Source organism: Cornus florida, unplaced genomic scaffold (assembly GCF_030987335.1).
Source record: "Cornus florida cultivar Cherokee Brave unplaced genomic scaffold, ASM3098733v1 CherokeeBrave_3.0.0_Hap2_Chr09, whole genome shotgun sequence".
NCBI classification, from domain to species: Eukaryota; Viridiplantae; Streptophyta; class Magnoliopsida; order Cornales; family Cornaceae; genus Cornus; species Cornus florida.
In genome coordinates this window covers 9,196,252-9,268,340 of record NW_026775579.1, presented here as the reverse complement: position 1 = coordinate 9,268,340, position 72,089 = coordinate 9,196,252, and positions in this window count along the sequence as shown.

Below are 72,089 nucleotides of genomic sequence, written 5' to 3'. Positions count from 1 at the left end.
TGAAAATGGTCTAGTGAAATAATAGGATCCCAAATAGTGGTATTTTCATTCAAAGATTCAATCTTTGATCATTAAAACACTCTTCGGGACTTCAAAGGGAACTCGAATTAGTTCAACTGAAAACTCCCATTTTCTTTCAAAAATTCAATTTTTATACGTTAATAAGGTCTTCTGACATATAGGTACCTTTATTGAGGTATTTTCATTCGAAGATTCGATCTTTAGTCACTAAAACACTCTTCGCAACTCCATACGTCACTCAAATAAGTAAAACTCAAAACTATCATTTTCTTTCAAAGATTCAATCTTTATACATTAAAAAGGTCTAGTGACATAATAAATACCTCGATACAGGTAATTTCATTCAAAGATTTAAACCTTACTCATTAAAACACTCTCCGTGACGTCAAAAGAATCTCGAATAAGTTTAACTCAAAACTCTTATTTTCTTTCAAAGATTTTATCTTTATACATTAAAATGGTTTAGTGACATAAATGGTACTTTGATTGAGGTATTTTAGTTCAAAGATTTAATCTTTACTTATTAAAACACTCTTTGGGTCCTCAAAGGAAACTTGAATATGTTTTACTCAAAATTCTCATTTTCTTTCAAAGATTCAATCTTTATACCTTAAGAAGGTCTAGTGACATAATCGGTACCTTAATTGAGGTAATTTTTTTCAAAGATTCAATCTTTGCTCATTAAAACACTCTGCGTGACGTCAAAGGGATCTCGAATAACTTTAACTCAAAACTCTCATTTTCTTTCAAAGATTTAATCTTTATACATTAAAATTGTCTATTGATATAATGGGTACCTTGATTGAGGCATTTTCATTCAAAGATTTAATCTTTACTCATTAAAACACTCTTCGGGACTTTAAAGGGATCTCGAATAAGTTTGACTCAAAACTCTCATTTTCAGTCAAAGGTTCAATCTTTAGAAATTAAAAAGGTCTAATGACATAATAGGTACCTTTATTGAGGTATATTTATTCAAAGATTCAATCTTTAGTCATTAAAACACTCTTTGCGAATTCATAGTTAACTTGAATAAGTTAAACTCGAAACTCTCACTTTCTTTTAAAGATTCAATCTTTATACAATAAAAAGGTCTAGTGACCTAATAGGTAACATGTTTGTGGTAATTTCATTCAAAGATTCAATCTTTAGTCATTAAAATACTCTTCGTGACGTCAATGGGATATCGAATAAGTTTAACTCAAAACTATAATTTTCTTTTAACAATATAACTATATACGTTAAAATGGTCGAGTGACATAATAGGTACCTTGATTTAGGTATTTTCATTCAAAGATTTAATTTTTACTCATTAAAACACTTTTCGGGACGTCATAGGGAACTTGAATAAATTTAACTCAAAACTCTCATTTTCTTTCAAAGATTCAATCTTTATACATTAAAATGGTTTAGTGACATAATAAGTACCTTTGTTGAGGTATTTTCAATCAAACATTCAATTTTTAGTCATTAAGACGGTCTTCGCGATTTCGTAGGTAACTCGAATAAGTGAAACTCAAAACTTTCATTTTCTTCCAAAGATTCCAACTTTATACATTAAAAAGGTCAAGTGACATAATAGGTACCTTTATTAAGCTAATTTTATTCAATGATTCTATCTTTACTCGTTCAAACACTCTTCATGACGTCAAAGGGATCTCAAATAAATTTAACTCAAAACTCTCATTTTCGTTGAAAGATTCAATCTTTATAAATTAAAATCATCTAGTGACATAAAAAGTACCTCGATTGAGATAATTTCATTCAAAGATACAATCTTTACTCATTAAAACACTCTTCGAGACGTCAAAGGGATCACGAATAAGTTTAACTCAAAACTCTCGTTTTCTTTCAAAATTTTGATATTTATACATTAGAATGGTCTAGCGACGCAATAAGTACCTTGGTTTGTGGTATTTTCATTCAAAGATTCAATCGTTACTCATTAAAACCCTTTTCATGACTTCATACGTAACCCGAATAAGTTAAACTCAAAACCCTCATTTTTTTCAAAGATTAAATCTTTATACATTAAAAAGGTCTAGTGCCATATTAGGAACCTTGATTGAGGTAATTTCATTCAAAGATTCAATCCTTACTCATTAAAACACTCTTCGTGACGTCAAAGAGTTCTCGAATAAGTTTAATTCAAAACTCTCATTTTTTAACAAAGATTTAATCTTTATACATTAAAATGGTCTAGTGACATAATAGATACCTTGATTGAGGTATTTTCGTTCAAAGATTCATTCTTTAATCATTTAAACACTCTTCGGGACTTCATACGTAACCCGAAGAAGTTAAATTCAAAACTCTCATTTTCTTTCAAAGATTCAATCTTTATACATTAAAACGGTCTAGTGACAAAATAGGTATCTTGATTGAGGTAATTTCATTCAAACATTCAATCTTTACACATTAAAAACTCTTCGTGACGTCAAAGGGATCTCGAATAAATTTAACTGAAAACTCTCATTTTGTTTAAAGGATTTGACCTTTATACATTTAAAAAGGTCTAGTGACATAATAGGTACCTTGATTCAGGTAATTTCATTCAAAGATTCAATCTTTTCTCATTAAAATACTCTTCGTGACGGCAAAGAGTTCTCAAATAAGTTTTAACTCAAAACTCTCATTTTTTAACAAAAATTTAATCTTTATACATTAAAATGGTCGAGTGACATAATAGGTACCTTGATTGAGGTATTTTCATTCAAAGATTCATTCTTTAATCATTAAAACACTCTTCGGGACTTCATACGTAACCCGAAGAAGTTAAATTCAAAACTCTCATTTTCTTTCAAAGATTCAATCTTTAGTTATAAAAACACCCTTCGCGACTTCATAGGTAACTCGAACAAGTGAAACTCAAAACTCTCATTTTCTTACAAAGATTCAATCTTGATACATTAAAAAGTTCTCGTGACATAATAGATACTTTGATTGAGGTAATTTCATTCAACGATTCAATCTTTACTCATTGAAACACTCTTCGTGACGTCAAAGTGATCTCGAATAAGTTTAACTCAAATCTCTAATTTTTTTTCAAAGATTCAACCCTTATACATGAAAATGGTTTAGTGAAATAATAGGATCCCTAATAGAGGTATTTTCATTCAAAGATTCAATCTTTGATCATTAAAACACTCTTCGGGATTTCAAAGGGAACTCGAATTAGTTCAACTGAAAACTCTCATTTTCTTTCAAAGATTCAATTTTTATACGTTAATAAGTTCTTCTGACATATAGGTACCTTTATTGAGGTATTTTAATTCGAAGATTCGATCTTTAGTCACTAAAACACTCTTCGCAACTCCATACGTCACTCAAATATGTAAAACTCAAAACTATCATTTTCTTTCAAAGATTCAATCTTTATACATTAAAAAGGTCTAGTGACATAATAGGTACTTCGATACAGGTAATTTCATTCAAAGATTTAGACTTTATTCATTAAAACACTCTCCGTGGCGTCAAAAGAATCTCGAATAAATTTAACGCAAAACTCTTATTTTCTATCAAAGATTTTATCTTTATACATTAAAATGGTCTAGTGACATAAATGGTACTTTGATTGAGGTATTTTTATTCGAAGATTCAATCTTTCCTTATTAAAACACTCTTTGGGTCCTCAAATGAAACTTGAATTTGTTTTACTCAAAATTCTCATTTTCTTTCAAAGATTCAATCTTTATACCTTAAGAAGGTCTAACGGCAGAATCGGTACCTTGATTGAGGTAATTTTTTTCAAAGATTTAATCTTTGCTCATTAAAATATTCTTCGTGACGTCAAAGGGATCTCGAATACGTTTAACTCAAAACTCTCATTTTCTTTCAAAGATTTAATCTTTATACATTAAAATTGTCTATTGACATAATAGGTACCTTGATTGAGGTAATTTTATTCAAAGATTCAATCTTTACTGATTAAAACACTCTTCAGGACTTTAAAGGGATCCTGAATAAGTTTGACTCAAAACTCTCATTTTCATTCAAAGGTTCAATCTTTAGAAATTAAAAAGGTTTTATGACATAATAGGTACCCTTATAGAGGTATGTTTATTCAAAGATTCAATCTTTAGTCATTAAAACACTTTTTGTGACTTCATACGTAACTTGAATAAGTTAAACTCAAAATTCTCACTTTCTTTCAAAGATTCAATCTTTATACAATAAAAAGGCGTAGTGACTTAATAGGTAACTTGTTTGAGGTAATTTCATTCAAAGATTCAATCTTTAGCCCTTAAAATACTCTTCGTGACGTCAATGGGATATCGAATAAGTTTAACTCAAAACTATAATTTTCTTTTAAAGATATAACTATATACATTAAAATGGTCGAGTGACATAATAGGTACCGTGATTTAGGTATTTTCATTCAAAGATTTAATCTTTACTCATTAAAACACTCTTCGGGACATCAAAAGGAACTGGAATAAATTTAATTCAAAACTCTCATTTTCTTTCAAAGATTCAATCTTTATACATAAAAATGGTCTAGTGACATAATAAGTACCTTTGTTGAGGTATTTTCATTCAAATATTCAATTTTTAGTCATTAAGACGGTCTTCGCGACTTCATAGGTAACTCGAATAAGTGATACTCAAAACTTTCATTTTCTTCCAAATATTCCATCTTTATACATTAAAAAGGTCGAGTGACATAATAGGTACCTTGATTAAGCTAATTTTATTCAATGATTCTACCTTTACTGTAACGACCCAGTCATTTTCCTTCCTTTCCTTTTTCCTAAAATTTTACGAATGAATTTTTTTTGTTTAATTTTCTTTTCTGAGCTCTGTTTCGTGTCGCTTAGTGTCATCTCGTGTGCTCAGAATTGGTTCCTGAGGCTCTTTTCCGTGGATTGACAACTTCTTTTAAGGACCGAGTCATTTTCACATTTTTCATTTTTTGACACTATGCGTTATTTCGTCATTTTCCCTATTATGTCTTTTCCCCATTTGTCACATTGTTGGCACAACCTCACTTCTCATACTCAGAGTTAGTTTTTGACTTCACATGCCTTCATCTTGAGTGGTTTTCTCGAAATACGTATTTTTACTTTTGTAAGAAAGTACTCTGTTGCTCCCGGTGTCCATAGGGACATGGATGCACAATTCTTCAGAATCTTTTTCATTTCTTGGGGTGTTTTTCGTAAATATCTTTTGAAGATATTTTATTTCAGGGGTATCTAAGAAAATATCTTTTGAAAGATATTTTCATTCTGGGCAGTTTCGCAGTTAACCCTTTTTGTAGGGGTCATTGTGCAATTAACGAAAGTTATTGCAAAATGTCTCGTCTGGAGCCTGGATCCTCGTACAGGATTCATTTTAACATTTCATCGAGTCTTGAACTCTTAGAATTCCGTTCTGGTCATTTTTCTCCAGTTTCAGAGTTTCTGGACTCGGTTGCCGCCGAACTTGTTCGGGGCATAACTTTCTGATTGGGACTCAGTTTTCGACGGCATTTCTTTCGTTATTCATATTTTCTTATTTTAAATCTTTTTGTTCATGCAGTTTTTCCGTTTGAGTACGTTTGCTCATAATCCATTTTTCCGGACCCGGCGTGGCCCTTTCGGGGCAGTTTTTGAGACTTACTATAAATAGGATGCCCTAAAGTGAAAAATTAGATTTTGGTCATCTTCCCCACCTCTCTTGGCCGGATCTCCTAGCAGCTATGGCTGCCACTTTCTCTCTCCTTCTTTGGTCCACTTTTCCTTGGTAGAAATCCTTCGGCCTTAGCATTTATTGCTTCCCTCGACGTGCTCTACCTTTTGCCCTTATTAGAATCCATTTTCGATGATTTTTCAAGTTCGGGTTTGGAGTCAAGTTGAGATTTTCGTGGGGCTTCTTGCGGATTCTTGTTCACGGTATTGTCCCTGACAAAACCTCTCGGTATCGTCGAATTCGGAGCACTTTTATTTTGGTGGGCCTTTGGGATTTTCATCTCAAATTGAGGTAGGAGGTGTTATAGGTTTAATTCTTGTCATATAACATGCTATTGATGCTTATACAACTTGATTGCATGCTTAAATAAGAAATTTAGAGATTTTATTATTTAATTTTCTTGTATTGGATTTGATTTTCCCGGTTGCTAATGACTTATTTTAAACATGTAGCATGGTAATATAATGCTCTATAATATGGTAATTGACATATATTAAATTGAGAGAATTTGAACAAGTATTAAAGATTTTATTTAATATTTATCTTAGGTGAAAGATTAAATCATATGGTCTTAACTAGCTTAAAATTAATATGTGTTAGCATATTAAATTAGGCCTTAGCATGCTCTCCAACATAGTTGAATTTGAAAGTGATTGGAGGTATTTTGAAAATTAGTAATTATTAATTAATTTGCCCCGAGTGCACTATTCACTCTATTTAAATTCCGACTTGATATTCTTGATTTACATACCATATAGCTTTACATATATTTGATTTAGAATATTCGGTTAGGTTTTAAAACCTTTTATTTAATTAAATTCCATGTTTAAGATTTAATCCTCATGGTGATATACAACTTGGGATTGTATTATGGCATTCTAGAAAATTAAACTTAGGTATAGTTGTTCACATATATTAAATTAGGATTAATTGCATGAGAATTGCAACTTTTAATTTATATTTAACTTTAGTGAAAGGTTAAGTCACATGGTCTTAAATTGAATGAAATAAACTTGTAATGTGATATCACATTAGTCCTTAGTATATTCTCTAAGATATGTTAAATTGAGAGCATTTGGTTAAGTTTAAAAATCTAGATATTTTAATTAAAAGAATTAATTAAAATCTATTTTATGGTCCCATTAACTTAATTAAGGTTTTAACTTGATATTTGTATTGGCCATGACTTGTTTATTAGTATATATTAAATTGGGACTATCTGAAGTTGTTTTAGAACCTTTAGATTTAAATTAGCATGATTTAATTAAAGTTCTACTTTGTTGTTCTAACAACCTAATTGAGTTTTAGAATGTATATAGGTGATGACCTTGCCATGCCCTTTAACATGTATTAAATTGAGGTTAATTGAAATTGAATCAGAAATCTAGAGAATTTAATTGTGTTTATCTATTTAAATTCAATCAATTTGCTCCATGATCTAGTTGTGTTTTAGAAGTGGTTTCTATATTCAAATCATGGACTTAGACTTGTTGTATATTCATTTAGTTATGTTTTGAACATTGGATAACATAGTTGCTATGTTTGTATTCATGAGAATATGTTTTCCTTATTGAATATATTGTTGCCTTGTGTAATGATTTGCACACTTCGTGTTTAACATCTTTCATGCATAACGTGTAACGAATCGCACACTGAAGATTCAACATTCATCATATCATATTAGTTGTGGATTTAGAGCATGTATTGTATAGGTTTCCAAATTTGGTTGTGCTTAGTAGATAGTTGATTATCTTGCATATTCCTGTTGATATATGCGTTATTGCACAACTTGTTGATTTTGGAAACTTGGGGATGTCGTTGTTTGACTATGGCTAGGACGTGGTTCTAGTACGGGGGATAGTCCCTCTATATATAGTCTAGTGTGCACATAGGGAGGTTACCCATGGGCTAGTAACCCTAAAGTAACTATGTTGTCGGTCTGATCCGGCGTGACGTCCGAGTATCCACTTTGCTTGATCTCGCATTTCATTTTCAAGTTGACAACTAGATGATGTTGTAACTTGTTGTTTCTTATTTGTCATTCCATTTTAAGTTACAGGATGTTAACTTTGCGAAATTGTGCTTTATGCGTTGTATTGGAAGTTTTAATGTTAGTTAAATTGCATCGATATTGAAAATCGTGTTTTGACGTTCTAATAAAGTTTAGGATTGATCCTATTGATTCATTTATAACATAGACGTTAGGTAGCATGAACCACTACTGTTATTTTGTGCTTTAGATTCTAAGTTGATGGCTTTGAGAACTCAAACCTTGTTGCATTGTATCACATGCTCTTTTGTTGTTGAATTGCATGGATAATGTGATTCTTGTTAACTTGTATTCAAATATGCTTTTGTCATGTTGTATGGATTACTCTAGACCTAGTTCAATTGTATTGAAAATGCAATTCATGTTAATCTATGCTCAAGCATTCTTCTTGTCGTGTTCTTTGGATTATCCCAACCATGATTCGTTTCATACATGTATGTATATCATGATTCTTGTTGCTTAGACTCTAAGGTAGCTTAGGGTGCTCCCCGAGTCTCACTTGGACATAGACGTTAGGTGGCATGAGCCCCTTTAACATGTTTCACCTTAAGGTGATAAATTTGTAAAATGCTAGGTCGATGCATGCTCATCTCTTACGAGTAGCTTTATGTTACTCACCCCTACGATACTGGGGCATATTTCAAGTACGAAGACTTGGTTCGTGACGCCTAGCATTCCTTGGATGTCGTGTAGCTTTCAAGTTTCCATTTCATGCGAATGTTAGCATGAAATGTCATTTTGTAGACTTATATGTCAAAATATGTATATTTGATTCCATGTATGTAATGTGTACTTAAGTACACTTCTTTCAATGTATTTGATATGTATGAGATGAGGCCGGAGGCCAATGACCATTATATTATATTCTATGTAATTTTTTAACTTCATTAAATATTGTCAAAATGTAATACCCCTAATTTTAAAAAGGATATTCCTGGTATTTAATGGTATTTAATTTATTATTTAAGTGCATTTTATTTGATTATGTGTCATTATTTTTTTTATTAGGTGCTTAATTGTTTTCTTTTGTGGTGATTTAATTTATTTAAATGATATTTATTTTTAGTTATTTGATTGGAATTACTTGTTAGTATTTTAATTATTTAATTGGCATTAATGGCTTAAGTGTAATTGGTTTAGTTATTTGATTGGAATTACTTGTTAGTGTTTTAATTATTTAATTGGCATTAATGGTTTAAGTGTAATTGGTTTAATTATTCTATGTGTGTCTTATTTTATGTGTGTCTTATTTGATTTAATTGGGTTTACTAATTATTATTTTGTTCAATTAGATTATTTGTTAAGTATTTAATGGTGAATAGGGTAATTAGGTAAATATATCTAACTAGGGTTTTAATTACAGTATAAATTAGGGTTTTATATTATAGCCGTCGTAGGTTTCTACGTTAATTGGATGGGCCGGTTAGGATTGTGAGTTGGACTTAAATGAACCTAGGGTTTAGGAAAACTCTATAAGTATAAGGTAGACGTCTGTGTAGGTTCTTTTTTTAAACAAAGCACACGTTTTGTGAAAGTGGAGAAAGAAAAACGCAGTTTTTCACATTCTGCCAAGGTTTGATCAAAGCTCCGATCCCGCTTTGTCCGTGATCCGATTGAGCTGAATTTTGGAGCAGAGGTTCACGACTCAGTGACGCACAATCTAAACGGTGGAGATCAGAGTTTGACCTCAGGAACAGTGATGCATACTCGTGAATAGTAACTGGGTCGCGCAGGTTTTTTCCATTCTGCCCAGATTTCATCAAACATCCGATCCCGCTTCGTCCGTGGTCCGAAAAAGCTGAATTTTGGAGGATAGGTTCATGACTCAGTGTCGCACAATCTGAACGTTGGATATCAGATTTTGAGTTCGGTAATAGTGTTTCGTACCCATGAACAGTAACCGGGTTTTGGAACTCGCCGGGATTTTTTGAGAAGACGACGTTGAAACTTTGAACAAAAGTTTCTGAGGCAAGATTCTATCCTTACTCTTTCCCTTAGGCTTCATACTCTTTGCACTCTTAAATGATTCCAGGATTAATGAAGATTAAACTAAACTAAAATGATATCTGTTTTGCTATGAAACTGGTAGTTATAGTAGTGTTGTATGCTTGTTCAACCTAAACTAAGCATGTTTGTGGATGTATTGTGGTTCTGTGGTTCACGTTTTTCCTTACCACTGCTAGTATAAATTATTGGAAGGATGGGTCTAGATGATAGCTATCTTAACTTCTGTAATAGCAACTGTTGGAACTTAAATACTAGGAGGATTTGAGTTTAACACTAGATCGGTTTTGTGGAATACTATAATTTGAGCATGTCTACATACATACTGTGAATATTGTTTTGATGCTTACATTATCACAGTTAGTATCAACTGTGGAGGTTAGGATTTTGTGATACATACCCTACATATCTGTATGTCATTTGTAAGGTGTTAAATGGAAGTTTTAATTAATTCTGTCTTTATATCAGACTAAAGGGAACAACTTAAATTGGGCATGTATATGTTGTTGTTGTGACCCTGTTTATTAATGCTTATTTTATCACTGCTAACATTGAATGTTAGATGTTGGAATTTAGTTGATATATACTTGATTTATTGGTATTATTGACTACTGGAGGATTGGAAAGTAGGCACTGGTATGGGACGGTGGCATACTAAGGATGGGTTTGGTTTTTAAAACAATACCATTACCCACCTACTCGGAATAAGGATGGGATTAACTAAAAGTTAAGTCCCGTGGATTTGTATTGTCATGACAACTACTTGTTGAGCGGCAATACCAGGGATTTTGGATGTATTTTGGATGGATTTTATATATGTACTGTTATGGTGCCTCGGTATGAGCTTGAGCCTCAGGACCGATTGCTAGGGAGCGTATATGCATCGGGATATGTAGCTGGCTACGATGGTTGGAGGTGTACCCTGTTTAGGTATAGGTACATATGCCCACTTCGTGTGCGTTTTAGCATGTTACCTCTATTCAGGTTGAGACCGGCCTGTAGTCCAGTGAGAGTCCTTTAGTGTGACTATATATATATTTACGGACTATTAGCTATTGTTGAATTGTTTAGGACGTACATGCGTATCGGGCCTCTGTTTGGATTGTAGTAGTATAGAATTTGCGCGTGGGCCTGACCTACTTCTATTTTTCAGGTACACGACAGTTCTAGGCTTAGACGTGTTCGTGCTGAGCAGAGGTCTCTATTCACTCTTCCGACGATATAGGGCTCTCTCTATAGTTTTATTTCTGGACGTTTATTACAGTTGTTCTATCTTCCGTTTGGATGTTTAATAGGGGTCCACTAGAGATGGATTCCCAAGTTGTAAACTGATGGAGTTTTGGAGTTTGGGTTTGATGGATTTTAATAATTATAATATTTTGCGGATTCTATTTTTAGTTCCTTCCAGCTTTAATTTCATTTCTTAATTTATTTTGTATTCCGTGTTCATTATAAAATATTAATTGTTTGATATTCCCTCGGGTTTGGGCTTGGGCCTAATCAACCCGTGTCTCGGATCCGAGGGGTATCACATAAAATCTTGAAAAATCACAAGTCATTGCTTCATCGTGGTTGCATCGAGTGTGGGAATTCCATTTTCATTCTTTCATAGGGTCTTATTAATCTTGTATGAAGTGTGGCCAAGGGCCAAATGGTCATTTGACTCCATATTACATTTTTGGATTCCATGTTTTCCATTCCAAGTCCATTTTTGCCTTTTTGCCCCGTTGGACCATTGTAGCGCGTCTAAATAGGTAAGTTACGTTTGCATTTATAGTCGTTTCCAGGCAAAACCTCATCGTTTGTGTTTTGAGCTTCCTATGAACTCATTTTGAAGTTTTGTTGCATAATCTGATTTTAGGGCACTTTGGCGTTTTCCTTCGGGAAATAAATTCCGTTCTTGACATGGTCACTTAGAAAACGTGATTTTAGGGGAGGGTTTCTTCTTCATGTTTTTCCAAAAAATGTCATCTTGGTACTGGAAATCCCGTGCAAAGTTCGGTTCTTCTGCTATGCTATAGCAGGTTTTTTTTTTTTTTTTTTTTTTTTTTTATGTTTTGCCCTTTCCTGATCTAGGGGCATTCTGGGTACCTCATAGTGTTTCTTTTTCGTTTTCGTCCGCGACCCGGGTAAAAAAAGTAATTTTAGGGGGGATTTCTTCTTCGTGTTTTTACAAAAAAAAAATCATCTTGATGCCGAAAACAACTCGCAGATCTGGAAAATCTAGTCGTTCTAGGTTTTTTCCGGAAAAAGTGCTGATCTAAGGGATATTTCAGGTATTTCACTTGTAAAATAAAATCTTCTCTTGACATGGTCATGTAGAAAACATGATTTTTGGGGGGTGGGAGGGGGGGGGGGGGTTTGTTCACAACTTTTTGCCAAAAAATGTCATTTAAGCCCTCAAAATCCCATTTGAATTCGGAAAATGTGTACAGGCCCTACTCATACTTGAAACCCAGAAAGTCTAATTTTTTGAAACTTTGAAGCTTCATATCTTCATCATCCGGACTCCAAATCAAGTGATTTTTGAGTTTAAGTTTATTAGTTTTTGCTGGTCTATATAACAGTATGCACGGTTGCATCTAATTATATCTAAAAAGACCATTTTACCCCTTGTAAAGTACCCTTGCCGCACCCTTGCCGCACTGATTTTAAATCCAAAAGTTGGTTTTTGTGAAACTTTGACGTTTCATATCTTCTTCGTCCGGACTCCGAATCAAGTGATTCTTGAGTCTAGATTCATTAATTTTTTCTGGTCTATCTAACGGTATGCTCAGTTGCATCCAATTTTGTCTAAAAAGATCTTTTTACCCCTTGCGAAGTACCCCTGCTGCATTGATTTCAAACCCAAAAATGTGATTTTTATGAAACTTTGGAGTTTCATATCTTCTTCATCCGGACTCTGAATCAAGTGATTCTTAGGTCTAATTTAATTATATTTTTGTTGTCTTTCTAATGGTGTGCTCAGTAACACCTGATTTTATATTTTCAAAAATGACCATTTTGCCCTTGGGGGCCTGTTCGGTCTTTTTCTGATCATTCGTTCCCGCATTAGTTCTTATTGAGTTCCACGACCTCATGGAAGGTAACTTTGACTTCTTAGAGTCTTGTTTTCTATTTTCGCTTCCGCATGGGGATCCGTTATCGGGTCAACCATCGGCTCATCACAGGACACGCTGGCCTAAAAACCAGGGTCGTCACATTTACTCATTAAAACACTCTTCATGATGTCAAAGGGATCTCAAATAAATTTAACTCGAAACTCTCATTTTCGTTGAAAGATTTATTCTTTATAAATTAAAATCATCCACTGACATAAAAAGTTCCTCGATTGAGATAATTTCATTCAAAGATTCAATCTTTATAAATTAAAATCATCTAGTGACATAAAAAGTACCTCGATTGAGATAATTTCATTCAAAGATACAATGTTTATTCAACAAAACACTCTTCGAGACGTCAAAGGGATCACGAATAAGTTTAACTCAAAACTCTCGTTTTCTTTCAAAAATTTAATCTTTATACATTAGAATGGTCGAGCGACGCAATAGGTACCTTGATTTGTGGTATTTTCATTCAAAGATTCAATCGTTACTCATTAAAACACTCTTCGCGACTTCATACGTAACCCGAATAAGTTAAACTCAAAACTTTCATTTTCTTTCAAAGAATCAATCTTTATACATTAAAAAGGTCTAGTGACAGATTAGGAACCTTGATTAAGGTAATTTCATTCAAAGATTCAATCCTTACTTATTAAAACACTCTTCGTGACGTCAAAGAGTTCTCGAATAAGTTTAACTCAAAACTCTCATTTTTTAACAAAGATTTAATCTTTATACATTAAAATGGTCAAGTGACATAATAGGTACCTTAATTGAGGTATTTTCATTCAAGGATTCATTCTTTGATCATTAAAACACTCTTCGGGACTTCATACGTAACCCGAAGAAGTTAAACTCAAAACTCTCACTTTCTTTCAAGGATTCAATCTTTATACATTAAAACGGTCTAGTGACAAAATAGGTATCTTGATTGAGGTAATTTCATTCAAACATTCAATCTTTACTCATTAAAAACTCTTCGTGACGTCAAACCGATCTCGAATAAATTTAACTCAAAACTCTCATTTTATTTAAAGGATTCGACCTTTATACGTTTAAAAATGTCCAGTGACATAATTGGTACCTTGATTGAGGTAATTTCATTTAAAGATTCAATCTTTTCTCATAATAGGTACCTTTATACACATTAAAATGGTTTAGTGAAATAACAGGTACCTTAATTGAAGTATTTTCATTCAAAGATTCAATCTTTGATCATTAAAACACTCTTCGGAACGTCAAAGGGAACTCGAATAAGTTTCACTCGAAACTCTCATTTTCATACAAAGATTCAATCTTTAGTTATAAAAACACCCTTCGCGACTTCATAGGTAACTCGAACAAGTGAAACTCAAAACTCTCATTTTCTTACAAAGATTCAATTTTGATATATTAAAAAGTTCTCGTAACATAATAGATACTTTGATTGAGGTAATTTTGTTCAACGATTCAATCTTTACTCATTAAAACACTCTTCGTGACGTCAAAGTGATCTCGAATAAGTTTAACCCAAATCTCTCATTTTCTTTCAAAGATTCAACCCTTATACATTAAAATGGTCTAGTGAAATAAAAGGAACCTTGATAGAGGTATTTTCATTCAAAGATTCAATCCTTGATCAATAAAACACTCTTCAGAACGTCAAAGGGAACTCGAATTAGTTCAACTGACAACCCTCATTTTCTTTCAAAGATTCAATTTTTATACGTTAATAAGGTCTTTTGACATATTGGTACCTTTATTGAAGTATTTTCATTCGAAGATTCGATCTTTACTAAAACACTCTTCGCAACTTCATACGTCACTCAAATAAGTAAAACTCAAAACTGTCATTTTCTTTCAAAGATTCAATCTTTATACATTAAAAAGGTCTAGTGACATAATAGGTACCTCGATTTAGGTAATTTCATTCAAAGATTTAAACCTTACTCATTAATACACTCTCCGTAACATCAAAAGAATCTCGAATAAGTTTAACTCAAAACTCTTATTTTTCTATCAAATATTTTATCTTTATACATTAAAATAGTCTAGTGACATAAATGGTACTTTGATTGAGGTATTTTCATTCAAAGATTCAATTTTTACTTATTAAAACACTCTTCGGGTCCTCAAAGGAAACTTGAATACGATTTGTTCAAAATTCTTATTTTCTTTCAAAGATTCAATATTTATACCTTAGGAAGGTCTAATGACATAATCGGTACCTTGATTGAGATAATTTTTTTCAAAGATTTGATCTTTGTTCATTAAAACACTCTTCGTGACGTCAAAGAGCTCTCGAATATGTTTAACTCAAAACTCTCATTTTCTTTCAAAGATTTAATCTTTATACATTAAAATTGTCTATTGACATAATAGGTACCTTGATTGAGGTATTTTCATTCAAAGATTCAATCTTTACTCATTAAAACACTCTTTGAGACTTTAAAGGGATCTCGAATAAGTTTGACTCAAAACTCTCAATTTCATTCAAAGGTTCAATCTTTAGAAATTAAAAAGGTCTAATGACATAATAGGTACCTTTATAGAGGTATATTTATTCAAAGATTCAATCTTTAGTCATTAAAACACTCTTTGCGACTTCATAGGTAACTTGAATAAGTTAAACTCAAAACTCTTACTTTCTTTCAAAGATTCAATCTATATACAATAAAAAGGTCTAGTGACCAAATAGGTAACTTATTTGAGGTAATTTCATTCAAAGATTCAATCTTTAGCCATTAAAATACTCTTCGTGACGTCAATGGGATATCGAATAAGTTTAACTCAAAACTATAATTTTCTTTTAAAGATATAACTATATACGTTAAAATGGTCGAGTGACATAATAGGTACCTTGATTTAGGTATTTTCATTCAAAGATTTAATTTTTACTCATTAAAACACTCTTTGGGACGTCAAAGGGAACTCGAATAAATTTAACTCAAAACTCTAATTTTCTTCCAAAGATTCAATCTATATACATTAAAATGGTCTAGTGGCATAATAAGTATCTTTATTAAGGTATTTTCATTCAAATATTCAATTTTTAATCATTAAGACGATCTTCGCGACTTCATAGGTCACTCGAATAAGTGAAAGTCAAAACTTTCTTTTTCTTCCAAAGATTCCATCTTTATACATTAAAAAGACCGAGTGACATAATAGGTACCTTGATTAAGCTAATTTTATTCAATGTTTCTATCTTTACTCATTAAAACACTCTTCATGACGTCAAAGGGATCTCAAATAAATTTAACTCGAAACTCTCATTTTCGTTGAAAGATTTTTTCTTTATAAATTAAAATCATCTAGTGACGGAAAAAGTACTTCGATTGAGATAATTTCATTCAAAGATTCAATCTTTATAAATTAAAATCATCTAGTGACATAAAAAGTACTGCGATTGAGATAATTTCATTCAAAGATACAATCTTTACTCATTAAAACACTCTTCGAGACGTCAAAGGGATCACGAATAAGTTTAACTCAAAACTCTCGTTTTCTTTCAAAAATTTGAACTTTATACATTAGAATGGTCTAGTGAAGCAATAGGTACCTTGATTTGTGGTATTTTCATTCAAAGATTCAATCGTTACTCCATAAAACACTCTCCGCGACTTCTTACGTAACCCGAATAAGCTAAACTCAAAATTCTCATTTTCTTTCAAAGATTCAATCTTTATAAATTAAAAAGGTCTACTGATAGATTAGGAACCTTGATTGAGGTAATTTCATTCAAAGATTCAATCCTTACTCTTTAAAACACTCTTCGTGACGTCAAAGAGTTCTCAAATAAGTTTAACTCAAAACTCTCATTTTTTAACAAAGATTTAATCTTTATACATTAAAATGGTCTAGTGACATAATAGGTACCTTGATTGAGATATTTTCATTCAAAGATTCATTCTTTGATTATTAAAACACTCTTCGGGACTTCATACGTAACCCAAAGAAGTTAAACTCAAAACTCTCATTTTCTTTCAAAGATTCAATCTTTATATATTAAAATGGTCTAGTGACAAAATGGTATCTTGATTGAGGTAATTTCATTCAAACATTCATTCTTTACTCATTAAAAACTCTTCGTGACGTCAAAGGGATCTCAAATAAATTTAACTCAAAACTTTCATTTTGTTTAAAGGATTGGACCTTTATACATTTAAAAAGGTCTAGTTACATAATAGGTACATTGATTGAGATAATTTCATTCAAAGATTCAATCTTTTCTCATTAAAACACTTTTCGTGATGTCAAAGGGATCTCGAATAACTTTAACTCAAAACTCTCATTTTCTATCAAAGATTCAATTTTTACACATTAAAATGGTTTAGTGAAATAACAGGTACCTTGATTGAGGTATTTTCATTGAAAAATTCAATCTTTGATCATTAAAACACTCTTCAGAACGTCAAAGCGAACTCGAATAAGTTTCACTCGAAACTCTCATTTTCATTCAAAGATTCAATCTTTACTTATAAAAACACCCTTCGCGACTTCATAGGTAACTCGAACAAGTGAAACTCAAAACTCTCATTTTCTTACAAAGATTCAATCTTGATACATTAAAAAGTTCTCGTAAAATAATAGATACTTTGATTGAGGTAATTTCATTCAACGATTCAATCTTTACTCATTAAAACACTCTTCGTGACATCAAAGTGATCTCGAATAAGTTTAACTCAAATCTCTCATTTTCTTTCAAAGATTCAACCCTTATACATTAAAATGGTCTAGTAAAATAATAAGAACCTTGATAGAGGTATTTTCATTTAAAGCTTCAATCTTTGATCATTAAAACACTCTTCGGGACGTCAAAGGGAACTCGAATTAGTTCAACTGAAAACTCTCATTTTCTTTCAAAGATTCAATTTTTATACGTTATTAAGGTCTTCTGACATAGGTACCTTTATTGAGGTATTTTCATTCGAATATTCGATCTTTAGTCACTAAAACACTCTTCGCAACTCCATACGTCACTCAAATAAGTAAAACTCAAAACTATCATTTTCTTTCAAAGATTCAATCTTTATACATTAAAAAGGTCTAGTGACATAATAGGTACCTCGATTCAGGAAATTTCATCCAAAGATTTCAACCTTACTCATTAAAACATTCTCCGTGACGTCAAAAGAATCTCGAATCAGTTTAACTCAAAACTCTTATTTTCTATGAAAGATTTTATCATTATACATTAAAATGGTCTAGTGACATAAATGGTACTTTGATTGAAGTATTTTCATTCAAAGATTCAATCTTTACTTATAAGAACACTCTTTAGGACCTTAAAGGAAACTTGAATATGTTTTACTCAAAATTCTCAATTTCTTTCAAAGATTCAATCTTTATACCTTAAGAAGGTCTAGTGACATAATCGGTACCTTGATTGAGGTAATTTTTTTCAAAGATTCAATCTTTGCTCATTAAAACACTCTTCATAACGTCGAAGGGATCTCGAATCAGTTTAACTCAAAACTCTCATTTTCTTTCAAAGATTTAATCTTTATACATTAAAATTGTCTATTGACATAATAGGTACCTTGATTGAGGTATTTCATTCAAAGATTCAATCTTTACTCATTAAAACACTCTTTGGGACTTTAAAAGGATCTCGAATAAGTTTGACTCAAAACTCTCAATTTCATTCAAAGGTTCAATCTTTAGAAATGAAAAAGGTCTAATGACATAATAGGTACCCTGATTTAGGTATTTTCATTCAACGATTTAATCTTTACTCATTAAAACATTCTTTGGGACGTCAAAGGGAACTCGAATAAATTTAACTCAAAACTCTCATTTTCTTTCAAAGATTCAATTTTTATACATTAAAATGGCCTAGTGACATAATAAATACCTTTGTTGAGGTATTTTCATTCAAACATTCAATTTTTAGTCATTAAGATGGTCTTCGTGACTTCATTGATAACTCGAATAAGTCAAACTCAAAACTTTCATTTTCTTCCAAAGATTCCATCTTTATACATTAAAAAGGTCGAATGACATAATAGGTACCTTGATTAAGCTAATTTTATTCAATGATTCTATCTTTACTCATTAAAACACTCTTCATGACGTCAAAGGGATCTCAAATAAATTTAACTCCAAACTCTTATTTTCGTTAAAAGATTTATTCTTTATAAATTAAAATCTTCTAGTGACATAAAAAGTACCTCGATTGAGATAATTTCATTCAAAGATTCAATCTTTATAAATTAAAATCATCTAGTGACATAAAAAGTACCTCGATTGAGATAATTTCATTCAAAGATTCAACCCTTATACATTAAAATGGTCTAGTAAAATAGTAAGAAGCTTGATAGAGGTATTTTTATTCAAAGATTCAATCTTTGATCATTAAAACACTCTTCGGGACGTCAAAGGGAACTCGTATTAGTTCAACTGAAAACTCTCATTTTCTTCCAAAGATTCAATTTTTATACGTTAATAAGGTCTACTGACATATAGGTACCTTTATTGAGGTATTTTCATTTGAAGATTTGATCTTTAGTCACTAAAACACTCTTTGCAACTCCATACGTCACTCAAATAAGTAAAACTCAAAACCATATTTTTCTTTCAAAGATTCAATCTTTATACGTTCAAAAGATCTAGTGACATAATATGTACCTCGATTAAGGTAATTTCATTCAAACATTTTAAACCTTACTTATTAAAACACTCTTCGTGATGTCAAAAGAATCTCGAATAAGTTTAAATCAAAACTCTAATTTTCTATCAAAGATTTTATCTTTATACATTAAAATGGTCTAGTGACATAAATGGTACTTTGATTGAGGTATTTTCATTCAAAGATTCAATCTTTACTTATTAAAACACTATTTGGGTCCTCAAAGGAAACTTGAATATGTTTTGCTCATAATTTTCATTTTCTTTCAAAGATTCAATCTTTATACCTTAAAAAGGTCTAGTGACATAATCGGTACCCTGATTGAGGTAATTTTTTTTCAAAGATTCTATTTTTGCTCATTAAAACACTTTTCGTGACGTCAAAGGGATCTCGAATAAATTTAACTCAAAAATTTCATTTTCTTTCAAAGATTTAATCTTTATACATTAAAATTGTCTATTTACATAATAGGCACCTTGATTGAGGTATTTTCATTCAAAGATTCAATCTTTATTCATTAAAACACTCTTTAGGACGTTAAAGGGATCTCGAATAAGTTTGACTCAAAACTCTCATTTTCATTCAAAGGTTCAATCTTTAGAAATTAAAAAGGTCTAATGACATAATAGGTACCTTTATAGAGGTATATTTATTCAAAGATTCAATCTTTAGTCATTAAAACACTCTTTGCGACTTCATAGGTAACTTGAATAAGTTAAACTCAAAACTCTCACTTTCTTTCAAAGATTCAATCTTTATACAATAAAAAGGTCTAGTGACCTAATAGGTAACTTGTTTGAGGTAATTTCATTCAAAGATTCGATCTTTACTCATTAAAATACTCTTCGTGACGTTAATGGGATATCGAATAAGTTTAACTCAAAACTATAATTTTCTTTTAAAGATATAGCTATATACGTTAAAATGATTGAGTGACATAATAGGTACCTTGATTTAGGTATTTTTTTTCAAAGTTATAATCTTTACTCATTAAAATACTCTTCAGGACGTCAAAGTGAACTCGATTAAATTTAACTCGAAACTCTCATTTTCTTTCAAAGATTCAATCTTTATATATTAAAATGGTCTAGTGACATAATAATTACCTTTATTGAGGTATTTTCATTCAAACATTTAATTTTTAGTCATTAAGACGGTCTATAGGTAACTCGAATAAGTGAAACTCAAAACTTTCATTTTCTTCCAAAGATTCCATTTTTATACATTAAAAAGGTCGAGTGACATAATAGGTACCTTGATTAAGCTAATTTTATTCAATAATTCTATCTTTACTCATTAAAACACTCTTCATGACGTCAAAGGGATCTCAAATAAATTTAACTCGAAACACTCATTTTCGTTGAAAGATTTATTCTTTATAAATTAAAATCATCTAGTGATATAAAAAGTACCTCGATTGAGATAATTTCATTCAATGATTCAATCTTTATAAATTAAAATCATCTAGTGACATAAAAAGTACCTCGATTGAGATAATTCATTCAAAGATCCAATCCTTACTCATTAAAACACTATTCGTTACGTCAAAGAGTTCTCGAATAAGTTTAACTCAAAACTCTCATTTTTTAACAAAGATTTAATCTTTATACAATAAAATGGTCTAGTGACATAATAGGTACCTTGATTGAGGTATTTTCATTCAAAGATTCATTCTTTGATCATTAAAACACTCTATAGGACTTCATACGTAGCCCGAAGAAGTTAAACTCAAAACTCTCATTTTCTTTCAAAGATTCAATCTTTATATATTAAAACGGTCTAATGACAAAATAGGTATCTTGATTGAGGTATTTCATTCAAACATTCAATCTTTACTCATTAAAAACTCTTCGTGACGTCAAAGGGATCTCGAATAATTTTAACTCAAAACTCTTATTTTGTTTAAAGGATTCGACCTTTATACATTTAAAAAGGTCTAGCGACATAATAGGTACCTTGATTGAGGTAAATTCTTTCAAAGATTCAATCTTTTCTCATTAAAACACTCATCGTGATGTCAAAGGGAACTCGAATAAGTTTAAGTCAAAACTCCCATTTTCTTTCAAAGATCAATCTTTACACATTAAAATGGTTTAGTGAAATAACAGGAACCTTGATTGACGTATTTTCATTCAAAGATTCAATCTTTGATCATTAAAACACTTTTGGAACGTCAAAGGAAACTCGAATAAGTTTCACTCCAAACTCTCATTTTTATTCAAAGATTCAATCTTTAGTTATAAAAACACACTTCGCGACTTCATAAGTAACTGGAACAAGTGAAACTCAAAACTCTCATTTTCTTACAAAAATTCAATCTTGATACACTAAAAAGTTCTCGTGGCATAATAGATACTTTGATTGAGGTAATTTCATTCAACGATTCAATCTTTACTCATTAAAACACTCTTCATGACGTCAAAGTGACCTCGAATAAGTTTAACTCAAATCTCTCATTTTCTTTCAAAGATTCAACCGTTATACATTAAAATGGTCTAGTGAAATGATTGGAACCTTGATAGAGGTATTTTCCTTCAAAGATTCAATCTTTGATCAATAAAACACTCTTCGGGACGTCAAAGTGAACTCGAATTAGTTCAACTGAAAACTCTCATTTTCTTTCAAAGTTTCAATTTTTATATGTTAATAAGGTCAACTGACGTATTGGTACCTTTATTGAGGTATTTTCATTCGAAGATTCGATCTTTAGTCACTAAAACACTCTTCGCAACTCCATACGTCACTCAAATAAGTAAAACTCAAAACTGTCATTTTCTTTCAAAGATTCAATCTTTATACATTAAAAAGGTCTAGTGACTTAATAGGTACCTCGATTCAGGTAATTTCATTCAAAGATTTAAATCTTAACTCATTAAAACACTCTCCGTGACGTCAAAAGAATCTCGAATAAGTTTAACTCAAAACTCTTATTTTCTATCAAAGATTTTAACTTTATATATTAAAATGGTCTAGTGACATAAATGGTACTTTGATTGAGGTTTTTTCATTCAAAGATTCAATCTTTACTTATTAAAACACTCTTTGGGTCCTCAAAGAAAACTTGAATTTGTTTTTACTCAAAATTCCTTTTTTCTTTTAAAGATTCAATCTTTATACTTGAAAAAGGTCTAGTGACATAATCGGTACCTTGATTGAGGTAATTTTTTTCAGAGATTCAATCTTTGCTCATTAAAACACTCTTCGTGACGTCAAAGGGATCTCGAATAAATTTAACTCAAAATCTCATTTTCTTCCCAAGATTTAATCTTTATACATTAAAATTGTCTATTGACATAATAGGTACCTTGATTGAGGTATTTTCATTCAAAGATTCAATCTTTTCTCATTAAAACACTCTTTGGGACGTTAAAGTGATATCGACTAAGTTTGACTCAAAACTCTCATTTTCATTTGAAGGTGTAATCTTTATAAATTAAAAGGTTTAATGACATAATAGGTACCTTTATAGAGGTATATTTATTCAAAGATTCAATCTTTAGTCATTAAAACACTCTTTGCGACTTCATAGGTAACTTGAATAAGTTAAACTTAAAACTCTCACTTTCTTCCAAAGATTTAATCTTTATACAATAAAAGGGTCTAGTGACCTAATAGGTAACTTGTTTGAGGTAATTTCATTCAAAGATTCAATCTTTAGTCATTAAAATACTCTTCGTGACGTCAATGGGATATCGAATAAGTTTAACTCAAAACTCTAGTTTTCTTTCAAAAATTTGATCTTTATACATTACAATGGTCTAGTGACGTAATAGGCACCTTGATTTGTGGTATTTTCATTCAAAGATTCAATCGTTACTCATTAAAACACTCTTCACGACTTCATACGTAACCCGAATAAGTTAAACTCAAAACTCTCATTTTCTTTCAAAGAATCAATCTTGATAGATTAAAAGGTCTAGTGATAGATAAGGAACCTTGATTGAGGTAATTTCATTTAAAGATTCAATCCTTACTCATTAAAACACTCTTCATGAAGTCAAAGAGTTCTCGAATAAGTTTAACTCAAAACTCTCATTTTTTAACAAAGATTTAATCTTTATATATTAAAATGGTCTAGTGACATAATAGGTACCTTGATTGAGGTATTTTCATTCAAAGATTCAATCTTTGATCATTAAAACACTCTTCGGAATTCGTACGTAACCCTAAGAAGTTAAATTCAAAACTCTCATTTTCTTTCAAAGGTTCAATCTTTATACATTAAAACAGTCTAGTGACAAAATAGGTATCTTGATTGAGGTAATTTCATTCAAACATTCAATCTTTACTCACTAAAAACTCTTCGTGACATCATAGGGATCTCGAATAAATTTAATTCAAAACTCTCATTTTGTTTAAATGACTCGACCTTTATACATTTAAAAAGGTTTAGTGACATAATAGGTACCTTGATTGAGGTAATTTCATTTGAAAATTCAATATTTTCTCATTAAAAAGCTCTTCGTGATGTCAAAGGGATCACGAATAAGTTTAACTCAAAAAATGGTCTAGTGACATAATAGGTACCTTGATTTAGGTATTTTCATTCAAAGACTTAATCTTTACTCATTAAAACACTCTTCAGGACGTCAAAGGTAACTCGAATCAATTTAACTCAAAACTCTCATTTTCTTTCAATGATTCAATCTTTATATATTAAAATGGTCTAGTGACATGATAAGTACCTTTGTTGAGCTATTTTCATTCAAACATTCAATTTTTAGTCATTAAGACAGTCTTCGCGACTTCATAAGTGTAATACCTCTAATTTTAAAAGAATAGTTTCGGTATTTATTTATTTATTTTTATTGTATTTTTTTAATTGTTTAATTAATTATTTGACTAATTGTCTATGTATTTAATTGAATTAAGTATTACTTGATTAATTGGCTACTTATCTATGTGTTATTTGTATTATTTGTTTAATTAGATTGGGTGCTTAAATGATGTATTTGATTAATTGTAATTAATTGTAAATTAAATAATTAAATATTTTATTTTATTTTATTTTATGGTTATGGTTAGTGGTAATGGGCTAACTAATTGGGTCCCATGGACTACTTGGATCAGAGGTTGGATGGGTATATATAATTACCCATGGATAGTTATATATGTATATATATAGATATATATGTATATACATATATATAAAAAGGAAAATAATTTATTAATATTATAGTAACTTTAGTAGTAATAAATAATCTGATGTATATATTTTATATATTTATATAATAAGGATATACATATATTTTATACGTAACATGTTTTAAGTTACCTTTTTAATATTATGGTAACTTTAGTATAAATAAATAATCTAATGTATATATTTTATTTATTTAATGAAGATACAGATAGATTATACACGTAACATGTTTTAAGTTATTTTTAAATATTGTGGTAACTTTAGTATAAATAAATAATCTGATGTATATATTTTATTTATTTAATAATGATATAGATAGATTATATACGTAACATGTTTTAAGTTACCTTTTAATATTATGGTAACTTTAGTATTAATAAATAATCTAATGTATATATTTTATTTAATTAATAAGGATATACATAGATTATATACGTAACATATTTTAAGTTACCTTTTTAATATTTTCATTTTTTATTTTTCTTTATTAAGTTGACTTGGATTGGGAAAAGGAATAGGGTTATTATTTAGCCTATAAATATACAACTATAGGTTGAAAAAGGAGTGAAAATATATCACGTAATATATTCTATAGAGAAAGAGTTAGAGAGAGAAGGAGAAAGAGGAAGGAAGGAGGAGAAAACCCTGTAGAGAGAAGATCAAGGAAGAAGAAGTTTTACTTTCGATTCGAAAGTTTAAGGCAAGTTCTTCTTCTATCTCTTTCCTTTTGATTCGTGTTTCTGTACATGCCTAGGAAATTTCAGAATTTATTAAACACATAAAATTAAATAATTATGCATGTTTAATTGGGTTAGAACATAGGTTTTATGAAATTGGTTCATATCTGTTCTTGTGTTATGAATTGATAAAATGCATGATTTTGATTTGATTTCTTATGTGAATTTTTACATGTTTAAATTATGTATTTTTCATATCTGTTGAATGATGGAACGTAGAAACATGCCTAAGATTCCTGAACATTAAATGGGGATTAGGTTTGGGTTTTAATAAATTTAAATAGACTCAATCATAATGATGCTTGCTATTTGAATGTTTTAAACAAACGAATGGATTTAATCTTTTAAAATATTTTAGCAATTGAGATTAAATGTGTAGGCTGAATTGGATATGGAGAATCCTTATTTAACGGTATAATAACATATCATCATGTATAAGATTCAGTTTGTGTAAGACGTATGATATAGGAAGTTTAAAGAAATAATAAGTCATTCCTATTATGTGATAACTTGATATCATATTTATCATAGTTATTTATGGAATGTTTGATGTATTTCCTTAATTGTTACATCAATTGTTGGATTGTGTGGTTTAATGCACCGGTATGGGACGGTGGCATTCTAGGGATGGATTAACTTATTAGTTAAGTCCTACCTATTTTATATAAGGGAATGGATTAACTAAAATGTTAAGTCCTACTTATATTTAAGTCAGGTCAGCTGAACAAGTTGAATAACTTATGGATGATTAATTTATTATATAAGGGAATGGATTAACTAAAATGTTAAGTCCTACTTATATTCAAGTCAGGTCAGCTGAACAAGTTGAATGACTTATGGAGGATTAATTTATACTGGATAGGATGGTTACTAGATTTTATATATATAAGTATGGTGCTATGATATGAGCTTGAGTCTCAGGATCAACGGTTAGGGCGCGTATATCGCCAAGGATGTGTAGCTAGATATAGTGTAGTTGTGTACCCTGATAGGTTTAGGTACTCATGCCCACTATATGTGCGTTTTGCATGTTGCCTACTATTCAGGTTTCGACAACCCTATAGTCTAGTGAGGTTCTTTTAGTGTGTATATATATATATATACGGACTACTAGTTACTGTTGGATTGACTAGGATGTATACGTGTATCGGATCTCTGCTTAGACTGTAGTAGATTAGAACTTGTTTGTGGGCCTGACCCACCATTATTTTTCAGGTGTTCGTTACGAGTAGAGGTTGTTCGTGCTGAGCACGGATTAGTCTACTTCATTCTTCCGATGCTACATAGGAGTTCCTTTATGATTCATTTTCCTATTTTAGATTACTGTCATTTGTTTAGTTTGGATTTTCTAGGGGTCCACACAGTATGGATTCCCAAGTTGTATTTTGGAGGATCAGTTGTATCAGAAGAGTTTATTAATTAATGGAAATATATTATGAGGTTTATTATTAGATTATCATTTTAGTTTCTTGTCAGCATTTTATTTATTCTTCTTTACTCTTTTGTACTCTGTGTTCGTTTATTATTAATTGGTTTTGATATCCTCGGATATTCGGACGTGGGCCTGGCCAACCCGCATTCGGAAATTCGGGGGTATCACAGTTGGTATCAGAGCACTCCAGGTTCAAGTGTCCTTCGGAGTATCTTTCATTATGTGACTTCCGCGTTGCGTCTCTTAAAACTTAAAACCCGTATTGGGATTCGTTGTACTCTATTTACGGTTTGTTAGGAGGAGCTGATGTCAATTGTATTTTGTAGTAATAAAATGGTTGGCACTAGGAAAAGGATAGATTCAAGGCAAAAGCGATAAAGACCCAAAGGAGTACGTTATCGATTTCGTTGCCAGAAGGCAGTGTTAGGGATTGATGGTTTAGGTTCGTTTGGCGTTACTTTAAAAGTATAAGCTAAGGAAGGATTTAGGTGTACGTGATAGGTCACCGCATATCGGGGCCAATACGACTTCAGTTGATCTTAAAAAGGAGACAAGCGAAGAGTAGGAGCCGAAGAGGATCCTAATGGAAGAGATTTATGTGTATCCAATAGAGAGGGTACTAAATCTTGAAGATAGATGATCGCGTGAAGTGATCTGAATTGCTAATAGTATAGCGAATGTTATTAGTAGAATTGGGGTAGATCGATTAACAAATAATTAAGCTTTCTTATCATCTCTAAAAGAGGTATATAAGAAGTATTGTTCAGGAGTTTGGGGATCGGATGTGTTCTTATCATAATGAAATATATAATTTTTAAATCACATACAAGAGGGCATTGGTATTATGTTGTGATGTTCTAATTTGCTTTAAAAAGCCAAGTTAGACAGTTTACATTCTGCATATAAGAAGGATGAGGGTTAAGCCCTTAGTATTTGCTTAGGCAAATATTTGTGTTTTTAAGCTATGTTTTAAAGGATATGTTTTGAGGTTGGATGATTATTTATGAAACTATAAAAGGAAATTTTGAAACAATCTAGTAAGGTTGATTTCAAAGGAGACTTTCTTTTCTAGAAAGAACGATGTCCTAAGTAGAAGTATATTTTGTTCTATTGTGTTTATCATACGTGTTTTATTTTATTTTTTTGTTAATTACTCGGGATTTGGTATGTGGTTTAGTTGGGGACATAAGTGTGTGATCAACCAATTATTGTTTTAATAACATGGAGTCATAGCGCTATTTACGCTAAATTTGTGAGCATACGGTCATAGGATTTGGTAGATATACATAAATCTAACAAATCTATTGGACTTGGACATGTGTCATTATGGTGTGTTTTGGGATGGGATAATTAAACCATCACTACGAGTCAAATAATTTAGAACGATTAATTTGATATACTTTACGTTAGGTATGGATTCGTATCATATTACAATGTCATGATATTGGTGATTGTTAATGTTTCGGTATGCGTGAGGTAGTGGTAAATAAAGATCACTAAAATGCCATGATGATATATCAGAGGTGTTGGATTTGCTGAACATCTTCTTGAAAATTTCAGAAGTTGTTACCAAGTCATAAGGAGGATTTAGTACTGGATTAAGTACTTATTGGAATGACACCGAGTGAGGATAGGAGACTGAATAAATATTCATCAGTAAATTCTTAATCAAGAATTTATTCAAGAGGGTGTGTCATTGGGAGGAATTTGCCGGTGTTGCACATAGAAGAGGAAACTAAGTCATATTCACTTGCATAAATAATATGGAATTTTTTTTTTTTAGGTCACAATTTGCAACAATTAGCTGTTGCTAGGAAATTGATATCTTCTTTTGAAGTTAGATAAAGAAGTCGGATTGTCATTAACTTGTTTTAAAGTGGCAGGGTGTGTCAAAGACAAGATGGTGAGACCAAACACCTTTATAAAGATGAGGTGCATGGTATGTATGGAAATGTCGTAGTTTGTTGACTTTTGTTGAGTTAAAGTCATAGTTGACTATTGATAAATGGAATTACCGATTGACTTTCAATATCGGTAAGTTTATCACAGATCAGTAGTGGATAGATTTAGTTGCAGAATTCGCTTTTGAAGATGCTCCAATTTAAACAATGGGTACAGATGAAAACTGGTGGTACCGGATTAACAGTACTTTCTGCAGACAAATTGGATGGAGGGTGCAAAGACTGAGTTTCACAACTCTTAGTTTTTTATTTATCTTAGTGGAAATATGATACTTCAAGTATGAAATAGACGTTTGGAGGACAGGCAGGAGGGGGGACATAGTGATTTTGTCTCCCATTGTAATTTTTATTAGATAGTCGAGATGGACCATTAGAGATCACTAGATCATTTACAGCTATTCCCTATATTGAAGTGGAAATGAGATAGCATTTTCCACAAATTTAGTTGAGGGATTGCTGACTTCGCACAAGGGTCATGATTCTGGATGGGATATTGGTTGACTGATAAGTTAGGTCAGCTTAGTTCTTGTCTATTTCGAACTGGTAGGACTTTAGTTCATACGAATAGAATGGATCACGAGACGGTTTAGATAGATAGAAGTGGTAATTCACACTTTATATCAAGTTTTGTCTGGTGGAAGTAATTATGGAAGTGGATGCTCTTAACAAATGATAGAATATTTAAATCTTTCGGTTAGTTGTTGAGTTATTAGATGCATTTATAGTAGGTGTAATAATAACACTTGTTATTACTACGGTAGTTGAGAAGGTCAACTTTGAATATTGGAGCTGACCTTGGAGATGGTGTTACCTTACTCAGATGGAGTTTAAGGTACTCGAGGAGGATTTCGTAGTTTCTGTAAATAATGATATGACGGTCGGGCGACTGAGATGGAAATTTATAATTTTCTTGGTACACCCAAATGGTTAAAAGGTACATCACGACATCAAATGTCGATTTTGGTGAACAGATACAGATAAGGATGCATATACAATTGCCCTAAGTGTAAAACCTGCTACAAAGGTGGAAAGTTGATCATCGGATATCGTAGGAATCTTTAGCCACTTCCTATAACAAATATGGAAGTTGAATTAAATAGGAGTGACGGTCGATGGGAAGGATTGACATTGATTTGGAATTTCAATTTTCCATATGGAATCTGAGTGGTGGATTGAGAAAGATCGCTTGAGCACATAAAATTGAGTGATACTTATTTTAGAACTTCATAGTAGTTCTATAGTTCAGTAATGGTGGTGTTATAGCATGTGAATGTCCATATTAGTGGATGCAAAGTGTTATTTCAAAGGAGCTTTATGAAGATTTTGGAGCAGCAGCTCTACTTCATATCTATAGACGGAGAATTTAATCGAGAGATTAAATTAGACCATAAAGGATATGTTTGAGGTGTATATCCTAGATTTTTATGGACAGTTGGAAGTGTTTACTTCATTTGTCGGAATTTTATCTGCGATATTGTTGGCACAAGGAGGTTAGTGTGACAACTTTGGAGGTTTTGTATCTTTCACAATGCATACCTCTCATTTGTTGGTTGGAAATGGAAGTATGGGTTGTACAATTAGACCTTGACTTCATTTAAAAATATATCGGAAAGAGATATTTCCCTTTGTATTGAACTGCGCGCGGTTGAGAGGCAACAGTAGGATGTTGTAAATAGTTGAACTAGTATACTAGAGTTTTTCTATCAGGGAGTAGTTTGCTCGTTCTGTTTTCTATGTAGGAAGAAAGCGATTTTTGGAGAAAGGTAAATTTTACTTATTACATTGACTTTTAGAAGATTGTGTTTCGCAATTGAGGCAGTCGCCTCTGAATTAGCGTTACCAAATTATTAGCGCTGGGTGCATAGGAGTTTGTGCGTATATTCTATGGCACTTGGAGGTATATAGATCATTCTCTTGTCGACATGGGAGGATTACGTTGATACAACCTACGCATCATATGATTATTGTGTTTCTTAAAATATAGGAACCCTGTAAACCACTTGGTATATTGGAGTTAAGTGGAGCCCTTATAGTGAGGCTGCGTCTACTTAGGAATATGAGGATGTTTTTCGCTCACAACTTCTAAGCATAATGGAAGAATAATGGAAGGAAGTAAGGGCGAATTCCGAGAACGGAATTCCTTTTGTTAGGGGGGAAGAATGTAATACCCCTAATTTTAAAAGGATAGTCTCGGTATTTATTTATTTATTTTTATTGTATTTATTTTAATTGTTTAATTAATTATTTGACTAATTGTTTATGTGTTTAATTGAATTAAGTGTTACTTGATTAATTGGCTACTTATCTATGTGTTATTTGCATTATTTGTTTAATTAGATTGGGTGCTCGAATGATGTATTTGATTAATTATAATTAATTGTAAATTAAATGATTAAATATTTTATTTTATTTTATTTTATGGTTATGATTAGTGGTAATGGGCTAACTAATTGGGTCCCATGGACTACTTGGATAGGAGGTTGGATGGGTATGGATAATTACCCTTGGATAGTTGTATATGTATATATATAGATATATATGTATATACATATATATAAAAAGGAAAATAATTTATTAATATTATAGTAACTTTAGTATTAATAAATAATCTGATGTATATATTTTATATATTTATATAATAAGGATATACATATATTTTATACGTAACATGTTTTAAGTTACCTTTTTAATATTATGGTAACTTTAGTATAAATAAATAATCTGATGTATATATTTTGTTTATTTAATGAAGATACAGATAGATTATATACGTAACATGTTTTAAGTTACTTTTTAATATTGTGGTAACTTTAGTATAAATAAATAATCTGATGTATATATTTTATTTATTTAATGAGGATATAGATAGATTATATACGTAACATGTTTTAAGTTACCTTTTAATATTATGGTAACTTTAGTATTAATAAATAATCTAATGTATATATTTTATTTAATTAATAAGGATATACATAGATTATATACGTAACATATTTTAAGTTATCTTTTTAATATTTTCATTTTTTATTTTTCTTCTTCTATCTCTTTCCCTTTGATTCATGTTTCTGTACATGCCTAGGAAATTTCAGAATTTATTAAATACATAAAATTAAATAATTATGCATGTTTAATTGGGTTAGATCATAGGTTTTATGAAATTGGTTCATATCTGTTCTTGTGTTATGAATTGATAAAATGCATGATTTTGATTCGATTTCTTATGTGAATTTTTACATGTTTAAATTATGTATTTTTCATATCTGTGGAATGATGGAACGTAGAAACATGCCTAAGATTCCTGAACATTAAATAGGGATTAGGTTTGGGTTTTAATAAATTTAAATAGACTCAATCGTAATGATGCTTGCTATTTGAATGTTTTAAACAAACGAATGGATTTAATCTTTTAAAATATTTTAGCAATTGAGATTAAATGTGTAGGCTGAATTGGATATGGAGAATCCTTATTTAACGGTATAATAACATATCATCATGTATAAGATTCAGTTTGTGTAGGACATATGATATAGGAAGTTTAAAGAAATAATAAGTCATTCCTATTATGTGATAACTTGATATCATATTTATCATAGTTATTTATGGAATGTTTGATGTATTTCCTTAATTGTTACATCAATTGTTGGATTGTGTGGTTTAATGCACCGGTATGGGACGGTGGCATTCTAGGGATGGATTAACTTATTAGTTAAGTCCTGCCTATTTTATATAAGGGAATGGATTAACTAAATGTTAAGTCCTACTTATATTTAAGTCAGGTCAGCTGAACAAGTTGAATGACTTATGGATGATTAATTTATTATATAAGGGAATGGATTAACTAAAATGTTAAATCCTACTTATATTCAAGTCAGGTCAGCTGAACAAGTTGAATAACTTATGGAGGATTAATTTATACTGGATAGGATGGTTACTAGATTATATATATATAAGTATGGTGCCATGATATGAGCTTGAGTCTCAGGATTAATTGTTAGGGCGCGTATATTGCCAGGGATGTGTAGCTAGATATTGTGTAGTTGTGTACCCTGATAGGTCTAGGTGCTCATGCCCACTATATGTGCGTTTTGCATGTTGCCTACTATTCAGGTTGAGACAGCCCTATAGTCTAGTGAGGTTCCTTTAGTGTGTATATATATATATACGAACTACTAGTTACTGTTGGATTGACTAGGATGTATACGTGTATCGGATCTCTGCTTAGACTGTAGTAGAGTAGAACTTGTATGTGGGCCTGACCCACCATTATTTTTCAGGTGTTCGTCATGAGTAGAGGTTGTTCGTGCTGAGCAGGGATCAGTCTACTTCATTCTTCCGATGCTACATAGGAGTTCCTTTATGATTCAATTTCCTGTTTTAGATTACTGTCATTTATTTAGTTTGGATTTTCTAGGGGTGCACATAGTATGGATTCCCGAGTTGTATTTTGGAGGATCAGTTGTATCAGAAGAGTTTATTAATTAATGGAAATATATTATGAGGTTTATTATTAGATTATCATTTTAGTTTCTAGTCAGCATTTTATTTATTCTTCTTTATTCTTTTGTATTCTGTGTTCATTTATTATCAATTTGTTTTGATAGCCTCGGGTATTCTTGCGTGGGCCTAGCCAACCCGTATTCAGAAATTCGGGGGTATCACAATAGGTAACTCAAATAAGTGAAACTCAAAACTTTCATTTTCTTCCAAAGATTCCATCTTCATACATTAAAAAGGTCGAGTGACATAATAGGTACCTTGATTAAGCTAATTTTATTCATTGATTCTAACTTTTCTCATTAAAAAACTCTTCGTGACGTCATAGGGATCTTAAATAAATTTAACTCGAAACTCTCATTTTCGTTGAAAGATTTATTCTTTTTAACTTAAAATCATCTAGTGACATTAAAAGTACCTCGATTGAGATAATTTCATTCAAAGATTCAATCTTTATAAATTAAAATCATCTGGTGACATAAAAAGTACATCGATTGAGATAATTTCAATCAAAGATTCAATCTTTACTCATTAAAACACTCTTCGAGACGTCAAAGGGATCACGAATAAGTTTAACTCAAAACTCTCATTTTCTTTCAAAAATTTGATCTTTATACATTAGAATAGTTTACTGACGTAATAGGTACCTTGATTTATGGTATTTTCATTCAAAGATTCAATCGTTACTCATTAAAACACTCTTCGCGACTTCATACGTAACTCAAATATGTTAAACTCAAAACTCTCATTTTCTTCCAAAGATTCAATCTTTATACATTAAAAAGGTCTAGTGACAGATTAGGAACCTTGATTGAAGTAATTTCATTCAAAGATTCAATCCTTACTCATTAAAACACTCTTCGTGACGTCAAAGAGTTCTCGAATAAGTTTAACTCAAAACTCTCATTTTTTAACAAAGATTTAATCTTTATACATTAAAATGGTCTAGTGACATAATAGGTACCTGGATTGAGGTATTTTCATTCAAAGATTCATTCTTTGATCATGAAAACACTCTTCGGGACTTCATACGTAATCCGAAGAAGTTAAACTTAAAACTCTCTTTTTCTTTCAAAGATTCAATCTTTATACATTAAAATGGTCTAGTCACAAAATAGGTATCTTGATTGAGGTAATTTCATTCAAACATTCAATCTTTACTCATTAAAAACTCTTCATGACGTCAAAGGGATCTCGATTAATTTAACTTAAAACTCTCATTTTGTTTAAAGGATTCGACCTTTATACATTTAAAAAGGTGTAGTGACATAATAGGTACCTTGATTGAGGTAATTTCATTCAAAGATCCATTTTTTTCTCATTAAAACACTCTTCGTGATGTCAAAGGGATCTCAAATAAGTTTGACTCAAAACTCCCATTTTCTTTCAAAGATTCAATCTTTACACATTAAAATGGTTTAGTGAATTAACAGATACCTTGATTGAGGTATTTTCATTCAAAGATTCAATCTTGAATCATTAAAACACTCTTCGGAACGTCAAAGGGAACTCGAATAAGTTTCACTCCAAATACTCATTTTCATTCAAAGATTTAATCTTTAGGGACAAAAATACCATTCGCGACTTCATAGGTAACTCGAACAAGTGAAACTTAAAACTCTCATTTTCTTACAAAGATTCAATCTTGATACATTAAAAAGTTCTCGTGACATAATAGATACTTTGATTGAGGTAATTTCATTCAACGATTCAATCTTTACTCACTAAAACACTATTCGTGACGTCAAAGTGATCTCGAATAAATTTATCTCAAATCTCTCATTTTCTTTCCAAGATTCAACCCCTATACATTAAAATGGTCTAGTGAAAGAATAAGAACCTTGATAGAGGTATTTTCATTCAAAGATTCAATCTTTGGGACGTCAACGGGAACTCCAATTAGTTTAACTGAAAACTCTCATTTTCTGTCAAAGATTCAATTTTTATACGTTAATAAGGTCTACTGACGTATAGGTACCTTTATTGAGGTATTTTCATTCTAAGATTCGATCTTTAGTCACTAAAACAATCTTCGCAACCCCATACGTGACTCAAATTATTAAAACTCAAAACTATCATTTTCTTTCAAAGATTCAATCTTTATACATTAAAAAGGTCTAGTGACATAATAGGTACCTCGATTCAGGTAATTTCATTGAAAGATTTAAACCTTACTCATTAAAACACTCCCCGTGACGTCAAAAGAATCTCGAATAAATTTAACTCAAAATTCTTATTTTCTATCATAGATTTTATCTTTATACATTAAAATGGCCTAGTGACATAAATGCTCTTTGATTGAGGTATTTTCCTTTAAAGATTCAATCTTTACTTATTAAAACACTCTTTGGGTCCTCAAAGGAAACTTGAATATTTTTTACTCAAAATTCTCATTTTCTTTCAAAGATTTAATCTTTATACCATAAAAAGGTCTAGTGACATAATCGGTACCTAGATTGAGGTAATTTTTTTGAAAGATTCAATCTTTGCTCATTAAAACACTCTTCGTGACGTCAAAGGGATCTCGAATAAGTTTAACTCAAAACTCTCATTTTCTTTCAAAGATTTGATCTTTATACTTTAAAATTGTCTATTAACATAATAGGTACATTGATTTAGGTATTTTCATTCAAAGATTCAATCTTTACTCAATATAACACTCTTCGGGACGTTAAAGGGATCTCGAATAAGTTTGACTCAAAACTCTTATTTTCATTCAAAGGTTCAATCTTTAGAAATTAAAAAGATCTAACGACATAATAGGTACCTTTATAGAGGTATATTTATTCAAAGATTCAATCTTTAGTCATTAAAACACTCTTTGCGACTTCATAGGTAACTTGAATAAGTTAAACTCAAAACTCTCACTTTCTTTCAAAGATTCAATCTTTAAACAACAAAAAGGTCTACTGACCTAATAGGTAACTTGTTTGAGGAAATTTCATTCAAAGATTCAATCTTTAGTCATTAAAATACTTTTCGTTATGTCAATAGGATATCGAATAAGTTTAACTCAAAGCTATAATTTTCTTTTAAAGATATAACTATATACGTTAAAATGGTCGAGTAGCATAGTAGGTACCTTGATTTAGGTATTTTCATTCAAAGATTTAATCTTTACTCATTAAAACACTCTTCAGGACGTCAAAGGGAACTTGAATAAATTTAACTCAAAACTCTCATTTTCTTTCAAAGATTCAATCTTTATATATTAAAATGGTCTAGTGACATAATAAGTACCTTTGTTGAGGTATTTTCATTCAAACATTCAATTTTTAGTCATTAAGACGGTCTTCGCGACTTCATAGGTAACTCGAATAAGTGAAACTCAAAACTTTCATTTTCTTCCAAAGATTCCATCTTTATACATTGAAAAGGTCGAGTGACATAATTGGTACCTTGATTAAGCGAATTTTTTTCAACGATTCTATCTTTACTTATTAAAATACTCTTCATGACGTCAAATGGATCACAAATAAATTTAACTTGAAACTCTCATTTTCGTTGAAAGATTTATTCTTTATAAATTAAAATCATCTAGTGACATAAAAAGTACCTAGTTTGAGATAATTTCATTCAAAGATTCAATCTTTATAGATTAAAATCATCTAGTGACATAAAAAGTACCTCGATTGAGATAATTTCATTTAAAGATTCAATCTTTACTCATTAAAACACTCTTCGAGACGTCAAAGGGATCACGAATAATTTTAACTCAAAACTCTCGTTTCTTTCAAAATTTGATCTTTATACATTAGAATGGTCTAGTAACGTAATAGGTACCTTGATTTGTGGTGTTTTCATTGAAAATTCAATCGTTACCCTTTAAAACACTCTTCACGACTTCATACGAAACCCGAATAAGTTAAACTCAAAACTCTTATTTTCTTTCAAAGATTCAATCTTTATACATTAAAAAGGTCTAGTGACAGATTAGGAACCTTGATTGAGGTAATTTCATTCAAAGATTCAATTCTTACTCATTAAAACACTCTTCGTGACATCAAAGAGTTCTCGAATAAGTTTAACTTAAAACTCTCATTTTTTAATAAAGATTTAATCTTTATACATTAAAATGGTCAAGAAACATAATAGGTACCTTGATTGAGGTATTTTCGTTCAAAGATTCATTCTTTGATCATTAAAACACTCTTCGGGACTTCATACGTAACCTGAAAAAGTTAAACTCAAAACACTCATTTTCTTTCAAAGATTCAATCTTTATACATTAAAACGGTCTAGTGACAAAATAGGTATCTTGATTTAGGTAATTTCATTCAAACATTCAATCTTTACTCATTAAAAACTCTTTGTGACGTCAAAGGGATCTCAAATAAATTTAACTCAAAACTCTCATTTTGTTTAAAGGATTCGACCTTTATACATTTAAAAAGGTCTAGTGAGATAATAGGTACCTTGATTGAGATAATTTCAATCATAGATTCCATCTTTTCTAATTAAAACACTCTTCGTGATGTCAAAGGGATCTCGAATAAGTTTAACTCAAAACCCCCATTTTCTTCCAAAGATTCAATCTTTACACATTAAAATGGTTTAGTGAAATAACAGGTACCTTGATTGAGGTATTTTCATTTAAAGATTCAATCTTTGATCATTAAAACAATCTTCAGAACGTCAAAGGGAAATAAGTTTCACTCAAAACTTTCATTTTCATTCAAAAATTCAATCTTTAGAGATAAAAATACCCTTCGCGACTTCATAGGTAACTCGAACAAGTGAAACTCAAAACTCTCATTCTCTTACAAAGATTTAATCTTGATACATTAAAAAGTTCTCGTGACATAATAGATACTTTGATTGAGGTAATTTCATTCAACTATTCAATCTTTACTCAATAAAACACTCTTCGTGACTTCAAAGTGATCTTGAATAAATTTAACTCAAATCTCTCATTTTCTTTCCAAGATTCAACCCTTACACATTAAAATGGTCTAGTGAAATAATAAGAACTTTGATAGAGGTATTTTCATTCAAAGATTCAATCTTTGATCATTAAAACACTCTTCGGGATATCAAAGGGAACTCGAATTAGTTCAACTGAAAACTCTCATTTTCTTTCAAAGATTCAATTTTTATACGTTAATAAGGTCTACTGACGTATAGGTACCTTTATTGAGGTATTTTTATTCGAAGATTCGATCTTTAGTCACTAAAACACTCTTTGCAACTCCATACGTCACTCAAATAAGTAAAACTCAAAACTACCATTTTCTTTCAAAGATTCAATCTTTACACATTAAAAAGGTCTAGTGACATAATAGGTACCTCGATTCAGGTAATTTCATTCAAAGATTTAAACCTTACTCATTAAAACACTCTCCGTGACGTCAAAAGAATCTCAAATAAGTTTAACTCAAAACTCTTATTTTCTTTCAAAGAATTTATCTTTATACATTAAAACGGTCTAGTGATATAAATGGTACTTTAATTGAGGTATTTTCATTCAAAGATTCAATTTTTACTTATTAAAACACTCTTTGGTTCCTCATAGGAAACTTGAATATGTTTCACTCAAAATTCTCATTTTCTTTCAAAGATTCAATCTTTATACCTTAAAAAGGTCTAGTGACATAATCGGTACCCGGTTGAGGTAATTTTTTCAAAGATTAAATCTTTGCTCATTACAACACTCTTCGTGACGTCAAATGGATCTCGAATAAGTTTAACTCAAAACTCTCATTTTATTTCAAATATTTAATCTTTATACATTAAAATTGTGTATTGACATAATAGGTACCCTGATTGAGGTATTTTCATTCAAAGATTCAATCTTTACTCTTTAAAACACTCTTCGGGACGTTAAAGGGATATCGAATAAGTTTGACTCAAAACTCTCATTTTCATTCAAAGGTTCAATCTTTAGAAATTAAAAAGGTCTAGTGACATAATAAGTACCTTTGTTGAGGTATTTTCATTCAAACATTCAATTTTTAGTCATTAAGACGGTCTTCGCGACTTCATAAGTAACTCGAATAAGTGAAACTCAAAACTTTCTTTTTCTTCCAAAGATTCCATCTTTATACATTGAAAAGGTCGAGTGACATAATTGGTACCTTGATTAAGCGAATTTTTTTCAACGTTTCTATCTTTACTCATTAAAATACTCTTCATGACGTCAAATGGATCTCAAATAAATTTAACTTGAAACTCTCATTTTCGTTGAAAGATTTATTCTTTATAAATTAAAATTATCTAGTGACATAAAAAGTACCTCGATTGAGATAATTTCATTTAAAGATTCAATCTTTATAAATTAAAATCATCTAGTGACATAAAAAGTACCTCGATTGAGATAATTTCATTCAAAGATTTAATCTTTACTCATTTAAACACTCTTCTAGACGTCAAAGGGATCACAAATAAGTTTAACTCAAAACTCTCATTTTCTTTCAAGAATTTAATCTTTATACATTAGAGTGGTCTAGTGACGTAATACGTATCTTGATTTGTGGTATTTTCATTCAAAGATTCAATCGTTACTCATTAAAACACTCTTCGCGACTTCATGCGTAACTCGAATGAGTTAAACTCAAAACTCTCTTTTTCTTCCAAATATTCAATCTTTATACATTAAAAAGGTTAAGTGACAGATTAGGAATCTTGATTGAGGTAATTTCATTCAAAGATTCAATCCTTACTCATTAAAACACTCATCGTGACGTCAAAGAATTCTCGAATAAGTTTAACTCAAAACTCTCATTTTTTAACAAACATTTAATCTTTATACATTGTCAAAGGGATCTCGAATAAATTTAACTCAAAACTCTCATTTTATTTAAAGGATACGACCTTTATACATTTAAAAAGGTCCAGTGACATAATAGGTACCTTGATTGGGATAATTTCATTCAAAGATTCAATCTTTTATCATTAAAACACTCTTCGTGATGTCAAAGGGATCTCGAATAAGTTTAACTCAAAACTCCCATTTTCTTTCAAAGATTCAATCTTTACACATTAAAATGGTTTAGTGAAATAACATGTACCTTGATTGAGGTATTTTTATTCAAAGATTCAATCTTTGATCATTAAAACACTCTTTGGAACGTCAAAGGGAACTCGAATAAGTTTATCTCAAAACACTCATTTTCATTCAAAGATTCAATCTTTAGTTATAAAAACACCCTTCACGACTTCATATGTAACTTGAACAAGAGAAACTCAAAACTCTCATTTTCTTACAAATATTCAATCTTAATACATTAAAAAGATCTCATGACATAACAGATACTTTGATTGAGGTAATTTCACTCAAAGATTCAATCCTTACTCACTAAAACACTCTTCGTGACGTTAAATAGTTCTCGAATAAATTTAACTCAAAACTCTCATTTTTTAACAAAGATTTAATCTTTATACATTAAAATGGTCTAGTGACATAATAGGTACCTTGATTGAGGTATTTTCGTTCAAAGATTCATTCTTTAATCATTAAAACACTCTTCCGGACTTCATACGTAACCCGAAGAAGTTAAACTCAAAACTCTCATTTTCTTTCAAAGATTCAATCTTTATACATTAAAACGGTCTAGTAACAAAATAGGTATCTTGATTGAGGAAATTTTATTCAAACATTCAATCTTGACTCATTAAAAACTCTTCGTGACGTTAAAGGGATCTCGAATAAATTTAACTCAAAACTCTCATTTTGTTTAAAGGATTTGACTTTTATACATTTAAAAAGGTCTAGTGACATAATAGGTACCTTAATTGTGGTAATTTCATTCAACGATTCAATCTTTTCTCATTAAGACACTCTTCGTGATGTCAAAGGGATCTCGAATAAGTTTTACTCAAAACTCCCTTTTTCTTTCAAAGATTCAATCTTTAGGCATTAAAATGGTTTAGTGAAATAACAGGTAACTTGATTGAGGTATTTTCATTCAAAGATTCATTCTTTGATCATTAAAACACTTTTCGGAACATCAAAGGGAACTCGAATAAGTTTCACTCAAAACTCTAATTTTCATTCAAAGATTCAATCTTTAGTTATAAAAACACCCTTCGCGACTTCATAGGTAACTCGAACAAGTGAAACTTAAAACTCTCATTTTCTTACAACGATTCAATCTTGATACTTTAAAAAGTTCTCGTGATATAATAGATACTTTTATTGAGGTAATTTCATTCAACGATTTAATCTTTACTCTTTAAAACACTCTTCGTGACGTCAAAGTGATCTCGAATAAGTTTAACTCAAATCTCTCATTTTCTTTCAAAGATTCAACCTTTATACATTAAAATAGTCTAGTGAAATAATAGGAACCTTGATAGAGGTATTTTCATTCAAAAATTCAATCTTTAATCATTAAACACTCTTCGGGACGTCAAAGGGAACTCGTATTAGTTCAACTGAAAACTCTCATTTTCGTTCAAAGATTCAATTTTTATACATTAAGAAGGTCTACTGACATATAGGTACCTTTATTGAGGTATTTTTATTCGAAGATTCGATCTTTAGTCACTAAAACACTCTTCGCAACTCCATACGTCACTCACATAAGTAAAACTTAAAACTATCATTTTCTTTCAAAGATTCAATATTTATACATTAAAAAGGTCTACTGACATAATAAGTACCTCAATTCAGGTAATTTCATTCAAAGATTTTTAAATCTTACACATTAAAATACTCTCCGTGACGTCAAAAGAATCTCGAATAAGTTTAACTCAAAACTCTTATTTTCTATCAAAGATTTTATCTTTATACATTAAAATGGTCTAGTGACATAAAAGGTACTTTGATTGAGGTATTTTCATTCAAAGATTTAATCTTTACTTATTAAAACACTCTTTGGGTCCTCAAAGAGAACTTAAATAAGTTTTACTCAAAATTCTTATTTTCTTTCAAAAATTCAATCATTATACCTTAAAAAGGTCTTGTGACATAATCGGTACTTTGATTGAGGTAATTTTTTGCAAAGATGCAATCTTTACTCATTAAATCACTATTCGTGACGTCAAAGGGATCTCGAATAAGTTTAATTCAAAACACTCATTTTTTACAAAGATTTAATTTTTATACATTAAAATTGTCTATTGACATAATAGGTACCTTAATTGAGGTATTTTCATTCAAAGATTCAATCTTTACTCATTAAAACACTCTTCGGGACGTTAAAGGGATCTCGAATAAGTTTGACTCAAAACTCTCATTTTCATTTAAAAGTTCAATCTTTAGAAATTAAAAAGGTCTAATGACATAAAAGGTACCTTTATAGAGGTATTTTTATTCAAAGATTTAATCTTTAGTCATTGAAACACTCTTCGCGACTTCATAAGTAACTTGAATAAGTTAAACTCAACACTCTCACTTTCTTTCAAAGATTCAGTCTTTATACAATAAAAAAGTCTAGTGACCTAATAGGTAACTTGTTTGAGGTAATTTCATTCAAATATTCAATCTTTAGTCATTAAATACTCTTCGTACCGTCAATTGGATATCGAATAAGTTTAACTCAAAACTCTAATTTTCTTTTAAAGATATAACTATAAACGTTAAAATGGTCAAGTGACATAATAGGTACCTTGATTTAGGTATTTTCATTCAAAGATCTAATATTTACTCATTAAAATACTCTTCGGGACGTCATAGGGAACTCGAATAAATTTAACTCAAAACTCTAATTTTCTACCAAAGATTTAATCTTTATACATTAAAATGGTCTAGAGACATAATAAGTACCTTTGTTGAGATATTTTCATTCAAACATTCAATTTTTAGTCATTAAGGCGGTCTTCACGACTTCATAGGTAACTCGAATAAGTGAAACTCAAAACTTTCATTTTCTTTCAAAGATTCCATATTTACACATTAAAAAGGTTTAGTGACATACTAGGTACCTTGATTAAGCTAATTTTATTCAATGATTCTACCTTTACTCATTAAAACACTCTTCATGACATCAAAGGGTTCTCAAATAAATTTAACTCGAAACTCTAATTTTCATTGGAAGATTTATTCTTTATAAATTAAAATCATCTAGTGACATAAAAAGTACCTCGATTAAGATAATTCCATTCAAAGATTCAATCTTTACTAATTAAAACACTCTTCGAGACGTCAAAGGGATCACGAATAAATTTAACTCAAAACTCTCGTTTTCTTTCAAAAATTTGATCTTTCTACACTGGAATGGTCTAGTGACGTAATAGGTACGCTGATTTGTGGTATTTTCATTCAAAGATTCAATCGTTACTCATTAAAACACTCTTCGCGACTTCATACGTAACCCGAATAAGTTAAACTCAAAACTCTCATTTTCTTTCAAAAATTCAATCTTTATACATTAAAAAGGTCTAGTGACAGATTAGGAACCTTGATTGAGGTAATTTCATTCAAAGATTCAATTCTTACTCATTAAAACAATCTTCAGGACGTCAAAGAGTTCTCGAATAAGTTTTACTCAAAACTCTCATTTTTTAACAAAGATTTAATCTTTATACATTAAAATGGCCTAGTGACATAATAGGTACCTTGATTGAGGTATTTTCATTCAAGGATTCATTATTTGATCATTAAAACACTCTTCTGGACTTCATACGTAACCCGAAGAAGTTAAACTAAAAGCTCTCATTTTCTTTCAAAGATTCAATTTTATACATTGAAATGGTCTAGTGATAAAATAGGTATCTTGAATGAGGTAATTTCATTCAAACATTCAATCTTTACTCATTAAAAACTCTTCGTGACATCAATGGAATCTCGAATAAATTTAACTCAAAACTCTCATTTTGTTTAAAGGATTCGACCTTTATGCATTTAAAAAGGTCTAGTGACATAATAGATACCTTGATTGAGGTAATTTCATTCAAAGATTCAATCTTTTCTCATTAAAACACTCTTAGTCAAAGGGATCTCGAATAAGTTTAACTAGAAACTCCCATTTTCTTTCAAAGATTCAATCTTTAGGCATTAAAATGGTTTAGTGAAATAACAGTTACCTTAATTGAGGTATTTTCATTCAAAGATTCAATCTTTGATCATTAAAACACTCTTCGTAACGTCAAAGGGAACTCGAATAAGTTTCACTCAAAACTCTCATTTTCATTCAAAGATTCAATCTTTAGTTATAAAAACACCCTTCACGACTTCATAGGTAACTTGAACAAGTGAAACTTAAAACTCACATTTTCTTACAAAGATTCAATCTTGATACTTTAAAAAGTTCTCATGACATAATAGATACTTTTATTGAGGTAATTTCATTCAACGATTCAATTTTTACTCATTAAAACACTCTTCGTGACGTCAAAGTGATCTCGAATAAGTTTAACTCAAATCTCTCATTTTCTGTCAAAGATTCAACCCTTATACAATAAAATTATCTAGTGAAAAAATAGGAACCTTGATAAAGGTATTTTCATTCAAAGATTCAATCTTTGATCATTAAAACACTCTTCGGGACGTCAAAGGGAACTCAAATTAGTTCAACTGAAAACTCCCATTTTCTTTCAAAGATTCAATTTTTATACATTAATAAGGTCTACTGACATATAGGTACCTTTGTTGAGGTATTTTCATTCGAAGATTCGATCTTTAGTCACTAAAACACTCTTCGCAACTCCATACATCACTCAAATAAGTAAAATTCAAAACTATCATTTTCTTTCAAAGATTCAATCTTTATACATTAAAAATGTCTAGTGACATAATAGGTACCTCGATTCAGGTAATTTCAATCAAATATTTAAACCTTACTCATTAAAACACTTTTCGTAACATCAAAAGAATCACGCATAAATTTAACTCAAAACTCTTATTTCTATCAAAGATTTTATCTTTATACATTAAAATGGTCTAGTGACAAAAAAGGTACTTTAATTGAGGTATTTTCATTCAAAGATTCAATCTTCACTTATTAAAACACTCTTTGGGTCCTCAAAGGGAATTTGAATATGTTTTACTCAAAATTCTCATTTTTTTTCAAAGATTCAATCTTTATACCTTAAAAAGGTCTAGTGACATAATCGGTATCTTGATTGAGGTAATTTTTTTCAAAGATTCAATCTTTGCTCTCATTAAAACAGTCTTCGTGACATCAAAGGGATCTCGAATATGTTTAACTCAAAACTCTCATTTTCTTTTAAAGATTTAATCTTTATACATTAAAATTGTCTATTGACATAATAGGTACCTTGTTTGAGGTATTTTCATTCAAAGATTCAATCTTTACTCATTAAAACACTCTTCGGGACGTTAAAGGGATCTCAAATAAGTTTGACTCAAAACTTTTATTTTCATTCAAAGGTTCAATCTTTAGAAATTAAAAAGGTCTAATGACATAAAAGGTACCTTTATAGAATAATTTTTATTCAAAGATTCAATCGTTAGTCATTAAAACACTCTTTGCGACTTTTTAGGTAACTTGAATAAGTTAAACTCAAAACTCTCACTTTCTTTCAAAGATTCAATCTTTATACAATAAAAAGGTCTAGTGACCTAATAGGTCACTTGTTTGAGGTAATTTCATTCAAAGATTCAATCTTTAGTCATTAAAATACTCTTCGTGACGTCAATGGGATATCGAATAAGTTTAACTCAAAACTATAATTTTCTTTTAATGATATAACTATATACATTAAAATGGTCGAGTGACATAATAGGTACCTCGATTCAGGTAATTTCATTCAAATATTTAAACCTTACTCATTAAAACACTCTCCGTGACGTCAAAAGAATCTCGAATAAGTTTAACTCAAAACTCTTATTTTCTATCAAAAATTTTATCTTTATACATTCAAATGGTCTAGTAACATAAAAGGTACTTTGATTGAGGTACTTTCATTCAAAGATTCAATCTTTATTTATTAAAACCCTTTTTGGGTCCTCAAAGGGAACTTGAGTATGTTTTACTCAAAATTCTTATTTTCTTTCAAAGATTAAATCTTTATACCTTAAAAAGTTTTAGTGACATAATCAGTACCTTGATTGAGGTAATTTTTTTCAAAGATTTAATCTTTGCTCATTAAAAAACTCTTCGTGACGTCAAAGGGATCTGGAATAAGTTTAACTCAAAACTCTCATTTTCTTTCAAAGATTTAATCTTTATACATTAAAATTGTCTATTGACATAATTGGTACCTTGATTGAGGTATTTTCATTCAAAGATTAAATCTTTACTCATTAAAACACTCTTCGGGACGTTAAAGGGAAGTCGAATAAGTTTGACTCAAAACTCTCATTTTCATTCAAAAGTTCCATCTTTAAAAATTAAAAAGGTCTAATGACATAATAGGTACCTTTATAGAGGTATTTTTATTCAAATATTCAAACTTTAGTCATTAAAACACTCTTTGCGACTTCATAGGTAACTTGAATAAGTTAAACTCAAAACTCTCACTTTCTTTCAAAGATTCAATATTTATACAATAAAAATGTCTAGTGACCTAATAGGTAAATTGTTTGAGGTAATTTCATTCAAAGATTCAATCTTTAGTCATTAAAATACCCTTCGTGACGTCAATGGGATATCGAATAAGTTTAACTCAAAACTCTAAATTTCTTTTAAAGATAAAACTATATACGTTAAAAAGGTCGAGTGACATAATAGGTACCTTGATTTAGGTATTTTCATTCAAAGATTTAATCTTTACTCATTAAAACACTCTCCGGGACGACAAAGGGAACTCGAATAAATTTAACTCAAAACTCTCATTGTCTTTCAAATATTCAATCTTTATACATTAGAATGGTCTAGTGACATAATAAGTACCTTTGTTGAGGTATTTTCATTCAAACATTCAATTTTTAATCATTAAGACGGTCTTCGCGACTTCATAGGTAACTCGAGTAGGTGAAACTCAAAACTTTCATTTTCTTGCAAAGATTCCATCTTTCAACATCAAAAAGGTCAAGTGACATAATAGGTTCCTTGATTCAGCTAATTTTATTTAATTATTCTATCTTTACTTATTAAAACACTCTTCATGACGTCAAAGAGATCTCAAATAAATTTAACTCGAAACTCTCATTTTCGTTGAAAGATTTATTTTTTATAAATTAAAATCATCTAGTGACATAAAAAGAACCTTGATTGAGATAATTTCATTCCAAGATTCAATCTTTATAAATTAAAATCATCTAGTGACATAAAAAGTACTTCGATTGAGATAATTTCATTCAAAGATTCAATCTTTACTAATTAAAACACTCTTCGAGACGTCAAAGAGATCACGAATAAGTTTAACTCAAAACTTTCAATTTCTTTCAAAAATTTGATCTTTATACATTAGAATGGTCTACTGACGTAATAGGTACGTTGATTTGTGGTATTTTCATTCAAAGATTCAATCGTTACTCATTAAAACACTCTTCGCGATTTCATACGTAACCTGAATAAGTTAAACTCAAACCTCTAATTTTCTATCAACGATTCAATATTTATACATTAAAAAGGTCTAGTTACAGATTAGGAACCTTGATTGAGGTAATTTCATTTAAAGATTCAATCCTTACTCACTAAAATACTCTTCGTGACGTCAAAGAGTTCTCGAATAAGTTTAAATCAAAACACTCATTTTTTAACAAAGATTTAATCTTCATACATTAAAATGGTCTAGTGACATAATAGGTACCTTGATTGAGGTATTTTCATTCAAAGATTTATTCTTTCATCATTAAAACACTCTTCGGGACTTCATACGTAACCCGAAGAAGTTAAACTCAAAACTCTCATTTTCTTTCAAAGATTCAATCTTTATACATTAAAACGGTCTAGTGACAAAATAGGTATCTTGATTGAGGTAATTTAGTTCAAATATTCAATCTTTACTCATTAAAAACTCTTCGTGACGTCAAAGGGATCTCGAATAAATTTAACTCAAAACTCTCATTTTGTTTGAAGGATTCGACCTTTATATATTTAAAAAGGTCTAGTGACATAATAGGTACCTTGATTGAGGTAATTTCATTCAAAGATTCAATCTTTTCTCATTAAAACACTCTTAGTCAAAGGGATCTCGAATAAGTTTAACTAAAAACACCCTGTTTCTTTCAAAAATTCAATCTTTACACATTAAAATGGTTTAGTGAAATAACTGGTACCTTAATTGAAGTATTTTCATTCAAAGATTCAATCTTTGATCATTAAAACACTCTTCGGAACGTCAAAGGAAACTCGGATAAGTTTCACTCAAAACTCTCATTTTCATTCAAAGATTCAATCTTAAATTATAAAAACCCCCTTCGTAACTTCATAGGTAACTCAAACAAGTGAAACTTAAAACTCTTATTTTCTTACAAAGATTCAATCTTGATACTTTAAAAGGTTCTCGTGACATAATAGATACTTTGATTGAGGTAATTTCATTCAACGATTCAATCTTTACTCATTAAAACACTCTTCGTGACGTTAAAGTGATCTCGAATAAGTTTAACTCAAATCTCACATTTTCTTTCAAAGATTCAATCCTTATACATTAAAATGGTCTAGTGAAATAATAGGAACCTTGATAGAGGTATTTTCATTCAAAGATTCAATCTTTGATCATTTAAACACTCTTCGGTACGTCAAAGGGAACACGATTTAGTTCAACTGAAAACTCTCATTTTCTTTCAAAGATTCAATTTTTATACGTTAATAAGGTCTACTGACATATAGGTACCTTTGTTGAGGTATTTTCATTCGAAGATTCGATCTTTAGTCACTAAAACACTTTTCGCAACTCCATACGTCTCTCATATAAGTAAAACTCAAAACTATCATTTTCTTTGAAAGATTCAATCTTTATACATTAAAAAGGTCTGGTGATATAATAGGTACCTCGATTCAGGTAATTTAATTCAAAGATTTAAACTTTACTCATTAAAACACTATCCGTGACATCAAAAGAATTTCGAATAAGTTTAACTCAAAACTCTTATTTTCTATCAAAGATTTTATCTTTATACATTAAAATGGTCTAGTGACATAAAAGGTACATTGATTGAGGTATTTTCATTCAACGATTCAATCTTCACTTATTAAAACACTCTTTGGGTCCTCAAAGGGAACTTGAATATGTTTTACTAAAAATTCTCATTTTTTTTTCAAATATTCAATCTTTATACCTTAAAAAGGTCTAGTGACATAATCGGTATCTTGATTGAAGTAATTTTTTTCAAAGATTCAATCTTTACTCATTAAAACAGTCTCCATGACGTCAAAGGGATCTCGAATAAGTTTAACTCAAAACTCTCATTTTCTTTCAAAGATTTAATCTTTATACATTAAAATTCTCTACTGACATAATAGATACCTTGATTGAGGTATTTTCATTCAAAGATTCAATCTTTACTCATTAAAACACTCTTCGGGACGTTAAAGGGATCTCGAATCAGTTTGACTCAAAACTCTTATTTTCATTCAAAGGTTCAATCTTTAGAAATTAAAAGGTCTAATGACATAAAAAGTACCTTTATAGAGGTATTTTTATTCAAAGATTTAATATTTAGTCATTAAAACACTCTTTGCGACTTCATAGGCAACTTGAATAAGTTTAACTAAAAACTCCCATTTTCTTTCAAAGATTCAATCTTTACACATTAAAATGGTTTAGTGAAATAACATGTACCTTAATTGAGGTATTTTCATTAAAAGATTCAATCTTTGATCATTAAAACACTCTTCGGAACGTCAAAGGGAACTCGGATAAGTTTCGGTCAAAACTCTCATTTTCATTCAAAGATTCAAACTTTAGTTATAAAAACACCCTTCGCGACTTCATAGTTAACTCGAAGAAGTGAAATTTAAAACTCTCATTTTCTTACAAAGATTCAATCTTGATACTTTAAAAAGTTCTCGTGACATAATAGATACTTTGATTGAGGTAATTTCATTCAACGATTCAATCTTTACTCATTAAAACACTCTTCATGACGTCAAAGTGATCTTGAATAAGTTTAACTCAAATCTATCATTTTCTTTCAAAGATTCAACCCTCATACATTAAAATGGTCTAGTAAAATAATAGGAACCTTGATAGAGGTATTTTCACTCAAAGATTCAATCTTTGATCATTCAAACACTCTTCGGTACGTCAAAGGGAACACGAATTAGTTCAACTGAAACTCTCATTTTCTTTCAAAGATTCAATTTTTATACGTTAATAAGGTCTACTGACATATAGGTACCATTGTTCAGGTATTTGCATTCGAAGATTCGATCTTTAGTCACTAAAACACTTTTCGCAACTCCTTACGTCACTCATATAAGTAAAACTCAAAACTATCATTTTCTTTCAAAGATTCAATCTTTATACATTAAAAAGGTCTAGTGACATAATAGGTACCTCGATTCAGGTAATTTAATTCAAAGATTTATACCTTACTCATTAATACACTATCCGTGACGTCAAAAGAATCTCGAATAAGTTTAACTCAAAACTCTTATTTTCTATCAATGATTTTATCTTTATACATTAAAATGGTCTAGTGACATAAAAGGTACTTTGATTGAGGTATTTTCATTCAACGATTCAATCTTCACTTATTAAAACACTCTTTGGATCCTCAAAGGGAACTTGAATATGTTTTACTAAAAATTCTCATTTTTTTCAAATATTCAATCTTTGTACCTTAAAAAGGTCTAGTGACAAAATCGGTATCTTGATTGAAATAATTTTTTTCAAAGATTCAATCTTTGCTCATTAAAACAGTCTTCGTGACGTCCAACGGATCTCGAATAAGTTTAACTCAAAATTCTAATTTTCTTTCAAAGATTTAATCTTTATACATTAAAATTGTCTATTGACATAATAGGTACCTTGATTGAGGTATTTTCATTCAAAGATTCAATCTTTACTCATTAAAACACTCTTCGGGACTTTAAAGGCATCTCGAATCAGTTTGACTCAAAACTCTTGTTTTCATTCAAAGGTTCAATCTTTAGAAATTAAAAAGGTCTAATGACATAAAAAGTACCTTTATTGAGGTATTTTTATTCAAAGATTCAATATTTAGTCATTAAAACACTCTTTACGACTTCTTAGGAAGCTTGAATAAGTTTAACTAAAAACTCCCAATTTCTTTCAAAGATTCGATCTTTACACATTAAAATAGTTTAGTGAAATAACAAGTACATTAATTGAGGTATTTTCATTCAAAGATTCAATCTTTTATCATTAAAACACTCTTCGGAATGTCAATGGAAGCTCGGATAAGTTTCACTCAAAACTCTTATTTTCATTCAAAGATTCAATCTTTAGTTATAAAAACACCCTTCGCGACTTCATAGGTAACTCGAACAAGTGAAACTTAAAACTCTCATTTTCTTACAAAGATTCAATTTTGATACTTTAAAAAGTTCTCGTGACATAATAAATACTTTGATTGAGGTAATTTCATTCAACGATTCAATCTTTACTCGTTAAAACACTCTTCGTGACGTCAAAGTGATCTCGAATAAGTTTAACTCAAATCTCTCATTTTCTTTCAAAGATTCAACCCTTATATAGTAAAATGGTCTAGTGAAATAATAGGAACCTTGATAGAGGTATTTTCACTCAAAGATTCAATCTTTGATCATTCAAACACTCTTCAGTACGTCAAAGGGAACACGAATTAGTTCAACAGAAAACTCTCATTTTCTTTCAAATATTGAATTTTTGTACGTTAATAAGGTCTACTGACATATAGGTACCTTTGTTGAGGTATTTTCATTCGAAGATTCGATCTTTAGTCACTAAAACACTTTTCACAACTCCATACGTCACTCGTATAAGTACAGCTTAAAACTATCGTTTTCTTTCAAAGATTCAATCTTTATAAATTAAAAAAGGTCAAGTGACATAATAGGTACCTCGATTCAGGTAATTTAAGTCAAAGATTTAAACCTTACTCATTAAAACACTATCCGTGACGTCAAAAAAATCTCGAATAAGTTTAACTCAAAAAGACTTATTTTCTATCAAAGATTTTATCTTTATACATTAAAATGGTCTAGTGACATAAAAGGTACTTTAATTGAGGTATTTTCATCCAACGATTCAATCTTCACTTATTAAAACACTCTTTGGGTCTTCAAAGGGAACTTGAATATGTTTTACTAAAAATTCTCATTTTTTTTCAAATATTCAATCTTTATACCTTAAAAAGGTCTAGTGACATAATCGGTATCTTGATTGAAGTAATTTTTTTCAAAGATTCAATCTTTGCTCATTAAAACAGTGTTCGGGACGTCAAAGGGATCTCGAATAAGTTTAACCCAAAACTCTCATTTTCTTTCAAAGATTTAATCTTTATACATTAAAATTGTCTATTGACATAATAGGTACCTTGATTGAGGTATTTTCATTCAAAGATTCAATCTTTACTCATTAAAACACTCTTCGGGACGTTAAAGGGATCTCTAATCAGTTTGACTCAAAACACTTATTTTCATTCAAAGGTTCAATCTTTAGAAATTAAAAAGGTCTAATGACATAAAAAGTACCTTTATAGAGGTATTTTTATTCAAAGATTCAATATTTAGTGATTAAAATACTCTTTGCGACTTCATAGGTAACTTGAATAAGTTTAACTAAAAACTCCCATTTTCTTTCAAAGATTCAAACTTGATACTTCAAAAAATTCTCGTGACATAATAGATACTTTGATTGAGGTATTTTCATTCAAAGATTCAGTCTTTGATCATTAAAACACTCTTCGTGACGTCAAAGTGATCTCGAATAAGTTTAACTCAAATCTCTCATTTTATTTCAAAGATTCAACCCTTATACACTAAAATGGTCTAGTGAAATAATAGGAACCTTGATAGAGGTATTTTCATTCAAAGATTCAATCTTTGATTATTAAAACACTCTTCGAGACGTCAAAGGGAACTCGAATTAGTTCAACTGAAAACTCTCATTTTCTTTCAAAGATTCAATTTTTCTACGTTAATAAGGTCTACTGACATATAGGTACCTTTATTGTGGTATTTTCATTTGAAGATTCGATCTTTAGTCACTACAACACCCTTCGCAACTCCATACATCACTCAAATAGGTAAAACTCAAAACTATCATTTTCATTCAAAGATTCAATCTTTATACATTAAAAAGGTCTAGTGACATAATAGGTACCTCGATTCAGGTAATTTCATTCAAAGATTTAAACCTTACTCATTAAAACACTCTTCGTAACGTCAAAAGAATCTCGAATAAGTTTAATTCAAAACTCTTATTTTCTATCAAAGATTTTATCTTTATACTTTAAAATAGTCTAGTGACATAAAAGGTATTTTGATTGAGGTATTTTCATTCAAAGATTCAATCTTCACTTATTAAAACATTCTTTGGGTCCTCAAAGGGAACTTGAATATATTTTACTCAAAATTCTCATTTTCTTTCAAAGATTCAATCTTTAAAGCTTTAAAAGATCTAGTGACATAATCGGTACCTTGATTGAGGTAATTTTTTTCAAAGATTCAATCTTTGCTCATAAAAACAGTCTTCGTGACGTCAAAGGGATCTGAAATAAGTTTAACTCAAAACTCTCATTTTCTTTCAAATATTTAATCTTTATATATTAAAATTGTCTATTGACATAATAGGTACCTTGATCGAGCTATTTTCGTTCAAAGATTTAATCTTTACTCATTGAAACACTCTTCGGGACGTTAGAGGGATCTCGAATAAGTTTGACTCAAAACTCTTATTTTCATTCAAAGGTTCAATCTTTACTTATTAAAACACTCTTCAGGATGTCAAAGGGAACTCGAATAAATTTAACTCAAAACTCCCATTTTCTTTGAAAAATTCAATCTTTATACATTAAAATGGTTTAGTGACATAATAAGTACATTTGTTGAGGTATTTTCATTCATACATTCAATTTTTAGTCATTAAGACGGTCTTCGCGACTTCATAGGTAACTCAAATTGGTGAAACTCAAAACTTTCATCTTCTTTCAAAGATTCCATCTTTCAACATTAAAAAGGTCTAGTGACATAATTGGTACCTTGATTAAGCAAATTTTATTCAATGATTCTATCTTTACACATTAAAACACTCTCCATGACATTAAAGAATCTCAAATAAATTTAACTCGAAACTCTCATTTTCGTTGAAAGATTTATTCTTTAAAAATTAAAATCATCTAGTGACATAAAAAGTACCTTGATTGAGATAATTTCATTCAAAGATTCAATCTTTATAAATTAAAATCATCTAGTGACATTAAAAGTACCTCGATTGAGATAATTTCATTCAAAGATTCAATCTTTACTCATAAAAACACTCTTCGAGACGTCAAAGGGATCACGATTAAGTTTAACTCAAAACTCTCGTTTTCTTTCAAAAATTTGATCTTTATACATTAGAATGGTCTAGTGACATAATAGGTACGTTGATTTGTGGTATTTTTATTCAAAGATTCAATCGTTACTCATTAAAACACTCTTCGAAACTTCATACGTAACCCGAATAAGTTAAACTCAAAACTCTCATTTTCATTCAAAGATTCAATATTTATAAATTAAAAAGGTCTAGTGACAGATTAGGAATCATGATTGAGGTAATTTCATTCAAATATTCAATCCATACTCATTTAAACACTTTTCGTGACGTCAAACAGTCCTTGAATAAGTTTAACTCAAAACTCTTATTTTTTAACAAAAATTTAATCTTTATACATTAAAATGGTCTAGTGACATAATAGGTACCTTGATTGAGGTATTTTCATTCAAAGATTCATTCTTTCATCATTAAAACACTCTTCGGGACTTCATACGTAACCCAAAGAAGTTAAACTCAAAACTCTCATTTTCTTTCAAAGATTCAATCTTTATACATTAAAGCGGTCTAGCGACAAAAAAGGTATCTTGATTGGGGTAATTTCATTCAAACATTCAATCTTTACTCATTAAAAACTCTTCGTGATGGTAAAGTGATCTCGAATTAATTTAACTCAAAACTCTCATTTTGTTTAAAGAACTCGACCTTTATACATTTAAAAATGTCTAGTGACATAATAGGTACCTTGATTGAGGTAAATTCATTCAAAGATTCAATCTTTTCTCTTTCAAATATTCTTCGTGATGTCAAAGGGATCTCGAATAAGTTTTACTCAAAACTCCTGTTTTCTTTCAAAGATTCAATCTTTAGACATTAAAATGGTTTAGTGAAATAACAAGTACCTTGATTGAGGTATTTTCATTCAAAGATTCAATCTTTGATCATTAAAACACTCTTCAGAATGTCAAAGGGAACTCGAATAAGTTTCACTCAAAACTCTAATATTCATTCAAAGATTCAATCTTTAGTTACAAAAACACCCTTCGCGACTTCATAGATAACTCGAACAAGTGAAACTTAAAACTCTCATTTTCTTATAAAGATTCAATCTTGATACTTTAAAAAGTTCTCGTGACATAATAGATACTTTGATTGAGGTAATTTCATTTAACGATTCAATCTTTACTCATTAAAACACTCTTCGTAACGTCAAAGTGATCTTGAATAAGTTTAACTCAAATCTCTCATTTTCTTTTAAAGGTTCAACCCTTATACATTAAAATGGTCTAGTGAAATAATAGGAACCTTGATAGAGGTATTTTCAATCAAAGATTCAATCTTTGATCATTAAAACACTCTTCGGGACATCAAAGGGAACTCGAATTAGTTCAACTGAAAACTCTCATTTTCTTTCAAAGATTCAATTTTTATACATTAATAAGATCTACTGACATATAGGTACCTTTATTGAGCTATTTTCATTCGAAGATTCGATCTTTAGTCACTAAAACACTCTTCGCAACTCCATACGTCACTCAAATAAGTAAAACTCAAAACTATCCTTTTCTTTCAAAGATACAATATTTATACATTAAAAAGGTCTAGTGACATAATAGGTACCTCGATTCAGGTAATTTCATTGAAAGATTTAAACCATACTCATTAAAACACTCTTCCTAACGTCAAATAAATAAAACTCAAAACTATTATTTTCTTTCAAAGATTCAATCTTTATACAATAAAAGGTCTAGTGACAAAATAGGTACCTCGATTCAGGTAATTTCATTCAAAGATTTAAACCTTACTCATTAAAACACTCTCCGTGACGTCAAAAGAATCTCGAATAAGTTTAACTCAAAACTCTTATTTTCTATCAAATATTTTATCTTTATACATTAAAATGGTCTAGTGACATAAAAGGAACTTTGATTGAGGTATTTTCATTCAAAGATTCAATCTTCACTTATTAAAACACTCTTTGGGTCCTCAAAGAGAACTTGAATATGTTTTACTCAAAATTCTCATTTTTTTTCAAAGATTCAATCTTTATACCTTAAAAAGGTCTAGTGACATAATTGGTATCTTGATTGAGGTAATTTTTTTAAAAGATTCAATCTTTACTCATTAAAACAGTCTTCGTGACGTCAAAGGGATCTCGAATAAGTTTAACTCAAAACTCTCATTTTCTTTCAAAGATTTAATCTTTGCACATTAAAATTGTCTATTGACATAATAGGTACCTTGATTGAGATTTTTTCATTAAAAGATTCAATCTTTACTCATTAAAACACTCTTCGGGACGTTAAAGGGATTACGAATAAGTTTGACTGAAAACTCTTATTTTCATTCAAAGGTTCAATCTTTAGAAATTAAAAAGGTCTAATGACATAAAAGGTACCTTTATGGAGGAATTTTTATTCAAAGATTCAATCTTTATACAATAAAAAAGGTCTAGTGACCTAATAGGTAACTTGTTTGAGGTAATTTCATTCAAAGATTTAATCTTTAGCCATTAAAATACTCTTCATGACGTCAATGGGATTTCGAATAAGTTTAACTCAAAACTATAATTTTCTTTTAAAGATATAACTATATACGTTAAAATGGTCAAGTGACATAATAGGTACCTCTATTTAGGTATTTTCATTCAAAGATTTAATCTTTACTCATTCAAACACTTTTCGGGACGACAAAGGAAACTCGAATAAATTTAATTCAAAACTCTCATTTTCTTTCAAAGATTCAATCTTTATACATTAAAATGGTCTAGTGACATAATAAGTACCTTTGTTGAGGTATTTTCATCCAAACATTCAATTTTTAGTCATTAAGACGGTCTTCGCAACTTCATAGGTAACTCGAATAGGTGAAACTCAAAACTTTCATTTTCTTTCAAAGATTCCATCTTTAAACATTAAAAAGGTTTAGTGACATAATAGGTACCTTGATTAAGCTAATTTTATTCAATGATTCTATCTTTATTCATTAAAACACTCTTCATGACGTTAAAGGGATCTCAAATAAATTTAACTCGAAACTCTTAATTTCGTTGAAAGATTTATTCTTTTTAAATTAAAATCATCCAGTGACATAAAAAGTACCTCGATTGAGATAATTTCATTCATAGATTCAATGCTTAAAAGTTAAAATCATCTAGTGACATAAAAAGTACCTCGATTGAGATAATTTCATTCAAAGATTCAATCTTTACTCATTAAAACACTCTTCGAGACGTCTAAGGGATCACGAATAAGTTTAACTCAAAACTTTCGTTTTCTTTCAAAAATTTGATCTTTATACATTAGAATGGTCTAGTGACGTAATAGGTACGTTGATTTGTGGTATTTTCATTCAAAGATTCAATCGTTGCCAATTAAAAAACACTTCGCGATTTCATACGTAACCCGAATAAGTTAAACTCAAAACTCTCATTTTCAATCAAAGATTCAATATTTATACATTAAAAAGGTCTAGTGACAGATTAGAAAGCTTAATTGAGGTAATTTCATTCAAAGTTTCAATCCTTACTCACTAAAATACTCTTCATGACCACAAAGAGTTCTCGAATAAGTTTAACTCAAAACTCTCATTTTTTAACAAAGATTTAATCTTCGTACATTAAAATGGTCTAGTGACATAATAGGTACCTTGATTGAGGTGTTTTCATTCAATGATTTATTCTTTAATCGTTAAAACACTCTTCGGGACTTCATACGCAACCCGAAGAAGTTAAACTCAAAACTCTCTTTTTCTTTCAAAGATTCAATCTTTATACATTAAAACGGTCTAGTGACAAAATAGGTATCTTGATTGAGGTAATTTCGTTCAAACATTCAATCTTTACTCATTAAAAACTCTTCGTAACGTAAAAGGGATCTCATTTTGTTTAAAAGATTCGACCTTTATACATTAAAAAAAGGTCTAGTGACATAACAGGTACCTTAATTGAGCTATTTTCATTCAAAGATTCAATCTTTAATCATTAAAACACTCTTCGGAACGTCAAAGGGAACTCAAATAAGTTTCACTCAAAACTCTCATTTTCATTCAAAGATTCAATCTTTAGTTATAAAAACACCATTCGCGACTTCATAGTTAACTCGAACAAGTGAAACTTAAAACTCTCATTTTCTTACAAAGACTCAATCTTGATACTTTAAAAAGTTCTCGTGACATAATAGATACTTTGATTGAGGTAATTTCATTTAACGATTCAATCTTTACTCATTAAAACACTCTTCGTGACGCCAAAGTGATCTCGAATAAGTTTAACTCAAATCTCTCATTTTCTTTCAAAGATTCAACCCTTATACATTAAAATGGTCTAGTGAAATAAAATGAACCTTGATAGAGGTATTTTCATTCAAAGATTCAATCTTTGATCATGAAAACACTTCTTGGGACGTCAATGGGAACTCGAATTAGTTCAACTGAAAACTCTCATTTTCTTTCAAAGATTCAATTTTTATACGTTAATAAGGTCTACTGACATATATGTACCTTTATTGAGGTATTTTTATTCGAAGATTCGATCTTTAGTCACAAAAACACCCTTTGCAACTCCATACGTCACTAAAATAAGTAAAACTCAAAACTATCATTTTCTTTTAAAGATTCAATCTTTATACGTTAAAAACGTCTAGTGACATAATATGTACCTCGATTCAGGTAATTTCATTCAAAGATTTAAACCTTACTCATTAAAACACTCTACGTGAGGTCAAAAGAATCTCGAATAAGTTTAACTCAAAACTCTTTTTTTCTATCAAAGATTTTATCTTTATACATTAAAATGGTCTAATGACATAAAAGGTACTTTGATTGAGGTATTTTCATTCAAAGATTCAATCTGCACATATTAAAACACTCTTTGGGTCCTCAAAGGGAAATTGAATATGTTTTACTCAAAATTCTCATTTTCTTTCAAAAATTCAATCTTCAAAGCTTTAAAAGGTCTAGTGACATAATCGGTACCTTGATTGAGGTAATTTTTTTCAAAGATTCTATCTTTGCTCATTAAAACAGTCTTCGTGATGTCAAAGGGATCTCAAACAAGTTTAACTCAAAACTCTCATTTTCTTTCAAAGATTTAATCTTTATACATTAAAATTATCTATTGACATAATAGGTACCTTGATTGAGGTATTTCAATTGAAAGATTCAATCTTTACTCATTAAAACACTCTTCGGGACGATAAAGGGATCTCAAATAAGGTTGACTCAAAACTCTCATTTTCATTCAAAGGTTCAATCATTAGAAATTTAAAAGGTCTAATGACATAAAAGGTACCTTTATAGGGGTATTTTTATTCAAAGATTCAATCTTTAGTCATTAAAACACTCTTTGCTACTTCATAGGCAACTTGAATAAGTTAAACTCAAAACTCTCACTTTCTTTCAAAGATTCAATCTTTATACAATAAAAAGGTCTAGTAACCTAATAGGTAACTTGTTTGAGGTAATTTCATTCAAAGATTCAATCTTTAGTCATTAAAATATTCTTCGTGACGTCATTGGGATATCGAATAAGTTTAACTCGAAACTATAATTTTCTTTTAAAGATATAACTATATACGTTAAAATGGTCGAGTGACATAACAGGTACCTTGATTTAGGTATTTTTATTTAAAGATTTAATCTTTACTCATTAAAACACTCTTCGGAATGTCAAAGGGAACTCTAATAAATTTAACTCAAAAATCTAATTTTCTTTGAAAGATTCAATCTTTATACATTAAAATGGTCTAGTGACATAATATGTACCTTTGTTGAGGTATTTTCATTCAAACATTCAATTTTTAGTCATAAAGACGGTCTTCGTGACTTCATAGGTAACTCGAATAGGTGAAACTCAAAAATTTCATTTTTTTTCAAAGATTTCATTTTTAAACATTAAAAAGGTCTAGTGACATAATAGGTACCTTGATTAAGCTAATTTTATTCAATGATTCTATCTTTACTCGTTAAAACACTCTTCATGACGTCAAAGGGATCTCGAATAAATTTAACTCGAAACTCTCATTTTCGTTCAAACATTTGTTCTTTATAAATTAAAATCATCTAGTGACATAAAAAGTACCTCGATTGAGATAATTTCATTCAAAGATTCAATCTTTATAAATTATAATCATCTAGTGACATAAAAAGTACCTTGATTGAGATAATTTTATTTAAAGATTCAATTTTTACTCAATAAAACACTCTTTGAGACGTCAAAGGGATCACGAATAAATTTAACTAAAAACTTTTGTTTTCTTTCAAAAATTTGATCTTTATACATTAGAATGGTCTAGTGACGTAATAAGTACGTTGATTTGTGGTATTTTCATTCAAAGATTCAATCCTTACTCATTAAAACACCCTTCGTGACGTCAAAGAGCTCTCGAATAAGTTTAACTCAAAACTCTCATTTTTTAACAAAGATTTAATCTTTATACATTAAAATGGTCTAGTGACATAATATGTACCTTTGTTGAGGTATTTTCATTCAAAGATTCATTCTTTGATCATTAAAACACTCTTCAGGGCATCATACGTAACCCGAAGAAGTTAAACTCAAAACTCTCATTTTCTTTCAAAGATTCAATCTTTATACATTAAAGCGGTCTAGTGACAAAATAGGTATCCTGATTGAGGTAATTTCATTCAAACATTTAATCTTTACTCATTAAAAACTCTTCGTAACGTCAAAGTGATCTCGAATAAATTTAACTCAAAACTCTCATTTTGTTTAAAGGATTCGACCTTTACACATTTAAAAAGGTCTAGTGACATAATAGGTACCTTGATTGAGATAATTTCATTCAAATATTCAATCTTTTCTCATTCAAATATTCTTCACGATGTCAATGGAATCTCGAATAAGTTTTACTCAAAACTCCCATTTTCTTTTAAAGATTCAATCTTTAGACATTCAAATGGTTTAGTGAAATAATTGGTACCTTGATTGAGGTATTTTCGTTCAAAGATTCATTCTTTGATCATTACAACACTCTTTGGAATGTCAAAAGGAACTCGAATAAGGTTCACTCAAAACTCTAATATTCATTCAAAGATTCAATCTTTAGTTATAAAAACACCCTTCGCGACTTCATAGGTAACTCAAACAAGTGAAACTTAAAAGTCTCATTTTCTTACAAAGATTAAATCTTGATACTTCAAAAAGTTCTCGTGACATAATAGATACTTTGATTGAGGTAATTTCATTCAACGATTCAATCTTTACTCATTAAAACACTCTTCGTGATGTCAAAGTCATCTCGAATAAGTTTAACTCAAATCTCTCATTTTCTTTCAAAGATTCAACTCTTATACATTAAAATGATCTAGTGAAATAATAGGAACCTTGATAGAGGTATTTTCAATCAACGATTCAATCTTTCATCATTAAAACACTCTTCGGGACATCAAAGGAAACTCGAATTAGTTCAACTGAAAACTCTCATTTTCTTTCAAAGATTCAATTTTTATATGTTAATAAGGTCTACTGACATACAGGTACCTTTATTGAGGTATTTTCATTCGAAGATTTGATCTTTAGTCACTAAAACAATCTTCGCAACTCAACACGTCACTCAAATAAGTAAAACTCAAAACTATCATTTTCTTTCAAAGATTCAATCTTTATACATTAAAAAGGTTTAGTGACATAATAGGTACCTCGATTCAGGTAATTTCATTCAAAGATTTAAACCTTACTCATTAAAACACTCTCCGTGACGTTAAAAGAATTTCGAATAAGTTTAACTCAAAACTCTTATTTTCTATCCAATATTTTATCTTTATACATTAAAATGGTCTAGTGACATAAAACGTACTTTGATTGAGGTATTTTCCTTCAAAGATTCAATCTTTACTTATTAAAACACTCTTTGGGTCCTCAAAGGGAACTTGAATATGTTTTACTCAAAATTCTCATTTTTCTTTCAAAGATTCAATCTTTATACCTTAAAAAGGTCTAGTGACATAATCGGTATCTTGATTGAGGTAATTTTTTTCAAAGATTCAATCTTTACTTATTAAAACACTCTTCTTGACGTCAAAAGGATTTCGAATAAGTTTAACTCAAAACTCTCATTTTGTTTCAAAAATTTAATCTTTATACATTAAAATTGTCTATTGACATAATAGGTACATTGATTGAGGTATTTTCATTCAAAGATTCAATCTTTACCTATTAAAACACTCTTCGGGACGTTAAAGAAATCTCGAATAAGTTTGATTCAAAACTCTCTTTTTCATTCAAAGATTCAATTTTTATAAATTAAAAAGGTTTAATGACATAAAAGGTACCTTTATAAAGGTATTTTTATTCAAAGATTCAATCTTTAGTCATTAAACACTCTTTGCGACTGCATAGGTAACTTGAATAAGTTAAACTCAAAACTCCCACTTTCTTTCAAACATTCAATCTTTATACAAAAAAAAGGTCTAGTGACCTAATAGGTAACTTGTTTGAGGTAATTCCATTGAAAGATTCAATCTTTAGTCATTTAAATACTCTTCGTGACGTCAATGGGATATCGAATAAGTTTAACTCAAAATTATAATTTTCTTTTAAAGATATAACTATATACATTAAAATGGACGAGTGACATAATATGTACCTTGATTTAGGTATTTTAATTCAGAGATTTAATCTTTACTCATTAAAACACTCTTCGGGACGTCAAAGGGAACTCGAATAAATTTAACTCAAAAATCTCATTTTCTTTGACAGATTCAATCTTTATACATTAAAATGGTTTAGTGACATAATAAGTACCTTTGTTGAGGTATTTTCATTCAAACATTCAATTTTTAGTCATTAAGACGGTCTTCGCGACTTCATAGGTAAGTTGAATAAGTGAAACTCAAAACTTTCATTTTCTTTCAAAGATTCCATCTTTAAACATTAAAAAGGTCTAGTGACATAATAGGTACCTTGATTAAGCTAATTTTATTCAATGATTCTATCTTTACTCATTAAAACACTCTTCATGAGGTCAAAGGGATCTCAAATAAATTTAACTCGAAACTCTCATTTTCGTTGAAAGATTTATTCTTTATAAATTAAAATCATTTAGTGACATAAAAAGTACCTTGATTGAGATAATTTCATTCAAAAATTCAATCTTTATAAATTAAAATCTTCTAGTGACATAAAAAGTACCTCGATTGAGATAATTTCATTCAAAGATTCAATCTTTACTCATTAAAATACTCTTCGAGACATCAAAGGGATCACGAATAAGTTTAACTCAAAACTTTCATTTTCTTTCAAAAATTTAATCTTTATACAATATAATGGTCTAGTGACGTAATAGGTACGTTGATTTGTGGTACTTTCATTCAAAGATTCAATCGTTACTCATTAAAACACTTTTCACGACTTCATACGTAACCCGAATAAGTTAAACTCAAAACTCTCATTTTCATTTAAAGATTCAATATTTATACATTAAAAAGGTCTAGTGACAGATTAGGAACCTTGATTGAGGTAATTTCATTCAAAGATTCAATCCTTATTTATTAGAACACACTTCATGACGTCAAAGAGTTCTCGAATAAGTTTAACTCAAAACTCTTATTTTTTAACAACGATTTAATCTTTATACATTAAAATGGTCTAATGACATAATAGTTACTTTGATTGAGGTATTTTCATTCAAAGATTCATTCTTTTATCATTAAAACACTCTTTGGAACTTCATACGTAACTCGAAAAAGTTCAACTCAAAACTATTATTTTCTTTCAAAAATTCAATCTTTATACATTAAAACGGTCTAGTGACAAAATAGGTATCTTGATTGAGGTAATTTCATTCAAACATTCAATCTTTACTCATTAAAAACTCTTCGTGACGTCAAAGGGATCTCGAATAAATTTAACTCAAAACTCTCATTTTGTTTAAAGGATTCGACCTTTATACATTTAAAAAGGTCTAGTGACATAATAGGTACCTTGATGGAGGTAATTTCATTCAAAGATTCAATCTTTTCTCATTAAAACACTCTTCGTGATGTCAAAGGGATCTCGAATAAGTTTAACTCAAAACCCCCATTTTCTTTCAAAGATTCAATCTTTACACATTAAAATGGCTTAGTGAAATAACAGGTACCTTGATTGAGGTATTTTCATTCAAAGATTCAATCTTTTGTTATAAAAACACCCTTCGCGACTTCATAGGTAACTCGAACAAGTGAAACTCAAAACTCGCATTTTCTTACAAAGATTCAATCTAGATACATTAAAAAGTTCTCGTGACATAATAGATACTTTGATTGAGGTAATTTCATTCAACGATTCAATCTTTACTCATTAAAACACTTTTCGTGACGTCAAAGTGATCTCGAATAAGTTTAACTCAAATCTCTCATTTTCTTTCAAAGATTCACCATATACATTAAAATGGTCTAGTGAAATAATAGGAACCTTGATAGAGGTATTTTCATTCAAATATTCAATCTTTGATCATTAAAACACTCTTTGGGACGTCAAAGGAAACTCGAATTAGTTCAACTGAAAACTTTCATTTTCTTTCAAAAATTCAATTTTTATATGTTAATAAGGTCTACTGACATATAGGTACCATTATTGAGGTATTTTCATTCGAAGATTCGATCTTTAGTCACTTAAACACTCTTCGCAACTTCTTACGTCACTCAAATAAGTAAAACTCAAAACTATCATTTTCTTTCAAAGATTCAATCTTTATACATTAAAATGGTCTAGTGACATAATAGGTACCTCAATTCAGGTAATTTTATTCAAAGATTTATACTTTACTCATTAAAACACTCTCCGTGACGTCAAAAGAATCTCGAATAAGTTTAACCCAAAACTCTTATTTTCCATCAAAGATTTTATCTTTATACATTAAAATGGTCTAGTGACATTAAAGGTACTTTGATTGAGGTATTTTCATTCAAAGATTCAATCTTTACTTATTAAAACACTCTTTGGGTCCTCAAAGGGAACTTCAATATGTTTTACTCTAAATTCTCATTTTCTTTCAAGGATTCAATCATTATACCTTAAAAAGGTCTAGTGACATAATCGGTAGCTTGATTGAGGTAATTTTTTTCCAAAGATTCAATCTTTACTCATTAAAACACTCTTTATGACGTCAAAAGGATTTCAAAAAAGTTTAACTCAAAACTATCATTTTCTATCAAAGATTTAATCTTTATACATTAAAATTGTCTATTGACATAACAGGTACCTTGATTGAGGTATTTTCATTCAAAGATTCAATCTTTACTCATTAAAACACTCTTCGGGACGTTAAAGGGATCTCGAATAAGTTTGACTCAAAACTCTTTTTTTAATTCAAAGATTCAATCTTTAGAAATTAAAAAGGTCTAATGACTTAATAGGTACCTTTATAGAGGTATTTTTATTCAAAGATTCAATTTTTAGTCATTAAAACACTCTTTGCGACTGCATAGGTAACCGGAATAAATTAAACTCAAAACTCTCACTTTCTTTCAAAGATTCAATCTTTATACAATAAAAAGGTCTAATGAACTAATAGGTAACTTATTTGAGGTAATTTCATTCAAAGATTCAATCTTTAGTCATTAAAATACTTTTCGTGACGTCGATGGGATATCGAATAAATTTAACTCAAAACTCTCATTTTCTTTCAAAGATTCAATCTTTGTACATTAAAATGGTCTACTGACATAATAAGTACATTTACTGAGGTATTTCAATTCAAATATTCAATCTTTAGTCATTAAGACGGTCTTCAAAACTTCATAGGTAACTCGAATAAGTGAAACTCAAAACTTTCATTTTTTTTCAAAGATTCCATCTTTATACATTAAAAAGGTATAGTGACATAATAGATACCTTAATTAAGCTAATTTTATTCAATGATTCTATCTTTACTCATTAAAACACTCTTCATGACATCACAGGGATCTCAAATAAAGTTAACTCGGAACTCTCATTTACATTGAAAGATTTAATCTTTATAAATTAAAATCATCTAGTGACATAAAAAATACCTTGATTGAGATAATTTCATTCAAAGATTCAATCTTTACTCATTAAAACACTCTTCGAGACGTCAAAGGGATCACGAATAAGTCTAACTCAAAACTCTCGTTTTCTTTCAAAAATTTGATCTTTATACATTAGAATGGTCTAGTGACGTAATAGGTACCTTGATTTGTGGTATTTTCATTCAAAGATTCAATCGTTACTCATTAAAACACTCTTCGCGACTTGATACGTAACCCGAATAAGTTAAACTCAAAACTCTCATTTTCTTTCAAAGTTTCAATCTTTATACATTAAAAAGGTCTAGTGACAAGTTAGGAACCTTGATTGAGGTAATTTCATTCAAAGATTCAATCCTTAATTATTAAAACACTTTTCGTGACGTCAAAGAGTTCTCGAATAAGTTTAACTCAAAACTCTCATTTTTTAACAAAGATTTAATCTTTGTACATTAAAATGGTTAAGTGACATAATAGGCACCTTGATTGAGGTATTTTGATTCAAAGATTCATTCTTTGATCATTAAAACTTTTCGAGACTTTATACGTAACCCGAAGAAGTTAAACTCAAAACTCTCATTTTCCTTCAAAGATTCAATCTTTATACATTAAAACGGTCTAGTGACAAAATAGGTATCTTGATTGAGGTAATTTTATTTAAACATTCAATCTTTACTCATTAAAAACTTTTCGTGACGTCAAAGGAAATTCGAATAAATTTAACTCAAAACCCTCATTTTGTTTAAAGGATTCGACCTTTGTACATTTAAAAAGGTCTAGTGACATAATAGGTGCCTTGATTGAGGTAATTTCATTCAAAGATTTAATCTTTTCTCATTAAAACACTCTTCGTGAAGTCAAAGGGATCTCGAATAAGCTTAACTCAAAACTCCCATTTTCTTTCAAATATTCAATCTTTACACATTAAAATGGTTTAGAGAAATTACAGGTACCTTTATTGAGGTATTTTCATTCAAAGATTCAATCTTTAATCATTAAAACACTCTTCGAAATGTAAAAGGGAACTCGAATAAGTTTTACTCAAAACTCTCATTTTCATTCAAAGATTCAATCTTTAGTTATAAAAACACCCTTCACGACTTCATAGGTAACTCGAACAAGTGAAGCTCAAAACTCTCATTTTCTTACAAAGATTCAATCTTGATACATTAAAAAGTCTCATGACATAATAGATACTTTGGTTGAGGTAATTTCATTCAATGATTCAATCTTTACTCATTAAAACACTCTTCGTGACGTCAAAGTGATCTCGAATAAGTTTAACTCAATTCTCTTATTTTCTTTCAAAGATTCAACCTTTATACATTAAAATGGTTTAGTGAAATAATAGGAACCTTGATAGAAGTATTTTCATTCAAAGATTCAATCTTTGATAATTAAAACACTCTTCTGGACGTCAAAGGAAACTCGAATTAGTTCAACTAAAAACTCTCATTTTCTTTCAAAGATTTAATTTTTATACCTTAATAAGGTTTACTGACATATAGGTACCTTTGTTAAGGTATTTTCATTCGAATATTCGATCTTTAGTCAGTAAAACACTCATCACAACTCCATACGTCACTCAAATAAATAAAATTCAAAACTATCATTTTGTTTCAAAGATTCAATTTTTATACATTAAAAAGGTCTAGTGACATAATAGGTACCTCGATTCAGGTAATTTCATTCAAAGATTTAAACCTTACTCATTAAAACACTTTCCGTGATGTCAAAAGAATCTCGAATAAGTTTAAATCAAAACTCTTATTTTCTATCAAAGATTTTATCTTTATACATTAAAATGGTCTAGTGACATAAAAGGTACTTTGATTGAGGTATTTTCATTCAAAGATTCAATCTTTACTTATTAAAACACTCTTTGGTTCCTCAAAGGGAACTTGAATGTGTTTTACTCAAAATTCTCATTTTCTTTCGAAGATTTAATCTTTATACCTTAAAAAGGTCTGGTGACATAATCCCTACCTTGATTGGGGTAATTTTTTTTAAATATTCAATCTTTACTAACTAAAACACTCTTCGTGACGCCAAAAGGATTTCGAATAAGTTTAACTCAAAACTCTCATTTTCTTTCAAAAATTTAATCTTTATACATTAAAATTGTCTATTGACATAATAGGTACCTTGATTGAAGTATTTTCATTCAAAGATTAAATCTTTACTCATTAAAACACTCTTCGGGACGTTAAAGGGATCTCGAATATGTTTGACTCAAAACTCTCTTTTTCATTCAAATATTCAATCTTTAGAAATTAAAAAGGTCTAATGAAATAATAGGTACCTTTATGGAGGTATTTTTATTCAAAGATTCAATCTTTTGTCATTAAAACACTCTTTGCGACTGCATAGGTAACTTGAATAAGTTAAACTCAAAACTCTCACTTTCTTTCAAAGATTCAATCTTTATACAATAAAAAGGTCTAGTGACCTAATAGGTAACTTGTTTGTGGTAATTTCATTCAAAGATTCAATTTTTAGTCATTAAAATACTCTTCGTGACATCAGTGGGATATCGAATAATTTAACTCAAAACTCTAATTTTCTTTTCAAGATATAACTATATACGTTAAAATGGTCGAACGACATAATAGGTATCTTAATTTAGGTATTTTCATTTAAAGATTTAATCTTTACTCATTAAAACACTCTTCGAGACATCAAAGGGAACTCGAATAAATTTAACTCAAAACTCTCATTTTCTTTCAAAAATTCAATCTTTATACATTAAAATGGTCTAGTGACATAATAAGTACCTTTGCTGAGGTATTTTAATTCATAAGTTAGTCGAATAAATGAAACTCAAAACTTTCATTTTCTTTCAAAGATTCCATCTTTATATATTAAAAAGGTCTAGTAACATAATAGGTACCTTGATTAAGCTAATTTTATTCAATGATTCTATCTTTACTCATTAAAACACTCTTCATGACGTCAAAGAGATCTCAAATAAATTTAACTCGAAACTCCCATTTTTGTTGAAAGATTTAATCGTTATAAATTAAAATCATCTAGTGACATTAAAAGTACTTTGATTGAGATAATTTCATTCAAAGATTCAATCTTTATTCTTTAAATCACTTTTCGAGACGTCAAAGGGATCACGAATAAGTTTAACTCAAAACTCTCATTTTCTTTCAAAAATTTGATCTTTATACAGTGGAATGGTCTAGTGATGTAATAGGTACCTTGATTTGTTGTCTTTTCATTCAAAGATTCAATTGTTACTCATTAAAACACTCTTCGCGACTTCATACGTAACCCGAATAAGTTAAACTCAAAACTCTCATTTTCTATCAAAGTTTCAATCTTTATACATTAAAAAGGTCAAGTGATAGGTTAGGAACCTTGATTGAGGTAATTTTATTCAAAGATTCAATCCTTACTCATTAAAAGACTCTTCGTGACGTCAAAGAGTTCTCGAATAAGTTTAACTCAAAACTCTCATTTTTTAACAAAGATTTAATCTTTATACATTAAAATGGTCTATTGACATAATAGGTACCTTGATTGAGGTATTTCCATTCAATAATTCATTCTTTGATCATTAAAACACTCTTCGGGACTTTATACGTAACCTGAAGAAATTTAACTCAAAGCTCTCATTTTCTTTCAAAAATTCAATCTTTATACATTAAAACGATCTAGTGACAAAATAGGTATTGTGATTGAGGTAATTTCATTCAAACATTCAATCTTTACTTATGAAAAAATCTTCGTGATGTTAAAGGGATCTTGAATAAATTTAACACAAAACTCTCATTTTGTTTAAAGGATTCGACCTTTATACATTTAAAAGGGTCCAGTGACATAATAGTTACCTTGGTTGAGGTAATTTCATTCAAAGATTCAATCTTTACACATTAAAATGGTTTAGTGAAATAACAGATACCTTGATTGAGGTATTTTTAATCAAACATTCAATCTTTGATCTTTAAAACACTTTTCGGAACGTCAAAGGGAACTCGAATAAGTTTCACTCAAAACTCTCATTTTCATTCAAAGATTCAATCTTTAGTTATATAAACACACTTCGCGACTTCATAGGTAATTCAAACAAGTGATACTCAAAACTCTCATTTTCTTACAGAGATTCAATCTTGATACATAAAAACATCTTGTGACATAACAGATACTTTGATTGAGGTAATTTCATTCAACGATTCAATCTTTACTCATTAAAACACTCTTCGTAACGTTAAAGTGATCTCGAATAAGTTTAACTCAAATCTCTCATTTTCTTTCATAGATTCAACCCTTATACATTAAAATGGTGTAGTGAAATAATAGTAACCTTGATAGAGATATTTTCATTCAAAGATTCAATCTTTGATCATTAAAACACTCTTCGGGACGTCAAAAGGAATTCGAATTAGTTTAACTGAAAACTCTCATTTTCTTTCATAGATTCAATTTTTATAAGTTAATAAGGTCTATTGACATATAGGTACCTTTATTGAGGTATTTTCATTCGAAGATTCGATCTTTAGTCACTAAAACACTCTTCGCAACTCCATACGTCACTCAAATAAGTAAAACTCAAAACTATCATTTTCTTTCAAAGATACAATCTTTATACATTAAAAAGGTCTAGTGACATAATAGGTACCTCGATTCAGGTAATTTCAATCAAAGATTTAAACCTTACTAATTAAAACACTCCCCATAACGTCAAAAGAATCTCGAATAAGTTTAACTCAAAACACTTATTTTCTATGAAAGATTATATCTTTATACATTAAAATGGTCTAGTGACATAAAAGGTGCTTTGATTGAGGTATTTTCATTCAAAGATTTAATCTTTACTTATTAAAACACTTTTTGGGTCTTCAAAGGGAACTTGAATATGTTTTACTCAAAATTCTCATTTTCTTTCAAAGATTCAATCTTTATACCTTAAAAAGGTTTAGTTACATAATTGGTACCTTGATTGAGGTAATTTTTTATTCAAAGATTCAATCTTTGCTCATTAAAACACTCTTCGTTACGTCAAAAGGATTTCAAATAAGTTTAACTCAAAACTCTCATTTTCTTTCAAAGATTTAATCTTTATACATTAAAATTGTCTATTGACATAATAGGTACCTCAATTGAGGTATTTTCATTCAAAGATTCAATCTTTACTCATTAAAACACTCTTTGGGACGTTAAAGGGATCTCGAACAAGTTTGACTCAAAACTCTCATTTTCATTCAAAGATTCAATCTTTAGAAATAAAAAGATCTAATGACATAATAGGTAACTTTATAGAGGTATTTTTATTCAAAGATTCAATCTTTAGTCATTAAAACACCCTTTGCGACTTCATAAGTAACTTGAATAAGTTAAACTCAAAACTCTCACTTTCTTTCAAAGATTTAATCTTTATACAATAAAAAGGTCTAGTGACCTAATAGGTAACTTGTTTGAGGTAATTTCATTCAAAAATTCAATCTTTTGTCATTAAAATATTCTTCGTGACGTCAATGGAATATCGAATAAGTTTAACTCAAAACTCTAATTTTCTTTTAAAGATATAACTATATACGTTAAAATGGTCGAGTGACATAATAGGTACCTTGATTTAGGTATTTTTATTCAAAGATTTAATCTTTACTCATTAAAATACTCTTCAGGACGTCAAAGGGAACTCGAATAAATTTAA